This window comes from Rutidosis leptorrhynchoides, chromosome 5 (genome assembly GCF_046630445.1).
Source record: "Rutidosis leptorrhynchoides isolate AG116_Rl617_1_P2 chromosome 5, CSIRO_AGI_Rlap_v1, whole genome shotgun sequence".
NCBI lineage: Eukaryota > Viridiplantae > Streptophyta > Magnoliopsida > Asterales > Asteraceae > Rutidosis > Rutidosis leptorrhynchoides.
Genome location: NC_092337.1, coordinates 390555415 through 390627503, shown reverse-complemented (window position 1 = coordinate 390627503; position 72089 = coordinate 390555415). Strand labels below are relative to the sequence as shown.

Here is a 72089-nt window from a genome sequence, read left to right as displayed (position 1 = left end):
TAGACACCACCAAACAATACTTTGTCTGTTTAAAATCTTTCTCGATCAAAATATTCGATCCCCGGCAGCGGCACCAAAGAAGAAGTCTCTTTACTGATATAGCCAAAACGGACGGTTTTATTCGTGCGGTGACGTTAGGTCGCAGGGCGTTAGATTCGGTATAGCATGCAGAGATTTTCGTTTAATTTATATTTTGCGGAGCCTAAATTTACTTTTGCTTTCTAAAGTGTAGAAGGTGTAAGTTAACCTAGTGTCATTTTTATGCTGATTAACGAATTGAAGATCAAGTGGATAACTGTCTTTTTTTGTTAAATTACCTAGATAAAAGATAGTAGTTGATTTTAGCTAAAGGTCCTAAATGCAGAAAAGTAAATAAAGTGAAAGGATATCCAGAGTATGCAGATCAGGAAAATGTTGACCAAGATATCAGAGTTGGGTTAGGGAAAGGGTAATTATGCTTATGTTAAGACTATGCTTGGAATGATGTAGATCTGGTTGGATGAACCCAATTACACAGACCTACTTGTCTCTGAACTCTCGGAGTTCTCTTTGAGCAGTGAGAAGTATGTCACTTGGTCGTATAACTGAAGTGTAACAATGCCTCGGAGGTTATCCTCAGTAAAGTACTAGGTTTATTAGTATGTTAAGCTCTAATCCTAAACCTCGTTATCAGTTTAGGTAACTGAATAACAACGTGCCGTGTTGATTGAACACTGATCACAAACGGAAGGAATCCGTCGGTTTAAGTTGGCAAAACCATAAATGAAAACTAACAACCATTCCATCATACTAATGAGATCACAACAAATCAAACATTATACAGCATTACAGTTAATATACTGATAGTAAAGCAGATAGAAACCTAATGAATACCTAAACAGTTGATATGACTAAGACCTAGGGCAACAATCAGACAAGAACATGCAATAGGCTTGGGTCATACAGTAAAGGCACTAACTAGATCTTAACAGCTCCTAAGAGGTCTCTTCAGAACAGACCATCGGCATACTAGGTCATTCATGTCTCAATTCCTAGGTTCTGTGTCCTAAAAGTGCATTAGATGCCTCTCAGAAACTCCGGCCATACCGAGTTCATAGAATCTTCAGATACAGTATAACCAGGGGTCTTAATCCTATGAAGTAGCTAATTTCATATAGGTGGACAAGTCCTGATCACAACCTAAGTTGGTCAATCCTTAAGATGCTAGCATACAAATCTATCAGACTTCCTAGTTCAGTATTATAACAGTAATCGTACTAAATTAACATAATTACGCTAACCCAAACTTCTATCATGGCAACATACAGATTAATTAAGCTATCATGGAAATATTGGAACGCATTATTAAACATAAAAGGTAAGAATACATGTTTAATACAAAAGACAAGCGTTTCGGATAAAAACCTGAAAAGGCCGAACAAATCTGCCCGAGATCGTAGGGACTCGCCGGGATATCCTCCGGAAAATAAAAGCTAAGCTAACTACTACTAAAAACTAACTAAAAGATTGATAAATTGAATTGCAAGTTGAGTGTGTTTTGGAATGGATGGAGAAGGCCCTTTAAATAGACTTGGTTTTTGCCAGAATATGGCTGGCTGGCCGTATGGCAGCGCGTTTGGTGGCCCGTATTTGGCAGCCCGTTTTTTGGGCAAGCCGTTTAGCAGACCGTTTGGTGAGCCATATTTGGCAGGCCGTTTCCGTACTGGCAGGCTGTATGGCAGGCCGTTTGGCAAGCCGATTTTGGTGTTGGTCAGTCTGATTCACTGGATCGTAACTTGATTTCTTGTCTTTCACCGTTTTCGCTCTAGAATCTTCGTTTTAGCTCCGTTTTACTTGATTCTTTTTGCATCGCCTTTGTAATTACCTGATCTACAAAATCAACCGAAAAAGTGATAATTTTTCCGACAAAGTTTTAATCTTTATTGTTTTGGGGCTCAATTTAGGGGCGTGACTTTTTGCCCGATATCAACGTAGAAAGTGGGATGAACAGCACTTAATTGAGATGGAAGATCCAAATGGTAAGCGACGGGTTCAATAAGCTCCAAGATTTTGAAAGGACTAATATATCGTGGATTTAGCTCCCCACGCTTTTCGAAATGAATTACACCTTTCCAAGGTGCGACTTTCAACATTACGCGGTCACCTACTTGAAATTCGAGATCTTTACGTTTAAGGTCGGCATAGGTCTTTTGACGGTCACGGGCCGTCTTAAGCCTTGCCTGGATTTGGACTATCTTCTCGGTTGTTTGATGGACGAGTTCGGGTCCGGTGATTTGCTTTTCACCAACTTCGGCCCAACAGATAGGCGAACGGCACTTGCGGCCATACAAAGCTTCGAAAGGTGCAGCCTTAATGCTCGAATGGTAACTATTGTTGTAAGAGAATTCGGCTAGAGGTAAATGTTTCTCCCAAGCTTTTCCAAAATCAATAACTCAAGCTCGCAACATGTCCTCCAAGATTTGAATCGTGCGTTCGCTTTGTCCGTCAGTTTGCGGGTGATACGCGGTACTCATATCTAAACGTGTCCCAAAGCTTCTTGCAAAGAACGCCAAAATCTAGAAGCGAAACGGGCATCTCAGTCTGAAATAATCGATAAGGGTACACCGTGATGAGATACAATTTCCTTTATGTATAGCTGTGTGAGTTTGTCCATCGTATCGGTTTCCTTCATGGCTAGAAAGTGAGCAGATTTGGTAAGATGGTCGATATTGACCCAGATGGTATCATAACCGCCTACCGTCTTTGGTAGCTTCGTGATGAAGTCCATCGTTATTCCTTCCCACTTCCATTGCGGGATTTCGGGTTGCTGAAGTAACCCGGATGGCCTCTGATGTTTGGCTTTGATCTTGGAACAAGTTAAACACTTTCCAACGTAAACAGCAACATCCTTCTTAAGGTTTCGCCACCAATATTGCTCCTTGAGGTCATGGTACATCTTATCAGCTCCTGGATGAATCGAATACCTTGACTTGTAGGCTTCGTCTAGAATTAGGCTTCGTAAATCCCCATAACTAGGCACCCAAATTCTTCCTTCAAAATATCGGAGTCCAGTTTCCTTAACCTCGAATCGAGAGACGAGAATGTTCAAGTGTTCATGAGAAATATTCTCCTCTTTGAGAGCTTCCTCTTGGGCTACACGGATTTGGCTATTAAGATTCATGTGGATGGTGATGTTTAAGGCGCGAACACGAAGATGTACCATTCTTTCCTTTCGGCTCAAGGCATCAGCTACAACATTTGCCTTGCCAGGATGGTAACGAAGTTCACAATCATAATCGTTCAATGTCTCAATCCACCGTCGCTATCTCATGTTCAGTTGCTTCAGATCAAATATGTGTTGGAGGCTTTTGTGGTCGGTGAAGATAGTACTCTTGGTTTCGTAAAGATAGTGTCTCCACAGTTTGAGCGCAAAGACGACGGCTTCAAGTTCGAGATCATGAGTCGTGTAGTTTCGCTCGTGAATCTTCAGTTGTCGGGAGGCGTAAGCAATAACCTTCTTCCATTGCATCAATACACACCCAAAACCTTGTCGGGAGGCATCGCAATATACAACGAAGTCATCAATGCCTTCGAGAAGGGATAAGATCGGTGCGGTGGTTAACTTCTGCTTCAAGGTTTGGAATGCCGACTCTTCCTCTGTTGCCAAAATGAACTTCTCCCCCTTGTGAGTTAACGTGGTCAAAGGACGCGCAATCAAAGAGAAACCTTCGATGAATCTACGATAGCAACCGGCGAGGCCTAAAAATTGGCGAATATGAGTAGGAGTAGTGGGGGTTTCCCACTTGCTGATGGCTTCGATCTTTGCGGGATCGACTTTGATACCCTGATCGCTCACAATATGACCAAGAAATTGGACTTCCTTCAACCAAAATTCACACTAGGAGAATTTGGCATAGAGTTACTCTTGTCTCAAGAGTTCAAGCACAAGTCGAAGATGTTTCTCATGTTCTTCTTCGCTTTTGGAATAGATTAGGATATCTTCTATGAATACGATAACGAATTTGTCTAGGTACGGCTTGCATACTCGATTCATAAGATCCATGAACACGGCAGGTGCGTTGGTTAAACCGAATGGCATCACCAGAAAATCATAATGACCATAACGAGTTCGGAACGCAGTCTTAAGTACATCGCTCTACTTCACCCTCAACTAGTGATAACCTGACCGCAAATTGATCTTGGAGTGAACGCTGGATCCTTGCAGCTGATCGAACAGATCGTCAATCCTGGGAAGGGGATACCAATTCTTGATCTTCAACTTTTTCAGTTCACGATAATCGATACACATGCGGAAAGATCAGTCCTTCTTCTTCACGAACAAAACAGGTGCGCCCCAAGGCGATGAACTCGGTCGAATAAATCCACGGTCTAGCAATTCCTGTAGTTGACTCTGCAAATCTTGTAGTTCAGAAGGTGCAAGTCGATAAGGTGCATGAGCTAGAGGTGCAGCTCCTGGCACTATATCAATTTGAAACTCCACTGATCGCGGCGAGGGTAATCCCAGCAATTCTTTCGGAAAGACGTCGGGAAATTCGTTCACAATTCGTACATCATCCACACTTTTCTCCTCAGTTTCTAACTTCTTCACATGCACTAGTGAAATGTCCCGTTCTTATTGATTAAAAACGTTCCATATTAATTGATTTCGTTGCGAGGTTTTGACCTCTATATGAGACGTTTTTCAAAGACTGCATTCATTTTAAAACAAACCATAACCTTTATTTCATCAATAAAGGTTTAAAAAGCTTTACGTAGATTATCAAATAATGATAATCTAAAATATCCTGTTTACACACGACCATTACATAATGGTTTACAATACAAATATGTTACAACAAAATAAGTTTCTTGAATGCAGTTTTTACACAATATCATACAAGCATGGACTCCAAATCTCGTCCTTATTTAAGTATGCGACAGCGGAAGCTCTTAATAATCACCTGAGAATAAACATGCTTAAAACGTCAACAAAAATGTTGGTGAGTTATAGGTTTAACCTATATATATCAAATCGTAACAATAGACCACAAGATTTCATATTTCAATACACATCCCATACATAGAGATAAAAATCATTCATATGATGAACACCTGGTAACCGACATTAACAAGATGCATATATAAGAATATCCCCATCATTTCGGGACACCCTTCGGATATGATATAAATTTCGAAGTACTAAAGCATCCGGTACTTTGGATGGGGCTTGTTAGGCCCAATAGATCTATCTTTAGGATTCGCGTCAATTAGGGTGTCTGTTCCCTAATTCTTAGATTACCAGACTTAATAAAAAGGGGCATATTCGATTTCGATAATTCAACCATAGAATGTAGTTTCATGTACTTGTGTCTATTTTGTAAATCATTTATAAAACCTGCATGTATTCTCATCCCAAAAATATTAGATTTTAAAAGTGGGACTATAACTCACTTTCACAGATTTTTACTTCGTCGGGAAGTAAGACTTGGCCACTGGTTGATTCACGAACCTATAACAATATATACATATATATCAAAGTATGTTCAAAATATATTTACAACACTTTTAATATATTTTGATGTTTTAAGTTTATTAAGTCAGCTGTCCTCGTTAGTAACCTACAGCTAGTTGTCCACAGTTAGATGTACAGAAATAAATCGATAAATATTATCTTGAATCAATCCACGACCCAGTGTATACGTATCTCAGTATTGATCACAACTCAAACTATATATATTATTTTGGAATCAACCTCAACCCTGTATAGCTAACTCCCACATTACTGCATATAGAGTGTCTATGGTTGTTCCAAAATATATTATATAGATGGGTCGACATGATAGGTCGAAACATTGTATACGTGTCTATGGTATCTCAAAATTACATAATATACAATACAAGTTGATTAAGTTATGGTTGGAATAGATTTGTTACCAATTTTCACGTAGCTAAAATGAGAAAAATTATCCAATCTTGTTTTACCCATAACTTCTTCATTTTAAATCCGTTTTGAGTGAATCAAATTGCTATGGTTTCACATTAAACTCTATTTTATGAATCTAAACAGAAAAAGTATAGGTTTATAGTCGGAAAAATAAGTTACAAGTCATTTTTGTAAAGGTAGTCATTTCAGTCGAAAAAACGACGTCTAGATGACCATTTTAGAAAACATACTTCCACTTTGAGTTCAACCATAATTTTTTTGGATATAGTTTCATGTTCATAATAAAATTCATTTTCTCAGAATAACAACTTTTAAATCAAAGTTTATCATAGTTTTTAATTAACTAACCCAAAACAGCCCGCGGTGTTACTACGACGGCGTAAATCCGGTTTTACGGTGTTTTTCGTGTTTCCAGGTTTTAAATCATTAAGTTAGCATATCATATAGATATAGAACATGTGTTTAGTTAATTTTAAAAGTCAAGTTAGAAGGATTAACTTTTGTTTGCGAACAAGTTTAGAATTAACTAAACTATGTTCTAGTGATTACGAGTTTAAACCTTCGAACAAGATAGTTTTATATATATGAATCGAATGATGTTATGAACATCATTACTACCTCAAGATTAGTAGGTAAACCTACTGGATATTACAAGAAATGATCTAGCTTCAAAGGATCTTGGATGGCTTGAAAGTTCTTGAAGTAGGATCATGACACAAAAACAAGTTCAAGTAAGATTTTTACTCGAATTAAGATAGTTTATAGTTATAGAAATTTAATCAAAGTTTAAATATGAATATTACCTTGAATAAGAAATATAACCTACTGTATATAACAAAGGTTTCTTGATCTTAGATGATTACTTGGAATGGATTAGAAAGCTTGGAAGTAAATTAGTAAACTTGAAGGGATTTTTGAAGTGTTCTTGAAGTGTTCTTCCTATGATGATTATAGCTTGATTATTGAAGTGATTTTTGATGAAGATGATGATTAACTAATGGAAAAATACGTTCATAATAGTGTGGGTGTGTTGAGAGAGAATTAGAAAGAGAATTGGAAGTGAAATGGAGTGAATGATGAGTGGTAAATGGTGAGTGGTGAGTGAGGTTAAAAGGAGTTCTAGTTAGTTGACTAGCTCATGGTAGAAGTTAAAATTGATTAGTCATACATGACATAATCAAGAGTGGAATCCCATGCTAGTTCCTATTGGTATATACCCATAGTAAGTACGTTTTGAAGCTGTGTATAATACGGTAAGAATACGACTAGAATTCTTGATGAAAGAAAAGAATGGGAAAGTAACTGTAACCATTTTCGTTAAGTATGAGTGTTTTGATATATGTCTTGAAGTCTTCCAAAAGTATTTTAATACATCTAAATACACTACATGTATATACATTTTAACTGAGTCGTTAAGTCATCGTTAGTCGTTACATGTAAGTGTTGTTTTGAAACCTTTAAGTTAACGATCTCAATTAATGTTGTTAACCCATTGTTTATTATATCTAATGAGATGTTAAATTATTATATTATCATGATATTATGATATATTAATATATCTTAATATGATATATATGCATTTAAATGTCGTTACAACGATAATCGTTACATATATGTCTCGTTTCGAAATCCTTAAGTTAGTAGTCTTGTTTATATGTATATAACTCATTGTTAATATACTTATGGAGATACTTACTTATCATAATCTCATGTTAACCATATGTATATCCATATATATATCGTCATGTCATTTTTACAAGTTTTAACGTTCGTGAATCGCCGGTCAACTTGGGTGGTCAATTGTCTATATGAAACATATTTCAATTAATCAAGTCTTAACAAGTTTGATTGCTTAACATGTTGGAAACATTTAATCATGTAAATATCAATCTCAATTAATATATATAAACATGGAAAAGTTCGGGTCACTACAGTACCTACCCGTTAAATAAATTTCGTCCCGAAATTTTAAGCTGTTGAAGGTGTTGACGAATCTTCTGGAAATAGACGTGGGTATTTCTTCTTCATCTGATCTTCACGCTCCCAGGTGAACTCGGGTCCTCTACGAGCATTCCATCGAACCTTAACAATTGGTATCTTGTTTTGCTTAAGTCTTTTAACCTCACGATCCATTATTTCGACGGGTTCTTCGATGAATTGGAGTTTTTCGTTGATTTGGATTTCATCTAACGGAATAGTGAGATCTTCTTTAGCAAAACATTTCTTCAAATTCGAGACGTGGAAAGTGTTATGTACAGCCGCGAGTTGTTGAGGTAACTCAAGTCGGTAAGCTACTGGTCCGACACGATCAATAATCTTGAATGGTCCAATATACCTTGGATTTAATTTCCCTCGTTTACCAAATCGAACAACGCCTTTCCAAGGTGCAACTTTAAGCATGATCATCTCTCCAATTTCAAATTCAATATCTTTTCTTTTAATGTCAGCGTAGCTCTTTTGTCGACTTTGGGCGGTTTTCAACCGTTGTTGAATTTGGATGATCTTCTCGGTAGTTTCTTGTATAATCTTCGGACCCGTAATCTGTCTATCCCCCACTTCACTCCAACAAATCGGAGACCTGCACTTTCTACCATAAAGTGCTTCAAACGGCGCCATCTCAATGCTTGAATGGTAGCTGTTGTTGTAGGAAAATTCTGCTAACGGTAGATGTCGATCCCAACTGTTTCCGAAATCAATAACACATGCTCGTAGCATGTCTTCAAGCGTTTGTATCGTCCTTTCGCTATGCCCATCAGTTTGTGGATGATAGGCAGTACTCATGTCTAGACGAGTTCCTAATGCTTGCTGTAATGTCTGCCAGAATCTTGAAATAAATCTGCCATCCCTATCTGAGATAATAGAGATTGGTATTCCATGTCTAGAGACGACTTCCTTCAAATACAATCGTGCTAACTTCTCCATCTTGTCATCTTCTCTTATTGGCAGGAAGTGTGCTGATTTGGTGAGACGATCAACTATTACCCAAATAGTATCAAAACCACTTGCAGTCCTTGGCAATTTAGTGATGAAATCCATGGTAATGTTTTCCCATTTCCATTTCGGGATTTCGGGTTGTTGAAGTAGACCTGATGGTTTCTGATGCTCAGCTTTGACCTTAGAACACGTCAAACATTCTCCTACGTATTTAGCAACATCGGCTTTCATACCCGGCCACCAAAAATGTTTCTTGAGATCCTTGTACATCTTCCCCGTTCCAGAATGTATTGAGTATCTGGTTTTATGAGCTTCTCTAAGTACCATTTCTCTCATATCTCCAAATTTTGGTACCCAAATCCTTTCAGCCCTATACCGGGTTCCGTCTTCCCGAATATTAAGATGCTGCTCCGATCCTTTTGGTATTTCATCCTTTAGATTTCCTTCTTTTAAAACTCCTTGTTGCGCCTCCTTTATTTGAGTAGTAAGGTTATTATGAATCATTATATTCATAGATTTTACTCGAATGGGTTCTCTGTCCTTCCTGCTCAAGGCATCGGCTACCACATTTGCCATCCCCGGGTGGTAACGAATCTCAAAGTCGTAATCATTCAACAATTCAATCCACCTACGCTGCCTCATATTCAGTTGTTTCTGATTAAATATGTGTTGAAGACTTTTGTGGTCGGTATATATAATACTTTTGACCCCATATAAGTAGTGCCTCCAAGTTTTTAATGCAAAAACAATCGCGCCTATTCTAAATCATGCGTCGTATAATTTTGTTCGTGAATCTTCAATTGTCTAGACGCATAAGCAATCACCTTCGTTCGTTGCATTAATACACAACCGAGACCTTGCTTTGATGCGTCACAATAAATCACAAAATCATCATTCCCTTCAGGCAATGACAATATAGGTGCCGTAGTTAGCTTTTTCTTCAATAACTGAAACGCTTTCTCTTGTTCATCATTCCATTCAAATTTCTTCCCTTTATGCGTTAATGCAGTCAAGGGTTTTGCTATTCTGGAAAAGTCTTGGATGAACCTTCTGTAGTAACCAGCTAGTCCTAAAAACTGGCGTATGTGTTTCGGAGTTTTTGGGGTTTCCCACTTTTCAAAAGTTTCTATCTTTGCCGGATCCACCTTAATACCTTCTTTGTTCACTATGTGACCGAGGAATTGAACTTCTTCCAACCAAAATGCACACTTTGAAAACTTAGCATACAATTCTTCCTTCCTCAATACTTCTAACACCTTTCTCAAATGTTCACCGTGTTCTTGGTCATTCTTTGAGTAAATAAGTATGTCATCAATGAAAACAATGACAAACTTGTCAAGGTATGGTCCACACACTCGGTTCATAAGGTCCATGAACACAGCTGGTGCATTAGTTAAACCAAATGGCATGACCATAAACTCGTAATGACCGTAACGTGTTCTGAAAGCAGTCTTTGGAATATCATCTTCTTTCACCCGCATTTGATGATACCCGGAACGTAAGTCAATCTTTGAATAAACAGACGAGTCTTGTAGTTGATCAAATAAGTCGTCGATTCTCAGTAGTGGGTAACGGTTCTTGATGGTAAGTTTGTTCAACTCTCGGTAGTCGATACACAACCTGAATGTACCATCTTTCTTCTTGACAAACAAAACAGGAGCTCCCCACGGTGATGTGCTTGGTCGAATGAAACCATGCTCTAAAAGTTCTTATAATTGGCTTTGCAGTTCTTTCATCTCGCTGGGTGCGAGTCTGTAAGGAGCACGAGCTATTGGTGCAGCTCCTGGTACAAGATCTATTTGAAATTCAACGGATCGATGTGGGGGTAATCCCGGTAATTCTTTCGGAAATACATCGGGAAATTCTTTTGCAATGGGAACATCATTGATGCTCTTTTCTTCAGTTTTTACTTTCTCGACGTGTGCTAGAACAGCATAGCAACCTTTTCTTATTAGTTTTTGTGCCTTCAAATTACTAATAAGATGTAGCTTCGTGTTGCCCTTTTCTCCGTACACCATTAAGGGTTTTCCTTTTTCTCGTATAATGCGAATTGCATTTTTGTAACAAACGATCTCTGCTTTCACTTCTTTCAACCAGTCCATACCGATTATCACATCAAAACTCCCTAACTCTACTGGTATCAAATCAATCTTAAATGTTTCGCTAACCAGTTTAATTTCTCGATTCCGACATATATTATCTGCTGAAATTAATTTACCATTTGCTAATTCGAGTAAAAATTTACTATCCAAAGGCGTCAATGGACAACTTAATTTAGCACAAAAATCTCTACTCATATAGCTTCTATCCGCACCCGAATCAAATAAAACGTAAGCAGATTTATTGTCAATAAGAAACGTACCCGTAACAAGCTCCGGGTCTTCCTGTGCCTCTGCCGCATTAATATTGAAAACTCTTCCGCGGCCTTGTCCATTCATGTTCTCCTGGTTCGGGCAATTTCTAATAATGTGGCCCGGTTTTCCACATTTATAACAAACTACATTGGCATAACTTGCTCCGACACTACTTGCTCCGCCATTACTCGTTCCGACACCATTTTTTCCTTTCGTTCTATTAACCCCTGGTCCGTAGACCTCACACTTCGCCGCGCTATGACCATTTCTTTTACGCTTGTTGCAAAATTTGGTGCAGAACCCCTAGTGATACTTTTCACACCTTTGGCATAGCTGCTTCTGATTGTTGTTGTTGTTGCGGTTATTATTGTTGTTGGGATGATTGTTGTAGTTGCTGTTGTTGTTGTTGTTGTTGTTGTTGGGCCGTTTGTTGTAGTTGCGATTGATGTTGCGATTGTTGGGATAATTGTTGCGATTATTGTTGTAATTGCTGTTGTTGTTGTATTGGTGATTCTTATCACCGTTTTCCTCCCACTTTCTTTTGACTTGCTTCACATTGGCCTCTTCAGCGGTCTGTTCTTTAATTCTTTCTTCAATCTGGTTCACTAGTTTGTGAGCCATTCTACATGCCTGTTGTATGGAGGCGGGCTCGTGTGAACTTATATCTTCTTGGATTCTTTCCGGTAATCCTTTCACAAACGCGTCGATCTTCTCTTCCTCATCTTCGAATGCTCCCGGACACAATAGGCACAATTCTGTGAATCGTCTTTCGTACGTGGTAATATCAAATCCTTGGGTTCGTAACCCTCTAAGTTCTGTCTTGAGCTTATTGACCTCGGTTCTGGGACGGTACTTCTCGTTCATCAAGTGCTTGAATACTGACCACGGTAGTGCGTACGCATCATCTTGTCCCACTTGCTCTAGATAGGTATTCCACCATGTTAACGCAGAACCTGTGAAGGTATGCGTAGCGTACTTCACTTTTTCCTCTTCAGTACACTTACTTATGGCAAACACCGATTCGACCTTCTCGGTCCACCGTTTCAATCCGATCGGTCCTTCGGTTCCATCAAATTCCAAAGGTTTGCAGGCAGTGAATTCTTTGTAGGTGCATCCTACACGATTTCCTGTACTGCTAGATCCAAGGTTATTGTTGGTATGTAGCGCAGCCTGTACTGCTGCTATGTTTGAAGCTAGAAAAGTACGGAATTCCTCTTCATTCATATTCACGGTGTGTCGAGTAGTCGGTGCCATTTCCTTCAAAATAGTCAAATGGAACAAGTTAATCATACAGAATATTAAGAGTAGTTAATAGTATTTCGTAGCATAATATGAACTCATTTATAAAAGCTTTTTCTTCATATTAGCGTTTTATAAGTTTAAATTCGGGTAGTACCTACCCGTTAAGTTCATACTTAGTAGCTAATATACAATTCAACTACTACAATTCTATATGAAAAACTGATTATAATAATATTTCGCGTTCAAACTTTTACACAATATTTTACAAACTTACAATACCGCTTATTTTACATATATCATGAAATATAGCACACAATAAATTTGATACAAGATGGTTGTGAAGATAATTCTAGCTAGTACACAAGTCGTTCAGCGAAGGCAATAAAGACACGTAATTCATACGTCCAGAAACAAGTCATGCATTCTGGTTTTACTAGGACTACTTCCCATCCTTGGTCTTGTGGAACATAATCGTTATGGCCGTTGATAAGACAGCGTGTTGTAACATCGTCAAAGGGACGAGGGTTACGTAATGTCCAACAGTCCCGTAACAATCTAAAAACCTCATTTCTTACCCCAATTACCGATTCCGTCACTTGTGGGAACGTTTTGTTTAATAGTTGTAGGCCGACGTTCTTGTTCTCACTTTGGTGAGAAGCGAACATTACTAATCCGTAAGCATAACATGCTTCTTTATGTTGCATGTTAGCCGCTTTTTCTAAATCACGAAGTCCAATATTCGGATATATTGAGTCAAAATAATTTCTTAACCCATTGCGTAAAATAGCATTTGGGTTCCCCGCAATATATGCGTCAAAGTAAACACATCGTAACTTATGGATTTCCCAATGTGATATCCCCCATCTTTCAAACGAAAGCCTTTTATAAACCAAGGCATTCTTGGAACGTTCTTCGAATGTCTTACAAACTGATCTCGCCTTAAATAGTTATGCCGAAGAATTCTGACCGACTCTAGACAAGATTTCATCAATCATGTCTCTGGGTAGGTCTCTTAAAATATTGGGTTGTCTATCCATTTTGTGTTTTTATACTGTAAAATAGACAAGAGTTAGATTCATAAAAAAAATACTTATTAATACAAGCAATTTTTACATATATCATAAAGCATAAGCACACATATATTACACCACACGAATACAACTATCTTATTCCGACTCGCTTGTTTCTTCTTCTTCGGTTTTGGTTCGTTTTGCCAAGTTTCTAGGGATATATGATGTTCCCCTAATACGAGCCGTCGTTATCCACATTGGTTTAGAAAAACCTGGTGGTTTAGAGGTTCCCGGGTCATTATTACAACTTAAGGACTTCGGGGGTTGACGATACATATAAAGTTCATCGGGGTTGGAATTAGATTTCTCTATTTTTATGCCCTTTCCCTTATTATTTTCTTTTGCCTTTTTAAATTCAGTTGGGGTAATTTTTATAACATCATCAGAATTCTCGTCGGAATCCGATTCATCGGAGAATTGGTAATCCTCCCAATATTTTGCTTCCTTGGCGGAAACACCATTGACCATAATTAACCTTGGTCGGTTGGTTGAGGATTTTCTTTTACTTAACCGTTTTATTATTTCCCCCACCGGTTCTATTTCTTCATCTGGTTCCGATTCTTCTTCCGGTTCCGACTCTTCTTCCGGTTCCTCTTCGGGAACTTGTGAATCAGTCCACGAATCATTCCAATTTACATTTGACTCTTCATTATTATTAGGTGAGTCAATGGGACTTGTTCTAGAGGTAGACATCTATCACATAATATCAAACACGTTAAGAGATTAATATATCACATAATATTCACATGTTAAAAATATATAGTTTCCAACAAAATTTGTTAAGCAATCATTTTTTAAGTAAACACGGTCGAAGTCCAGACTCACTAATGCATCCTAACAAACTCGATAAGACACACTAATGCAAAATTCTGGTTCTCTAAGACCAACGCTCTGATACCAACTGAAATGTCCCGTTCTTATTGATTAAAAACGTTCCATATTAATTGATTTCGTTGCGAGGTTTTGACCTCTATATGAGACGTTTTTCAAAGACTGCATTCATTTTAAAACAAACCATAACCTTTATTTCATCAATAAAGGTTTAAAAAGCTTTACGTAGATTATCAAATAATGATAATCTAAAATATCCTGTTTACACACGACCATTACATAATGGTTTACAATACAAATATGTTACAACAAAATAAGTTTCTTGAATGCAGTTTTTACACAATATCATACAAGCATGGACTCCAAATCTCGTCGTTATTTAAGTATGCGACAGCGGAAGCTCTTAATAATCACCTGAGAATAAACATGCTTAAAACGTCAACAAAAATGTTGGTGAGTTATAGGTTTAACCTATATATATCAAATCGTAACAATAGACCACAAGATTTCATATTTCAATACACATCCCATACATAGAGATAAAAATCATTCATATGATGAACACCTGGTAACCGAGATTAACAAGATGCATATATAAGAATATCCCCATCATTCCGGGACACCCTTCGGATATGATATAAATTTCGAAGTACTAAAGCATCCGGTACTTTGGATGGGGCTTGTTAGGCCCAATAGATCTATCTTTAGGATTCGCGTCAATTAGGGTGTCTGTTCCCTAATTCTTAGATTACCAGACTTAATAAAAAGGGGCATATTCGATTTCGATAATTCAACCATAGAATGTAGTTTCATGTACTTGTGTCTATTTTGTAAATCATTTATAAAACCTGCATGTATTCTCATCCCAAAAATATTAGATTTTAAAAGTGGGACTATAACTCACTTTCACAGATTTTTACTTCGTCGGGAAGTAAGACTTGGCCACTGGTTGATTCACGAACCTATAACAATATATACATATATATCAAAGTATGTTCAAAATATATTTACAACACTTTTAATATATTTTGATGTTTTAAGTTTATTAAGTCAGCTGTCCTCGTTAGTAACCTACAGCTAGTTGTCCACAGTTAGATGTACAGAAATAAATCGATAAATATTATCTTGAATCAATCCACGACCCAGTGTATACGTATCTCAGTATTGATCACAACTCAAACTATATATATTATTTTGGAATCAACCTCAACCCTGTATAGCTAACTCCCACATTACTGCATATAGAGTGTCTATGGTTGTTCCAAAATATATTATATAGATAGGTCGACATGATAGGTCGAAACATTGTATACGTGTCTATGGTATCTCAAAATTACATAATATACAATACAAGTTGATTAAGTTATGGTTGGAATAGATTTGTTACCAATTTTCACGTAGCTAAAATGAGAAAAATTATCCAATCTTGTTTTACCCATAACTTCTTCATTTTAAATCCGTTTTGAGTGAATCAAATTGCTATGGTTTCATATTAAACTCTATTTTATGAATCTAAACAGAAAAAGTATAGGTTTATAGTCGGAAAAATAAGTTACAAGTCGTTTTTGTAAAGGTAGTCATTTCAGTCGAAAAAACGACGTCTAGATGACCATTTTAGAAAACATACTTCCACTTTGAGTTCAACCATAATTTTTTTGGATATAGTTTCATGTTCATAATAAAATTCATTTTCTCAGAATAACAACTTTTAAATCAAAGTTTATCATAGTTTTTAATTAACTAACCCAAAACAGCCCGCGGTGTTACTACGACGGCGTAAATCCGGTTTTACGGTGTTTTTCGTGTTTCCAGGTTTTAAATCATTAAGTTAGCATATCATATAGATATAGAACATGTGTTTAGTTAATTTTAAAAGTCAAGTTAGAAGGATTAACTTTTGTTTGCGAACAAGTTTAGAATTAACTAAACTATGTTCTAGTGATTACGAGTTTAAACCTTCGAACAAGATAGTTTTATATATATGAATCGAATGATGTTATGAACATCATTACTACCTCAAGTTTAGTAGGCAAACCTACTGGAAATGACAAGAAATGATCTAGCTTCAAAGGATCTTGGATGGCTTGAAAGTTCTTGAAGTAGGATCATGACACAAAAACAAGTTCAAGTAAGATTTTTACTCGAATTAAGATAGTTTATAGTTATAGAAATTTAATCAAAGTTTAAATATGAATATTACCTTGAATAAGAAATATAACCTACTGTATATAACAAAGGTTTCTTGATCTTAGATGATTACTTGGAATGGATTAGAAAGCTTGGAAGTAAATTAGTAAACTTGAAGGGATTTTTGAAGTGTTCTTGAAGTGTTCTTCCTATGATGATTATAGCTTGATTCTTGAAGTGATTTTTGATGAAGATGATGATTAAGTACTGGAAAAATACGTTCATAATAGTGTGGGTGTGTTGAGAGAGAATTAGAAAGAGAATTGGAAGTGAAATGGAGTGAATGATGAGTGGTAAATGGTGAGTGGTGAGTGGGGTTAAAAGGAGTTCTAGTTAGTTGACTAGCTCATGGTAGAAGTTAAAATTGATTAGTCATACATGACATAATCAAGAGTGGAATCCCATGCTAGTTCCTATTGGTATATACCCATAGTAAGTACGTTTTGAAGCTGTGTATAATACGGTAAGAATACGACTAGAATTCTTGATGAAAGAAAAGAATGGGAAAGTAACTGTAACCATTTTCGTTAAGTATGAGTGTTTTGATATATGTCTTGAAGTCTTCCAAAAGTATTTTAATACATCTAAATACACTACATGTATATACATTTTAACTGAGTCGTTAAGTCATCGTTAGTCGTTACATGTAAGTGTTGTTTTGAAACCTTTAAGTTAACGATCTCAATTAATGTTGTTAACCCATTGTTTATTATATCTAATGAGATGTTAAATTATTATATTATCATGATATTATGATATATTAATATATCTTAATATGATATATATGCATTTAAATGTCGTTACAACGATAATCGTTACATATATGTCTCGTTTCGAAATCCTTAAGTTAGTAGTCTTGTTTATATGTATATAACTCATTGTTAATATACTTATGGAGATACTTACTTATCATAATCTCATGTTAACCATATGTATATCCATATATATATCGTCATGTCATTTTTACAAGTTTTAACGTTCGTGAATCGCCTGTCAACTTGGGTGGTCAATTGTCTATATGAAACATATTTCAATTAATCAAGTCTTAACAAGTTTGATTGCTTAACATGTTGGAAACATTTAATCATGTAAATATCAATCTCAATTAATATATATAAACATGGAAAAGTTCGGGTCACTACAACTAGAATAGCAAAACGCCCCTTTTTCATGACCTTTTGTGCCTTCATGCAACTAATAAGGTTCAGCTTCGGGTTACATCTCTCCCCGTAAACAATTAATGGATCACCAGTCTCGCGAGGTATACGAAGAATCTTCTCTCCAAAAATAACTTCTGCTTTCACCTTGGACAACCAGTCCATACCGACTATCATATCAAAGCTCCCCAACTTAATGGGTATCAAATCAATCTCAAAATCCACACCAGCTAAGTTTATTATACCTCCTTGGCCAATTTGGTCAACTTTCTCAAGCTTTCCATTGGCTACCTCAACAAGAATACTCTCCTCCAAAGGAACTAACGACCAATCTATCTTAGAGCAAAAGTGTCTACATACATAACTCTTATCGGCAACAGTATCAAATAAGACAGAAGCTAATAGTTTATTGATAGTGAATGTACATGTAACCAAGTCAGGATCCTCGCTGGCATCTCTGGCGTTCATGTAAAAAACTCTTCCACGTGCTGGCCCGCCATCCTTCTTCTTGTTGGGACATTCATTCCTGAAGTAGCCATGCTGACCGCACTCATATCACTTCCTCGGTCCATTTGGGTTTGTCCTCACGGCTGGGGTGTTGCTCTTACAATCTCTGCCAATGTGTCCAGTCCTTTTACACTTCTCACACACTACGTTGCAGTGTATAGTATGATGCTTGTAGCAACTCTTACACTGAGGAAGGCTACCTTTGTAGTTAGGATTAGGGTTAGGGTTCCTCCAATCATTGTTTCCCTTAAAGTTCTCATACCTCTTAGCTGGGTTCTGATCAAAACCTTTACCCTTGTTTCCATCCCACTTACGTTTCTTATTACTAGATCCCGATTCTGATTTCACCTTCTCTAGCTCTTGGCGGGTAATTTGATTCATCAGGGTGTGCGCCATGCGCATAGCTTCCGGGACATTTGCTGGTTTTGAAGAAGTGACATTTCCCTGAATGTCCTTGGGGAGTCCCCACAGATACCGCTCCATCCGTTTGTACCCCGGAGTAACCATTGTGGGGCTCATCAAGGCTAACTCCAAGTATCTCCGGTTATAGCCATCAAGGTCAGTTCCTACAACTTTCAGTTCCCAAAATTCCGCTTCCATTTTCTGAATTTCAGTTCTGGGGCAGTATTCCTCGATCATAGCCCTCTTGAACTCCTCCCAGGGTGTTGCATAAGCTTCGTCAATTCCCTGAGCCTGGGAAAACGTATTCCACCAAGTCAAAGCGCCATCCTACAGCGTGCATGACGCGTACTTGGTCGTATTCACTTCGGAGCAGTTACTCACACGGAACACATATTCCAACTTTTCAAACCATCTCGTCAGCCCAACTGGCCCTTCCGTTCCACTGAAATTGTGGGGTTTAAAACTCTAAAATTCCTTGAAAGTGCACCCATTCTGAATGTTCTGGTTAGCCCGTGGAGCTTGGGGTCTCTTTGGGTAGCGGTGAGTCAGCAACAATAGTAGGCGAGGTAGCAGACGTATCTGAGTCACTCTCGAAGTCACTGGTCATGGGCGGCATGTCTAACATCTTAACAAGAAAAAATAACTTTTTTCATGTCAGTAAGACGTATAGCAAGCACGTAATCAGGCACTACAGCAGCCTAGCAGTACATAGCATGGAAATAGTAACAGTATCAAACGGAAGTAGCATGTAATCAAAGGCAGATAGTAGCATGCAGTAGCGAGAAAATAGTAGTATCATACAGCAAGTTCACATAGCAGTAAAAGTAAGCAGTAGCATGCAACAGTTTCGCAGAAACAAGTAAACGAGCAAGTTGTAGATTAGTCCGATTAGTGTATCCTACTAGACTCTGTCAAGACACACTAATGCAACCTAATTCCCTACAACCAATGCTCTGATACCAAATGTGATGCCCTGTACAAAATCAATGTGTACGGATCATCAACAACATGTCCATTACACGGTACAATACTACATGCTGTTATATAACAAGTTTTGCATTCATGAAAAGGTGACGTCTTTACCGACGTCAAATGTTTTACCAAAAGATAACGTGCTTCTACGAATAGAAAGCATTAACATAAGTACGTGACACAAAGGTCATTACAAAGCCACTGTTCAAAAATAACATAAGTTGTGAATGCAAAATAAAAGTTCCATGCTTGAGACATCTCTAAACAATGCAGCGGAAATCTAACACAGCGAGTCTGTAACAGCAAGTCTAACAGCGGAAGCAACAACGTCTAAGCACCTGAGAAATACATGCTTTTAAATGTCAACACGAATGTTGGTGAGATATAGTTTGTTTGTAATCAGTAATGAAATGTAGACCACGAGATTTCGTATTCAAAACAGTACGAAAAGTATATGCTTATTCGTGGGCACCCGGTAACTAAATTAACAAGTAATATCACCCACTAAAAGTACACCTGGCAAGTGCGTAAGTTTATGAAGTATTAAACACCCGTTGAATGCTAACGTGACTAGCCCGAGTGGGGATATCAAACCCTATGGATCCATATCTAAGATTCGCGTTCACCGGTTCATAAACCAATGACTAAACGTTACCGAGCTAAGGGGAATCTTTGTGCCGTTATGTCACCCACACATATATATAGTTTAAGTACTCATGTCTAGTATGTAAAACATAAAAAGCGCATGTATTCTCAGTCCCAAAAATAGTTAAAGTAAAAAGGGAGCTATAACTCACAGTGAATGTGCGGTAAAAGTTGATATGAAAAGTATGCAAGTAGTAAGTCGGTCCAAAAGGTCCTCAACCTAAGTCAAAGGTTACTAAGTCAGTATATTGTCCCCAAAAGTTTAAAAGTGAATAAGTTAAGCCTTAAGTATCATCATCATCATCATCATTCGTAAAAGATAAAGTAAGTTTTCAACAAGAATAGGGATCGAAACAAAAGGCTGACTTCGGACAGCTGCTACGACCTCTATACAAACTGAAAAGACGCGTGGTCAGTGGCCAAGGCTCCGTATGTGAGTCCTCTTACCGCTGTTAAATTTCAGATCCTAACTCGATGTTGTTTGACTGTGGCGACGGTTCAAGCGAGAGTAGGTCAGAAATTTCAACACGTCGTTACAACGGCGTAGTGATTTTCGGAAGGCTATAAATCCTAAACCGTATATCGGATTTAGGCGAGTCTTAAACGAAAAGTCATCTACTCAAACCGAACTATCTGAAAAGCAATTTTCCAGAAGTCCTAGGAGTCTAATCAGACCCCAAAAAACAGAAAATAAGTGCTCCGGTGGGTTTCTTGGTGCTTGATGCTCATCACGGTTCTCATCCTTGATGCGTGTAAGATTCAAGTGTACAACTCTTGATGTTTTAGCATCACTTTGACCAAGTTTCAACCATCAACACACAATGTCAAGACTAAGAAAAAATATAACTCACTTAAGAGTTTTAGAAGGATGATGAACCAAGGTTACATGATGTTCTTATTCTTAACACAAATACAAGTTCTATTCAAGATTAAAGCTACAAACTTTAATTCAAATCAAGCAAAATCTTAAGTCACATAGCTTAGATCAAACAAAGTAATGAAACCCTAAGCTAGAAAGCTTGGATCGCTTAACAATAATTATGAGATTTCAAAGCTAGAAAGCTTGAATCTTTTATGTCCTTGAAGATCTTTAAAGCAACAAGCTAGATCTTCAAGTTTCATGAAGATCATAAACACAAGTTTTGATCTTTTAGCAAAAACAAAGTAATCTTAAGCTATAAAGCTTAGATCCATCAAAGTAATGAAGATCAAAAGCTAGAATGCTTGAATCTATTATGTTCTTGAAGATCTTTAAAGCAAAAGGTTAGATCTTCAAGTTACATGAAGATCATAAACACAAGTTTTGATCTTTTAACAAAATAAAGTGATCTTAAGCTTCAAAATTTAGATCCAACAAAGTAATGAAGATTCAAAGCTAGAAAGCTTGAATCTTTCATGTTCTTGAAGGATTCAAATCAAAGTTTGAATCTACAAGATATAACAAGATCAAGAAGCTAAAAAGCTTGATCTTATGATGATGATGATGATGTCGTGTATAAGAAGAAATAAAGAAGAAGAAGAAGAAGAAGAAGAAGAAGAAGAAGAAGAAGAAGAAGAAGAAGAAGAAGAAGAAGAAGAAGAAGAAGAAGAAGAAGAAGAAGAAGAAGAAGAAAATTTAAAACTTACAATTTTAGTGTGAGAAAGACTAGAGAGAAATTTTGAGAGTAAGTGTGTGTAAAATGAGAATGAAATCAAGTGTGAAATGGGTGAATGAGGCTTGATATTTATAGTGGTGGTGGGTGGTGGAGGCCGTGGGTTTTGGGGGGCAAGGGGACAACTTTTTGTTTTTTGCTTAGTGGTGGTCTAAAGGTGGTGCTTATTGTTGGGATCCCATGCAACATGTGTGGTAATGGTTAACAAAAATACTACTATGTTGGCTCATATTAATGGGTTTTTGTCTTACATTTTAATGGGTCATAAAATTATTAAAGTTGGGCTAATTTAAGAGTTCATTAGCTAGAGTAGGGTGGGCTTAAGTCCAATAAGGTAGAAAGTCCATTAAGACTAACTAGTGTGCATTAGTAAATTACTAAGCATAATTAAGCAACCAATAAGCTAAGTAATTATCATTAGAAAATAACAATTAGTTTTACGTAGTCATAATATTATTATGACCAAAATTAATCGTGTACAGAGTACATAGCTCGTTCTAAACGTCCAGTGACACTAACGGTCATAAAATTATTCGAGGATCAAGTTAAGTAACTACGTACTTAATAACACGTTTTAAAATATAAACGAAAGTAATCAACATGAAATAAGATCCCAGAATATAATCTAACACAGTACGCACAAATACGCAGTTTCGTGAAAGTAATAAGCACAAAAATATAAGTCGAAAAAGTTGGGTCGTTAAAATATACTTCACCGATTAGGCAGTAAGTTCAAAGAACTCTCTACTGCCATACGAGCCAGGGATACACCTATCTCATTCGATGAACTCCATGACAAGCTTGTTGATTTTGAAATGCAGCAAAAACCGGTGTCTATACCCACCACCGTCATTATTCTAACTGCCAACTACACACAAAATGGCTATAGGCAGTCAACAAATCGTCCCAATCATGGAGGTCCTCCTTATCTACGTAGAGGTCAGCAACAACACAGTTACAAACATACCTCTACTGGTACTCCTTCACAGCAGAAACATGGAGGTCCATCATCCCAATCTGAGGAATATTGTAACTTCTGCCTTCGTGGTAGTCATTCTACAAAGGAGTGTCACACTCTTGCTCGCTTCTTAAAGGAAAATGAAGTTACTCCAGTTGCACATTTCACAGATGCTTCATCTGCCACAACTCCTTTTTGGATCCTTGACACAGGGGCATCACACCACGTCACTTCCAGCACCTCCAATCTTCAATCCTTCTCGGATTATGGTGGACCGGAAGAAATCATCCTTGGTGACGGCTCAGGTTTAACGATATCTCATCTTGGAAATACTACAATTAAAACACCATCCTATTTATTTAAATTAAATGACATACTGTGTGTGCCTTCCTCACGTACAAATTTAATTTCTATTGCTCGTTTTTGTCGCACTAATCATGTTTCTTTGAAAATTTTTCCGTGGCATTTCTTGGTGAAGGATCTGAAAACGGGGGCACATCTACTTTGGGGAGCGTGCAAAAATGATTTATATCATCTTTCTCAACATACCACACCGCAAATAAATTCAGTGACCGTCAATAATGTGTGGCACAATCGTCTCGAGCATCCATCTTCTCGAGTTTTATCCTATGTTTTAAAGAATGCAAAATTGTCATCTACTTCTTCTGTTAATTTGAATTGTGATTCGTGTTTATGTAATAAAAGTAAAAAAGTTGTCATTTGGTGAATCATCCATTGTTAGTACTCGACCTCTTGAATTTGTATACTCGAATGTATGGGGCCCTACGAACTTATCTCATGATCAATATCGATATTATGTAACATTTATTGATCACTTTACAAAGTATATATGGCTTTATCCACTTCGCCAAAAATCAAACGTTTCTATTATATTTCCACAATTCAAATTACTAGTTGAAAAAGCATACCAACAACAACTTACTGCATTGTACTCGAACAACGGTGGTGAGTACATGGGCCTATCTTCGTTCTTAAGCTCGCATGGTATTTCCCACTATACAACTCCTCCTCACACTCCTGGGCAAAATGGATTTGCTGAGCGTCGTCATCACACTCTAGTCACCACGGTTTAGCTTTGTAACAACAAGCGAACTTGCCACTTTCCTTCTGGACTTATGCGATTACCACTGTTGCATATCTCATAAATAGATTGCCAACGACAACATTACAAAATAAGTCTCCCCTTGAAGCATTCTTTCACCGTTGCCCAAACTATTCTCGTCTTAAAGTATTCGGGTGCCTATGTTATCCGTGGTTACAACCTTAAAAAACTTCAAAGCTATAGCCAAACTCGAAGCCTTGTGTCTTTCTCGATTACTCCTTAACGCAAACAGCTTACAAGTGTTATGATCCGGTAGATCATAAAATGTTACATATCTCGACATGTACGTTTTTGTGAACAAGCATTTTCACTAAAGAAAAACTTCTCGCCACTTACCCACTGTTGTCTCCCCCTCATAATATGATGATATGGATGCTTCTGAAATTTCCATTCCCATCACCACTTCTCAACAACAAATCCACACCAGTCCTACACTACCCTTCCTAAACACATCTCCCTCTACAGTTTCATCTCAAAATGATACATCCTCAATCTCACCTACACACCAGTTACTCCCTCCCCAGCGAGTACTCCACATGATGCCACAACTACAACTACACCACAAGCTGCGAGCACTCCACATGATGATATAACTACAACTACACCACAAGCTGCACCTGAAGCTTCACCACCTGATCAACCCATTTCACCTCACCTACCACCTCCTGCCTCACCAACAACAACGTCACCGCAAACCAAATTCGAAATACTATAATCCAATGTTTATCAAACATGTTGTTGCTCATCCTCTACCACCAACCATTGAACCAACGTGCATCTCTCAAGCACTTAAGCACAAAGAATGGCATGATGCCATGTCCACCGAATTCAATGCTCTGCTATAAAACAACACGTAGGAGTTGGTTCCAAAAACAAATCAAAATATTCTCAGCAACGAATGGGTTTCTCGGGGTAAACGCAACTCGGATGGTTCAATTCAAAAGTACAAGGCTCGCCTAGTTGCAAAAGGGTTTCATCAACGCCCCGGAATTGATTTCAACGAAAAATTTAGCCACATAACCAAACTCGTCACTATTCGAGTCATTATGTGTCTTGCCTTATCAAAAGGATGGTCGCATCGGCAACTTGATATTCACAACGCCTTCTTATATGGAACTATCACCGAGGATGTTTATATGTCGCAACCCACGGTCATTTTTCATCCTCAATTTCCTTCACATGTTTGCAAGCTTCACAAAGAATTATACGGACTCAAACAAGCCCCACGGGCTTGGTACATGGCGCTAAAGCAATTTCTCCTATCTTCTGGGTTCAAAAGTTCCATTGCCGACAATTCTTTATTTATCTACAAGGCACATACTAATGTTGTCTACTTCTTAGTCTACGTAGACGATATAATTATCACAGGCAATGACTCACCATTTATCACACGTTTTGTACAGAAGCTCTGTAACAACCCGACTTTTTCTGTTAACTTTTCCATTAAATATTTAACGACCGTTAGTTAAATTCCGTGAATTTATAAGCCAGAACTTTTTCTTAGAAAATACTATTTTTAATATGTGCTACATATTACTTGATTTCATACTTTAGTTTAGAAGTATGCGAGAAACTTAGAAAACGCAAGAAAAGTGTACGGTTAGTGAAAATCGGGAAAACGTCTTTAAGACAACGAAACGAATGATAAATCAATCTTAATAATTATTTTATATATTTATTATGATTTTAAAATACTTTTAATTTATTAGAAGTTTTATAAATTTAAAACGCATAGAATTCGCTAAAACGCTCGGTTAACGTTCCAACTTTCGGTTCCGGTTAACCACACTTAGCAACGAATTAAATAATTATTATTTAGAATAATTATTCTATATAATTTTTGTAAATTAGACTTCTTTTAAGATTAAGAGAATTTAATTTAAATTTAGAATCCGAAAAATTAACGTTTAGCGATTCCGTTCGCGTTTTCGGGTCACGGAACTCAACCACACTTAACGAAAAACCATAGAAACTTAACTAGCAAATTATGTGAGCCCAATGACCCCTTTTTAACCCTCTTGGCCAAAATCCATTCCATGGGGGGTCCCATAATTGTTAAATTGTGGGGTTTGCTTAATTAAACTTCCTGCCATATATAAACCAATGCACAATTAGACCTAACCACAAAAATACATACACATTCTCCCCCCCCCTATCAAATCCACGACCTAAATCAGCCACCACACCCTCTCATCTCCATCTATCACTTCCTAGGCCAAGAACACATCGATTAGTTGCTTGCTTGCTCGTTCGAGAATTTGTGTTCCTCTCATTCTCCTCTACGCGTGGATACAAGTAATTGCTTGATTTGGTAAAATCTCACTAACCCTAATCATTTTATATCTGATTTTGATCAATTATGTAGTGTACAAGGGTCTAGTGCTCAATTGATTGTGATTACATGTGTAATTAGTCGTTAATTTGCTTGGTTGTTCTGATTAGGGTTAATCCCAAATTAATATGTATGATTACAGAAACCTAACTTTGTTTAATGTTAAATATTATTATATATTTATAATCCTCTTAAAAAATTAATAATTTTAGGCTTTGGATTTGCGTATTTTCGTTACCGGATGCTTAAGTTATGATCAATCGAAGTTTTCGTTAGGGTTTCACATGATATACGAATTTTATGACTTAGGTGCTTTGTGATTTAGCTTTTGAAATATATACCATTGTATTCCTTGTGAAAAATCATGCATGTTGGACTCAATATTCGCATCAAAAGCTTTTGTAATGCTCTCGGTGCGTCAAAATGAAGATTCGTGCTTTATAGTGTGCTGAATCTGTTTTCAAAGTTAAACAAAATGACCTAGAGTGAACTAGAAATTGATTGAGGCTTTGATCTTCTGGAATATGTTAGTTTATATGTTCTTTGATGTATTTCATTTGCATGCTAACTTCTAGAAACGTGAATTGACATGAGTTATAAGCTTGACCAAATGATATGTCTGTTTGTTGACTAAAACTAAAGGGTCCGTAAAGATTGGCTAATCTGTACAAATTGGCTAAATTAATGTATTTGATTATTTTATCACTAAAACTTTGGAGTATTTAGAGTAATCTCCAATTGGCCGTTCATCAAAATCTATTTTCAATATTTTACGAGAATGTTTCAAAACTGACGCGCGTGCATAAACTGATTTGGTAAACCATAACTAGACCTTTTCTGAAACCTAACTTGTAGAGATCATATGAGGCCTTGGCTGGACTTTTTGGAATCAATTTTGAGTCTAGTTGTGATCTAGAGTTTTCCATGTTTTTATGAATTATGTGCTAAGAGTTATACTCGTGTTTTTCTATGATGTGCGTATTTTAAGGACATGCGATGAACTGCGAATGTGCAAATTGCTAAACTATGAACTGTAACATGTTGTTTGACTTAGGTTTGACATGTTGACCATAATTGCATGACCTACTAAGATGTTTGACTTTAGTTGACCACTTTGACCGAGTTGACTTTGGTTTGAATTTGGTTGACTTTTGTTGACTTGCTTGGACTAGTTGACTTTTACTTGCTTATTGAGTCAGTCTGAGCACTAGGACTATGCGTACACTATGGGTTGACATAGTGTGACCAATATGTACACTTAAGATGACCTATTTGACTAGGTTGCGTTATTCGGTCGTGATTGTTCGACTATCGTACGGTTTTACTAAAAGATTTTTCAGTGCTTTTGCTAAGGTGAGTCTACAGTCCCTTTTTCAGCAACATTTTTGGGATGAGATACATGCTGCTTTTAAAACTATTTCTTAAACTGTTTTTACAGATGTTTTACATATTAGGCACGAGTAACTAAACTAACATACATATGAGTTCATATCTGAAATCCCTTAGCTTAATTATATTAATTACTTTTAGTAAGCTCGACTTATAGGGACGGTACCGTTAGGTTTGACAAATCTCGTCTCAACCTACGAGGTGCTTATTCTGTTGTTACTTGTACACCTTATCAGTGTATGCTTAGAAAGGGTAAAAGGAAGATATGTAGCGCTTTAGCTATCTGCTGGTTAAAGTTTTATAATCAAGTGGTAATGATAAATGTATACTTTTACGAAGCTTACAAAGAAATCTCGTGGCCTAACGATGAATGTTACTTAAACTTGATGTTTACAAACTAGAAACTAGACATGGTAATGTCTACCAGCAGTTGAAAAAAAAAGAACTTTTTGATATCCTACACAGTTGAAACTCGGCATCGCTGATTACTAACAGTTTAACACTTGGCATTTGCTGTATGCAAACTTTTGAGAGCTGGTTTTCGACAAATGATTTATGAAAACTGTTTTATGAAACATATGATGAATTATTTACTCAAACCTGTAGATTCACTCAACTTTATGTTGACCCGTTTTGCATGTTTTATCTCAGGTATTAGTTGCTTCCGCTATAGAACATTGTTGTTACGTAGAAGTCAAGCCGAGCACTGGGACCAGAGTTAACATTCCGTTAATGGATTTTGACGGGGTGTTATAGTTGGTATCAGAGCTTTTGCTATAGGGAACTAGGATGCATTAGTGTGTCTAATTGTAGGGCACATTAGTGGGTCTAGACTATAGCCGTATACTTAGAATGACTGTTATACGCCATGTTTGCACTGTTTGCTCTACTATGTTACACGTAGGGCTACATATTATATCACATGCATATACACATCTATACCAATAAGGATATGGACTTCGACGAATCACATATGTACACACGACGCGGGACTTAAGAAAATTAAGTTGACTATGCTATCTTGAACTTATGGAGTAATGTCGAATGGATATGTGAGATAGCGTAATTTAATGACCGGAATTACATTACGGTAACTCATATAGAAGTTCCGACATAGCAAAATAAGTAATTGGGAGCGAGTCATGTAGGTTACTTGAATGAATACCGTTTAGGACATAAAGCGTATAATCTCAAATATGAGTAGAAATCTACACTGTGAGAATTAATTGTTATTATAACCTATAAGAACCGTGTAATCACGTCACAACTCATCATTACTCGACACTATCCGTTACCATCGATCACTACTTGGCACTACGAAGAAACTGCTTGGAGCATACTCATCATCTCATACCACTACTCTTTACTACTTATCGTTGTTAACTACTACACAACGCCGCCTCTCACTGATAGTCACGACTGATTACTACTTCTAACTGATTGTCATTACTAGTTACTACTTGATGCTACCCATTGCTACTTACTACTACTAAATACTACTCATCACTACTATCACTCCTTTATGCATCACAACTCATTTATGATACATCTTTAGAGAATGAATTCCTTGTAACAGCCCGCACAATACGTAGTAGATATTGTCTACTTGACTTCCGACTTACCTATCATTCAGCCACCATCGGTTTCACGATTTTGCTTTCCAATATGCGTCTACCAGAAGAGGCATCCACACCCTCCTTCATTAAGGGTATTCCATTCTTCTTCCCTACCGATGTGGGGCAAGTCTGATAACTCACCATACTCTCAACCTCAACTTCAGTGAAGTTTATCACGAATACGTTCTTACTCAACAATCATAATGTTTATATCCTACTAACACGGGGGTCGATTGAAACTTTATCGCTAGAGAATTCTGTCACAACCTTTGGAATCCAATATCTTCCTTAGACAACGTGAACCCTGTTGAACAATCAACTGGGAATAAAACGCATCAAGATTGATGTCATTTTAGTTTAAGGAGGTACGATTTTAAGAAGGGTGATCGTACCCTTTCATCATAAACGTCTCTCACCCGAAACTCACGCCAAACTTTAATTGACGATTGCTCCTAATCCTTTGCAATTTAGAAGCTAAGACCCATACCGTTAAGCTCATAACAACTTTCCGAACCGAATAGTACTTTTTTCGACGATTGGCGAGCCATTACAATAGAAATCTACTTGATAGATGTTTGGAGTTAAATTAATTTACTTGCACTACCATATTTCTTTTATTTGACCTTGTGGTTGGAATGGACTGGTTATCTGTAGGGATGAGATCGGTACGGGTACCGTACCATACCGAAACCGAAAATCCCGATACCCAAAAGGCGCAAAAGTAAGAACCGAATACCGTACCGAAAACGGTACCGATTCGGTACCGATATCGGTGCCGGTATTTTCGGTATTTTACCTTATAGTACCGAAAATTGATTTTATAAATATCCTTCTATATCAAAGTATAAAGTTTTGATTTTATTCTGTACATACAAAGAAACTTCAAATTCTTTTAAATTAATTTAATTCTATCAAAAAGTACTACAAAGTACTATATATTATATTTTCTATAAAATTTTAGTTTTTTAAATCTTTTTATTTGACAACAACAACATGTTTACTTTTATATTCTACTTATAACTCCTATTATTCTTGTTACAAACACTGGTGGAAGAAACTTGAGAGGAAACATGAGGACTAATAAAACACATTCATTTGATCAAACATATTAGAAGTATACCGAACTATTACTGAGTTAGTTACATAAAAGCGTACACAGTACACAATCTTTTTGTTAAAAGGACCAATAAAACACAACATTTGATCATAATATATACAATTCATTTGCAAAGATAGCATTCAATCGAATAATATATATAGGGCTTTCATAATTTTTGTTTCGGGTTTCATGGTTCAGTTTCCCCAAACTAAATCGGTATCGTACCGATTAGTACCGAAACCAAACCGGTACCGTACCGATTAGTACCGAAACCGAATTAGCTTAAAATCAAGAACTGAAACTGATACCGAATCCCTATCGGTACCATTTTCGGTACTGGTACGGTACCGGTTCGGTTTCGGTAATTCGGGAATTTTGCTCAAGCCTAGTTATCTGACGAAAAAACCGAGGTTGCTGCGACCAGAAGGCTATTCGAATCCCTTTTACTGAAAATGAATCAATGATGGTGTAAGGAGAGAAGATCAGTACACCGTTGTGTTACATTAAATTGCTCGAAGGTCCGGAAGTACATGAGATAAGGATGTCTTGTAATTCTGGCACATGTGCGCAAAGTTAAATCAGCAGTTAAGAGACTCAAAGATGTCCCAACTGTTAGAAATTTTCTTTAAGGTCATTTCGAGAGAATTACCATGTCTTCCACCGCATAGAGACGTAGAATTTCAGATTGACTTAATGCCGGGAGCGGCACCTGTAGCACGTGCACCGAATAGACTTGCACCTTCAGAATTGCAAGAGTTGTCTAGTCGATTACGAGAGCTTTTAGACAAGGGATTCATTCGACTGAGTTCTTCACCATGGAGAGCAACCGTGCTCTTTGTTAGGAAGAAGGATGGATCTATAAGACTTTGCATGGATTACAGAGAACTGAATAAGCTGACTATTATGAATAGATATCAGTTACCAAGGATTGATGAGTTGTTTGATCAGTTGCAAGGATCAGGATGTTACTCTAAGATGGATCTGAGGTCAGGTTACCATCAGATGAGAGTAAAGGAGACAGATATACCGAAGACAGCATTTAGAACACGCTATGGACATCACGAATTTATCGTAATGCCATTTGGATTGACAAACGCACTGGCTGTGTTCATGGATCTCATGAACCGTGTGTGTAATCCATATTTAGACAAGTTTATTATTGTGTTTATCGATGATATTCTGGTATATTCTAAGAACGAGGAAGAACATGAACAACATTTACGTTTGCTACTTGAGATGCTCAGGAAAGAGCTGTTGTACGTGAAGTTTTCGAAGTGTGACTTCTGGCTGCAAGAAGTTCAATTTTTGGGTCATATCATAGGTGTCAATAGTATTCAAGTTGATCCTGCGAAGATAGAAACGGTTAAGAAATGGGAGACTCCTAAGTCGCCAACGCAGATACGACAATTCCTAGGTCTCACCGGTTATTATAGAAGATTCATTGAGGGATTTTCTACTATTGCCCGACCGTTAATTGCATTGACTCACAAGGGTAGGAAGCATGAATGGACTGAGCTACATGAGTCTGCATTTCAGTTGCTAAAATGGAAGTTGACTACTGCTCTGATTTTGTCCTTGTCCGAAGGAAATGAAGACTTCGTGATTTATTGTGATGCTTTACGACAGGTTTTTGGTTGCGTGTTAATGAAACCTAAGAAAGTGATTGCCTATGGATCGCGACAGTTGAATGTACATGAATAGAATTACACTACGCATGATTTGGAACTTGGTGATGTGGTCTTTGCACTGAAGATGTGGAGACATTACTTGTATGGTACTAAGTTTACTGTTTTCACCAATCATGAGAGTTTGCAGCATATTTTCTACCAGAAACAGCTCAACATGAGGCAGAGACGTTGGGTAGAGCTATTGAACGATTACGACTGCGAGATTCGTTATCACCCTGGTAAGGCTAATGTCGTTGCAGATGCCTTGAGCCGGAAGGAAAAGGTTAAACCTCTACGAGTTAGAGCATTGAACATGACTGTCGAACGAACCTCACTTCTCATATACGTGGTGCACAACTAGAGGCATTAAAAGAAGAGAACGTTGCTTCTGAATCACTTAGAGGAATGGACAAGAAGTTTGTCATTCGAGAAGATGGAACCCGATATTTCTTAGATAGAATTTGGGTACCGAGATTTGGTGGATTAAGGGAACTAGTGCTAGACGAGGCACACAAGACGAGTCATTCTATTCACCCTAGATCCGATAAGATGTATCAAGATCTTAAGGCACTGTAATGGTGGCCTAACATGAAAGCTGATATCGCTACCTATGTCGGAAAGTGCTTGACATGCGCTAAGGTCAAGGCTGAGCATCAGAAGCCACCAGGACTACTGACTCAACCAGAAATTCCCTAATAGAAATGGGAATGTATTGCAACAGACTTCATCACAAAACCCGCCAAAAACCATGGGAGGTTACGACACCATTTGGATTGTCGTGGATCATCTCACTAAGTTTGTACACTTCTTACCAATAAGAGAAACTGATAAGATGGAGAAGTTGGCACAAGTTTACCTAAAGAAAGTGATTTCCTGACATGGTGTGCCGATATTTACTATCTCCGTCTGCGACAGCAGGTTTACGTCTGAATTTTGGCAAGCATTGCAAAAGGCAATGGGAACTCGACTTGATATGAGTACAACGTATCATCCAAAGACAGATGGCCAAATCAAAAGAACCATCCAAACATTAGAAAACATGCTGAGGGAATGTGTTATCGACTTCGGAAATGGATAGAATAAACATCTACCGCTAGTAGAATTCTCTTACAACAACAGTTACCATGCGAGCATAAAGGCCGCGCCTTTTGAAGCACTTTATGGTAGAAAGTGTAGATCTCCTGTATGTTAGACAGAACTAGGGGATAGTCAACTGACTGGACCCGAGATCATACATGAAACAACTGAGAAGATCGTACAGATTCAAGAGAGACTGAAGATGGCTCGAAGCCGACAAAAGAGTTATGCCAACTTTAGAAGGCGAGATTTGGAATTTCAGGTTGGAGACAAAGTTATGCTCAAGGTATCACCCAGGAAGGGTGTAGTGTGTTTTGGTAAACGACGTAAGCTAAGTCCGAGATATATTGGACCATATGAGATTACCGAGAGAATTAGACCGATAGCATACAGATTGAAACTATCGCAAGAACTCAGCGAAATTCATGACACTTTCCATATTTCTAACTTGAAGAAATGCTTATCATACGAGAGTCTAGTAATTCCTTTGAAAGAGATACAAATTGATCCTAAGCTTCATTTTGTCGAAGAACCTATTGAGATCATGGACCATAAGGTCAAACGCTTAAAGCAGAGCAACATACCGATTGTTAAAGTTCGGAGGAACTAACGCAGAAGACCAGAATTCACGTAGGAACGTGAAGGCCAAATGAAACAAAAGTATCTGCACCTGATTTCAGACGAAACAACTCCAACTAATGTGCATTAAATTTCGGGACGAAATTTCATTAACGGGTGGGTAATGTAACAACCCGACTTTTTTCGTTAACTTTTCTGTTAAATATTTAACGACCGTTAGTTAAATTCTATGAATTTATAACCCAGAACTTTTTCTTAGAAAATACTATTTTTAATATGTGCTACATATTACTTGATTTCATACTTTGGTTTAGAAGTATGCGAGAAACTTAGAAAACGCAAGAAAAGCGTACGGTTAGTGAAAACCAGGAAAACGTCTTTAAGACAACGAAACGAATGATAAATCAATCTTAATGATTATTTTATATAATTATTATGATTTTAAAATACTTTTAATTTATTAGAAGTTTTATAAATTTAAAACGCGTAGAATTCGCTAAAACGCTCGGTTAACGTTCCAGCTTTCGGTTCCGGTTAACGACACTTAGCAACGAATTAAATAATTATTATTTATAATAATTATTCTATATAATTTATGTAAATTAGACTTCTTTTAATATTAAGAGAATTTAATTAGATTTAGAATTCGAAAATTAACGTTTAGCGATTCCGTTCGCGTTTTCGGGTCACGGAACTCAACCACACTTAACGAAAAACCATAGAAAATTAACTAGCAACTTTTATGAGCCCAATGACCCCTTTTTAACCCTCTTGGCCGAAATCCATTCCATAGGGGCTCCCATACTTGTTAAATTGTGGGCTTTGCTTAATTAAACTTCATGCCATATATAAACCAATGCATAATTAGACCTAACCACAAAAATACATACACATTCTCCCTCCCTCCCAAATCCACGACCTAAATCATCCCCCACACCCTCTCATCTCCATCGATCACTTCCTAGGCCAAGAACACATCGATTAGTTGCTTGCTTGCTTGCTCGTTCGCGAATTCGTGTTCCTCTCATTCTCCTCTACGCGTGGATACAAGTAATTGCTTGATTGGTGGTAAAATCTCACTAAACCTAATCTTTTTAGATCTTATTTTGATCAATTATGTAGTGTACAAGGGTCTAGTGCTTAATTGATTGCGATTACATGTGTAATTAGTCGTTAATTTGCTCGGTTGTTGTGATTAGGGTTAATCCCGAATTTAATACGCATGATTACAGAAACCTAACTTTATTGAATGTTAAATAATATTATACATTTAGAATCCTCTCAAAAAATTAATAATTTTAGGCTTTGGATTTGCGTATTTTCGTTACCGTATGCTTAAGTTGTGATCAATCGAAGTTTTCGTTAAGGTTTCACATGATATACGAATTTTCCGACTTATGTGCTTTGTGATTTAGCTATTGAAATATGTACCATTGTATTCCTTGTGAAAAATCATGCATGTTGGGCTCAAGATTTGCGTCAAAAGCTTTTGTAATGCTCTCGGTGCGTCAAAACGAAGATTCGTGCTTTATAGTGTGCTGAATCTGTTTTCAAAGTTATACAAAATGACCTAGAGTGAACTAGAAATTGATTGAGACTTTGATCTTATGGAATATGTTATTTCATATGTTCCTTGATGTATTTCATTTGCATGCTAACTTCTGAAAACATGAATTCACATGAGTTATAAGCTTGACCAAATGATATGTCTGTTTGTTGACTAAAACTGAAGGGTCTGTAAAGATTGGCTAATCTGTACAAATTTGCTAGATTAATGTCTTTGATTATTTTATCACTAACACTTTGGAGTGTTTAGAGTAATCTCCAATTAGTCGTTCGTCAAAATCTATATTAAATATTTTATGAGAAATGTTTCAAAACTGACGCGCATGGATAAACTGATTTGGTAAACCGTAACTAGACCTTTCCTGAAACCCAACTTGTAGACATCATATGAGGCCTTGGCCAGACTTTTTGGAATTGATTTTGAGTCTAGTTGTGATCTGGAATTTTCCATGTTTTTATGAATTATGTGCTAAGATTTATACTCGTGTTTTTCTATGATGCGCGTATTTTAAGGACATGCGATGAACTGCGAATGTGCAAATTGCTAAACTATGAACTGTAACATGTTGTTTGACTTAAGTTTGATATGTTGACCATGATTTCATGACCTACTGAGATATTTGACTTTAGTTGACCACTTTGACTGAGTTGACTTTTGGTTTGAGTTTGGTTGACTTTTGTTGACTTGCTTGGACTAGTTGACTTTTACTTACTTAATGAGTCAGTCTGAGCACTAGGACTATGCGTACACTATGGGTTGACATAGTGTGACATATATGTATACTTAAGATGACCTATTTGACTAGGTTGCGTTATTCGGTCGTGATTGTTCGACTATCGTACGGTTTTACTAAGAGATTTTTCAGTGCTTTTGCTAAGGTGAGTCTACAGTCCCTTTTTCAGCAACACTTTTGGGATGAGATACATGCTGCTTTTGAAACTATTTCTTAAACTATTTTTACAGATGTTTTACATATTAGGCACGAGTAACTAAACTAATATACATATGAGTTCAGATCAGAAATTCTTTAGCTTGATTATATTAATTACTTTAAGTAAGCTCGAATTATAGGGACGGTACCGTTAGGTTTGACAAACCTCGCCTCAACCTACGAGGTGCTTATTCTGTTGTTACTTGTACACCTGATCAGTGTATGCTTAGAAAGGGTAAAGAGAAGACGTGTAGCGCTTTAGCTATCCGCGGGTTAAAGTTTTATAATCAAGTGCTAATGATAAATGTATACATTTACGAAGCTTACAAAGAAATCTCGTGGCCTAACTTACGATGAATATTACTTAAACTTGATGTTTACAAACTAGAAACTAGACATGGTAATGTCTACCGGCAGTTGAAACAAAAAGAACTTTTTGATGTCCTACACAGTTGAAACTCGACATCGCTGATTACAAACAGTTTAACACTTGGCATTTGCTGTATGCAAACTTTTGAGAAATGGTTTTCGACAAATGATTTATGAAAATTGTTTTATGAAATATATGATGAACTATTTACTCAAACCTGTAGATTCACTCAACTTTATGTTGACCCGTTTTGCATGTTTTATCTCAGATATTAGTTGCTTCCGCTGTAGAGCATTGCTGTTACGTAGAAGTCAAGCCGAGCATTGGGACCAGAGTTAACATTCCGTTAATGAATTTTGACGGGGTGTTATAAGCTCAATGCCCGGTTTGCTCTCAAAGACCTAGGTGTTTTGCACATGTTTCTAGGTGTTCAAGCTATCCCTACAACTGATGGTCTTTTCATATCTCAGTATAACCATATTTATGATATAATGTCAAGTAATGACATGTCAGAAGCAAAACTAGTTACAACTCCTATGAGTAGTTTTGAAGTTCTCTTGCTAAATGATGGGAACAATCTTACTGATGCACCAAAATTTCGCAAAGTTGTGGGTCAATTGCAGTACCTTGCAATGACTTGTCCCGACATTGCATTTGTTACCAACAAGTTGTCTCAATATATGCATAATCCCTCATCACAACATTGGCAAGATCTCAAGCGACTTTTGCGCTACTTAAAGGGTACGATTCACTATGGGTTATATCTGAATCGAGGCCAAAGCTTAACATTATCGGCTTTTAGTGATTCCGATTGGGGTGGTATAAAAGAGAATGGCCGCTCTGCAACTGGCTATGTTCTATATCTTGGTGGTAACATCGTCTCCTGGAAATCCACACGACAGAAATCAGTATCTTGCTCCTCTACGGAAGCAGAGTACAAGGCTATAGCTAATGCATCGGCAGAACTCTTGTGGATGGAAAATCTCTTATTCGAGTTCGACATTCCAATCTCTTCTCCTCCTATTCTCTATGGTGACAATCTCGGAGCAACGTGTTTATGCGCCAATCTTGTTTTTCACAGCCGTATGAAGCATCTTGCTCTTGATTATCATTTTGTTCGCGAGAAGATTCAAGATGGAACATTATGTGTTCAACATATCAGCTCTCCTGATCAAATCGCTGATACACTCACTAAACCTCTTTTGTGAATACCATTTATCAAATTTCGATCCAAGATCGGAGTTACTGACGGTACCTCTGTCTTGCGGGGGCATCATAAAGCAAACTTGTTTGGATCATTAGATAACGTCTACATTTCCAAAGAAAGAGGATCACAACCATCGGCAAGATCACATCCATATTTCCCAATGGCTAGTCTTTATAATCTTACCAATCATCTAAATGATTACATACCATAAATAATGTATAAGCTCCCCTTTTATGTACTGATTTAGTCCATGATTATAAACAAGATTGAGGGGTACGCGCTACGCGGCTATGAATTATTGATGGCTATTCCTTAAACATAACACTTGGCAAAGTATTATACGTTTCAAAATTTACCAGCATACAGTTGATATTCATTCAGTTGATATTCATTCAATTGTTATTGCTAAGGTTAATTACAAAAGCTAAATAAATAAATAAAAAGCATTATGTTCTAGATACATATGCAAGCTATAATCTGAAAGGTAAGTGCAAACGAACAAATTAGTTAAACGAACAATTACTCGACCCACCCATTTTATAACCTATAGTTAAAAAATTACAAATTATACACGATTAATCGACATCAAATAAAGATATTAATAAAAAAAAATAAACGAATAACATTAAAATCATTTCGAAGAAAGAAAGATTTACCATGTCCGGAACTATAATTGATTTCGTCTCCATCAATTCTTCGAAAACCTACTGCAAATAAAAGATCACACACGTGATTCACCTATTATAATTTGTCTCATTTGCCAAAGGGTAGAACTCTAAAAGGACAGTCGTAGGAACTTTAACCTCCCACAACCTAAACAAACCCTAATTCAACAAAATGCAAGTCAGACAACTGCACTATGCAAACAACAAAATTAATTGAAACAACTCTTGTTTGAAATTTAAACCTGAAATCAGCTGCATACACCAAAAAATATATTGTTGTGCAGAAAGTGGAAAAAACGACTGAAAAAAATTGGCATCACTGAAGCAAAATGCTGAAAATAAATCCCATGAACATGACACATAATATTTTTTGGGTAAAGGGTTACCCCGGCGAATATTATTAAAAAAAATAAAGAATGAAACATGAAGTTCAGGAGTTACAAGAGTGTCTTGCAACCAGACAAAAACAACCAAGAAACAAGAGACAAACTAAAACATTTGACTCAAAACCACCAACAACTAGGGAGTATTTTTGCTAATCCAGATGCCACGCCTGCCGTAGTCTTGCAACTTCACTCGAGTCTTTAAACCGTATAGATATAAATTTTAACCTGACCACTGAAAATAAGGACTCAAACAGTTGATTAGCGTTTCGAATATTTCCTTTGAAAAGATGATTATTTCGCTCCCGCCATATTAGAAACAGCAGCACCAAATACCAATTTAGCCTCCACCACTTTAGCTAAATTTCGAGATGCAACTGGAGCCAACATATCAACAATCAATTTCCAGTTTCTTCCTCTTAAAGGCGGCATAATAACATCCAACGCCTTATCCCAAACTTTTGCTGAATACGAGCACTCGAAAAATAGGTGCTTGTGTGAATCTGGGCAAGTTTTACACAGTGGACAAACCAACACCGTACTTTGATGAATTTCCCATGCTTTTAACCTGTCTTGAGTCTTTAATCGTTCTCCAATAACCAACCAAAGTAAAAAATGCGTGTCGAGGGATACAATTAGAGAACCATATTAACGAGTACCAATCAACTTTTTCACTCCGAGGCCTAATCGTATCCCACACGATGTGAGAAATCATGAAGTTTGGAGTCACCCCCTCTCCACCTTATAACATCACGATCACTAGTTATGTCAGGAGAAGAAATCAAATTAAGTACCGGGTATTTAACTACCCAATTTGCAGGCCATCGGAAATGAGAGTGGTGAATTAAATCACTAACCATTGTGTGCTCATGAAACCCTGCACCATGTATATCCCTCCATGACACTATATTTGACAAAGGCCCAACACTCGACCATCCATCAAACCATGATGATGTGTGTTGACCATCACCAATTTTGTGAACAAAAAATTCGCGCACAATAGGCCTAATATTCAGGATTTTACGCCAGGTCGTACTCGCATCAGCAGTCGGCTTCACTTCCCAAAAATTATGCTTATGGAGCTTGTGCATACGAATCCAGGAACACCAAATAGATTGTTTGTTTGAAAGAATATTCCAGATGTGTTTAGACATAAGAGCAACATTCCAATATTTAAGTCTTTGAATACTCAAACCTCCTTCCTCTTTCGGTAGACATATATCATCCCACTTAACTTTCGCTTTCTCACACTTCAAGTCTCCTTGGCACCATAGGAAACCGCGAATTAGTCTCTCAATCTCTTTGATGATTGCATATGGAAGCATAAAAGACGATGCCCAATAAATCTGCATAGCCGTAAGAACAGAGATTATAAGTTGAACCGTACCTGCAAACGAGAGAAATTTGTTTTTCCAGTCTTGAATTTTATTTTTAACTCGTTCCACAAGCACCAAACAATCCCTATACATCAGTCTAGTAGAGACTAATGGAACGCCAAGGTAGCAGACAGGAAGCTTTTCCTCCTCGAATGGCATAATCGATAAAATCTGATGTTTTAGGGGCGATGAGATATTTGCAAAATAAGTCGTACTTTTTGGCAAACTAGGCACTAGACCCGAGCACTTCTTGAATTCCTCCATAACATCATGAATCGCCACAATAGGCACAATACTCCCATGAGAAAATAGAAACAAATCATCAGCGAAACATAGGTTGATGATTTTTAGTTTGTCACATCGAGGATGAAAGCGAAACAAATCATGACTACGCATATTTCTCTGAAGCATTAGAGTAAGAACTTCCATGACCAACGTAAATAGATATGGGGACATAGGATCCCCTTGACGCAGCCCCCGTTTCCCCTTAAAGAAACCATGAAGAACACCATTAATGTTAATAGAATACGAGGTAGTAGACACACACTTCATGATCCATCTAACCATTTTCATCGAGAAACCAAAGTAAATAAGAATTTCTTCAAGAAAATCCCAATTCACCGTATCATAAGCCTTTTGAATATCTACTTTAAAAGCACATCGAGGAGTTCCACGATTTAAATGGTAGTTCTTCATAAGCTCTTGAGTAAGAAGGATGTTATCCGATATACTTCTTACCGGAATAAACGCCGATTGATTCTTACTCACTACCTCTTCAAGGGAAGATTTTATGCGGTTAGAAATAATCTTACTTATACATTTGTATAGAACATTGCAGCATGAAATAGGCCGATAGTCATTGACTTTGCTCGAAGATTGAACCTTAGGAATAAGGGAAATGATAGTATTGTTCAATTCCGATAATAACTGGCCATTGCGAAAGAAATCCTGGACTGCTTTGGTGACTTCCTCGCCTATGATACCCCAAGCATTTTTAAAAAAAGTTGATGAGTAGCCATCGGGCCCCGGAGACTTGTTTTCACCAATATCGAAAATAGCTTGTTTTACCTCCTCGTCTAATATAGGTCGGATCATATCCGCCGCTGTTGAAGGAGAAATACTTTTCATAAATAGAGTGCCTGTCTCTCTTATTTCATTGCAAGGAGTATTGCTACCAAGAAAAGTTTTATAATGTTTAACAAAAACTTTTGCAACCTCCTGTCCTTCAAATAAAATATCATTCACGTCACGAATAACTTGAACTCGGCTCCTGTTAATCTTACCCTTTACTACTTTATGAAAGTAGCTAGAGTTACTATCGCCCACCCTTAACCATTCAACTTTAGATTTTTGCTTCAAAAAATCCTTTTCTTCTAAAATGGCTTGTTGATACTTTTTTAAGGCATCACTTTCGTTTTGTCTATTAACCACTAAATATGGGTCTGCATCGAGTGCTTTTTGGGCTGCTGTTGGTCCCTTGATAACAACAGGAGTATTGTAGAGGGGGGTGAATACAATTTCTTTTCAAATAACTTGACAGTTAAACCGATTAGTATTCAAGCATGCAAGTAAATAGAGTCACAGGTAATTTTCAACAGTTATTCTTTATTGATTGAATCACAAAGAATCACAACTATCCTTGGTGGAATGATAGTTGGTTGATACAGATTACCTAGATTATAGCTAAGAGGTAAACTAACAGCTATTACACGTTTTGACTCTATAAAAAATAAACACACACCACTAGTTGTTACAATAGTGGATACAACAATTTATAGTAGTCCTATTAACCGTATAATGGTTCTATTGTCCACTGGTACATAGGATGTCTGTACTTGTTGAGACAACTATATCAGAGAGCATGCTCTCTTCTTTCCTCTTTGGTAGCTATTTGCAAGAACACCCCAATTCGGTTTGGCACCACTATTTGATTAAACAAATAGAATGTTGTGTTCCCTAGGTGATGACAAAGTATAACCCATGTCTGCACATGCGTTAAACTTCTGCATTCCCACGTGGTCTTATAAGGTCACTTGTCAGCCGCCGACGCGTGTCCTTTTCTGTTCAACTTTGTCTTTGACTTCTGTTGAATAGTACCATTGATGTAGACCACTCGGGAAACGACTATGCTTATAATGGAGCATAGCTGTCTTGTGTAGTGAGCTGCATTCCAGCTGTGCTGGTTCTTCATTGTTGAGCCACTTCATGTTCTTGATTTGCTGAGTACACATCCTGTGCTGATTGAAGAACACTGTCTACCTTGTGCTGGTAGACTGAGCAGCAAACTAAACACTCGACACAGCAATATCTGCTGTCTATACATGAACAAACTTGTGCTGACTGCACATAACACTTTAGTGCAAATAAATTACAGTTTTGTCATAATTAAATCCTTAATTATTTTGGGGACTCAACAATCTCCCCCTATTTGATGATGACAAAACCTATGACATGTAGAGAAAACACTAAAGTCAGCACGGAGGGACCTAATAAAAATAGGCAGTAAATTTGTCCCTTTTTAAGTTTGTTTTGGGATCTTTTGCTGAGTTATCCATATCTTATAATTTGATATGATTTGGAAGATAAACTCATTTCACTTTCATTACAGCACAATATGTACAATAATTACAACAACAACAGAATGAAAAGTGAATTAAACAAAAGATACAATTTGAGCACATAGGAGACTATCTATCTTTATCTTTTTCTCGTTCTTCTTCAGATAGCTCCTCTTGTTTGATTCTCCAGGCTTCAGGGAACAGATAAGGTACATCAGCATGCTCAAATACAGGGATATGGGGAGGTAGAATGATGGGGCCTTTTCCGGTTGGTCCTTCACCATTGGATTGCTTTCCTTTAGGTTTTTGAGAGAGGACTTCATCTACATTCACCACTGGTGCATTCTCAAACCTTGTTGCTTTCTTGAAGAGCTGTTGGAGTTCAGATTTAAGTGTATTTTTGATAGCACTTTCACCTTTACCAATGAAATACTCCAAGATCTCCATCCATTCACTAAATCCAAGGGATCTTAACTCATCATAGTTTATTCTTTCTTAAACTTAATTCTCCCTTACAACATTGAACGCTCTTTTTGACCCTCTGTTTACTTTGATGATCCTGCTGGGATTGGATCTTCTATTCATCACATCACCATACCTACTCCTATAATAATGATCAGGAAATTCACCGGTACGAACAGATTCTATAGGAGCAGTAGCAGGTGCTTTCTCAGCAGCTTCCATCTTATCAAATGCCTTATCCTGTTCTTTGACAATGGCTTTGGCTAATTCTAGGGACTCAGCCTCTTGCTTTCTATCAGAAGCCAATTTGTCTTCTATATCCTGGAGCCTTACCCTCTCAGCGAGTTCAGCATCAGCAGCCTCCCTTCTTTGAATTTCAGCTTGTAGACCAAACAAATAATCGTCGGCAGTGATTTTCAGGGATTTTGCTGTTTCAATCATCTTTCTACCCTCTTCAGTTCTCAGGGCAGCACGATACTCCCTTAGATACATACCCAGCTGGTGAGCCTCTTGAAATTGAGCTTTCTCCTCATCAGTAGAGAGCCTTTGACCACTGTTGTTTAAGTATACACCAATTTCAATGCCATAAGTCAAGGCAGTGATGTAGAGTGGCTGATCAAGGGGATGATGCAGCAATCTAATTTGGCGTATCCTTTCATTGATAGCAGCTTGTCTTTGCTCAAGCAATTCCTGTACAGTGATCTCCAGCCGGTAAGCATCTCTTTCATCTGGGTTCATTTTAAATAAGTCTGGCTCACCATGGGTAACTGAATCATCTTCCCAAGTTCTGTGTTTACCATGACGTTTTGGGGAAGATGGAGGATACATGATTGATTCACCTATGCCAGATGAACTCACTGGAAACTGATTGACACGATTATCCTTTGTTCTGTTAAAATAAGTGAAGGTCTGGGGAGAGATAGGTGATTGAACAAATAAATGATCTCCACTACCCCAGACTGTAAAGTCAGCAGGATTAACCGTATCATCATATTGATTAGCACCCAGCTCAACCACCTTGGCTGGGTCTTCAACACTTGTAACACCCAGCAGCACACTTCTGGCTGGGTCTTCATTCACAGCACTCCTTACTGTGTCTTCAGTACCAGCTGACTGATTAGTATCAGCTGGTACAACCACCTCAGTATCTTCATCAGCTGCCTCAGATAAGGTCCTTTCCTTAGGGGCTGATTGTCCCTAGGAGCAGATTTCACCCTTTGTTTATTTATGGGCATGGGTTCAGCTGATGGTTCTTGTGTTGATACTAGCTCAAGTGGAGGCAGGTAGGGAACGATAGCAAGATGCTCCCCCTGAATATCATCATCATCAAGATTGATTGTTTCTGCTCGCTTATGTTGTGTAGCTGGCTGTGCAGAAGATGTTGGGCGAGAAGATGAGCTGGTTTCTAACATAGCATCTAACCACTTCATAAAAATGTCAGTTCTAACTTCTCCCCCTGACTCAATAGATGCAAGATAATCTTTCATTTCTTCTGGAGTCATCCGTTTGATCCTATCTGCTCGCTCAGCATACAACTTTGCCCTCTTTTTGTCGTATTTGATCATGAATTTGGCATTTCTTTTTCGTGCATCCTTTTTGAATTTATCAATGTCAATCAGGTCATCATCAATGTCCCTCTTTTTCGGGGTCAGCCATCTCCTATGCTCAATTCTGTGACGTTTAAGAGCAACATAGGCATCCCATTTGACATTGAAGGCATCATTTAATTCTTGCTGTCTCTTCTGATGTCTCTCCAGTTTTCTTTTCATTCTTCTTTCAATAGTTTGAGAGACAACAAAAGCTTCAGCAATAGCCAAAGCAGAAACATCACTGGGCTTACTGCCAGAACCAATATCATCCACTGATGTGGCAGACACACTGGGTTGAGATTCACCAGCTGCCTGTACACCAGCTTCAGTATGAGCGTTGCTGGGCTTAGTGCCAGAGTCTTGACCAGTAGAACCATCACCACCATCACCATCACCATCTCTCCTTGGTTGTTTTGGAGCCTTTTCATGCTCATGTTCCCCCTCTGATTGTTTTCTCTTTTTGAGTTTCTTTTTAGATTTCTTCTCCCCCTTTTTGTCATCAGCAGGGGCAGAAAGGTGAACAGGGGAGACCTGTCCATCAAGGTCACTATCTGAATCTGGAACAGAGAATGCAAAATTGTTCCAGTCAGCAACTTCAGGAGTAAGATGGGCACCATGATCCACGCCAAATTGTCGAAGAAGAAGGTTGGAAGACCTAACTTCATTGCTTGCAACACCCATAGCCATCTGCTCAACAATGGCCCTAACATCACCCTGTAGGGTAGCCAGTCGATGCATATTTTCAACCATTTGAACATAAGCAGAAGCAGGAATCATGTTAGCCATTTGCTGTTCCTGTGAATCCAATCTCTCATGTAGCACTGTATTTTCTTCATTAAGAAAAAGAATTCTGCGATTAGCAGCATCTAAATCAGCTTGAAGACGAGCAATGTCCTCAGTATACTCATTGTGAGAGATGATTCGTTTCTTTAAGTCCTCCTCCTCTTCATGTTGTTTGACAATGGCAGCCACCGCAAGATCTGCAAAGGCACATACTTGTTTGAGCTGGGATTCAATATTAGAAGTGGTAGCTTACCCAGCGTTACGTATGGCTTCAGTCACACTATCAACAATAGCAGTGTGAATGGTGGATTGTAGATCAGGTATAACCTCGGCTATTGTCTTATAGACAGCCAGGGTGGAGATGTCAGCCACCTCATCAGCATTAAATTTAACATAGCTGGTTGAGGGGTGGTCAGAAGCAGCTGACACAGGATTACCTCCGTGGGGTGGTGGAGGTGGAAGGTCAGAATCTGACTCGTCACCATGATCACCATCATTTTTACCTTCACCCGAAAGTTTAGAACCACTTGTATCCTTGTCAGCATCATCAGTGAGATCCACTGGTTTATCTTTGGTACCAGTCACATTATCATGAGTGACTGGTTCATCCTTACCAGTACCTTTATCAGCATCACCATCAGAAGAAGATGATGATGAGGAAGAAGCTGATGACTCAGAAGGTACTGGTGAATCAGGAATATTCTGCATAACATATTTACCAGTAGAGGGATCTCTGATGAACTTGAGAGGCCTCCATGTACCAGGCCATGGAGAAGCAGCTGGAGACATGCCAAAAAAATGATAATATGGCTGCTCGTTGATCTGTTCTAAAGTAGCCAGCCTCTCATAAACTTCTTCTTGAGCTGGTCGATCAAGCTGAGACAATAGTTCAGTCAGCTCCTCGCGAGGCAATTTGCTGGCTGAGACTATGGCAGTTTGAGGATCAATAGTTAGCTGATCCACCAGCAGAGCAACTCTGGGAGTAATAGACGCTCCCCGATAGATGAAGTTAGGTACAACTTCATCAGGATCTAGTACCTGGCACACATAAGGTTTCTTCTCAGCAGAAACAGAAGCCTGAGAAGAATCACTGTGCAGTAGGTGAAGAAGCAGCATCTGTAGCATCTTTAAAGAAAGTATCCGTTGTGAAATCAGACACCTGTAGATTACCAGTGAAATCCACAGTAATAAAGTGTCTTGATTGAAGATCAGAAACATCCGGAATAACACTAGTAGCATCAGTATCCACCGTTGGCTCTGTGGGGACATAGCCAACATAGCCAGTATTAACAAAATCAAGACCCTCCAGAACAGTATTACCCTGTGAACCAGAATCTGATGGAAAAGTAGCACTTTTACCAGCATCCATGATAACATCTTGTGCATCGGTAGTAGCAGCAGACGCAATGTCACCCTTTGGTTCAGTGACAGGTTCATCAAGTAGAACATCCTTGACAATATTTTCAATTACTTTTTTAAGAACAGGAGGATCCACTATGATTTCATCTTCCACTTCAGGTGTAGTAGTTGAAGCAGCAATACTGGGAGCAGTATCACCAGCAGCTGTAGAAGCAACAGTACTAGCATCAGCACCACCAGTAGGAGAAACAGTAGCACCAATACCAGTAGCAGAGGCAGCAATCTGCTCAGTAGGAATAATATCATCTTTAACTTGCTCCCCCTCTGCCTGTTCATCTACCCTGCTAAGAACTGAAACAATAGAACATTTTATGTTAACAACTGTAGAACCAAATAAATTTGACTCAACAATTGCATCTGATGTTGGTCTCTGAGGACAGACTGGTGATTTGGTCAGCCCTTCGAATGAGACAGAAGAAGGTGTCTGTAAGTACAGCTGTGACTCTGCTGACTCATTGGCGACACATGTTGACCCAGATAGTGTAAGAGTTCTGGCTGGTAATGATGTAGGAGTGAGACTCTTATCATGATCCGAGTAACATAATGGCTGTGCAGTATCCTGAGCTGGTTCAACACGATGAGGACCCAGCTCAAGTTTGCTTTAGGGGTCAGGTATGTGCTCTGCTGGTTGTACTGTCAGTAGAGGATATAGCATTAAGTTCAATTTTGAAAAATGTGGAAGTATCTGGCTAGAAGAGTATGGGTTGCTACTCTTCTTAACATTAGTTTTAAAACCAGTCAGCTTGGGAGCCAGGGTTATACCTTTAACTCCACTTTCATTTTTCAAGACAGCAGATAAAAGATTTTTAATTATGTTATAATTTTCTGCTGATTGGTCTAGAAACGCACCAGGTTCCATAGCCACATCCTTTGCAGGAGCAGCAGTTGAGACTGGTGCAATCTCCCCTGTGGTGAGCCTGGAGCCAGCTTTTGCTCGTTTGAATTTGCCTGTTACCAGGGAATAGTTAAGCAACGGATTCTAATACTAGAAGTGGATAGTCAGTATATAAGACTAGGGTTGTTCTTTATGATCAGAGCGCACTAGATTCTAATACAACTACAGCTTTACCAGTATGTGAGACGGTGGCTGTACTAGTTGAGGTAGCTGGCTTCTTCCTTTTTACAGCTGGCTTTCGCTGAGGTCCCTCCCCCTCAGCTGGTGCAGCACCAGAGGCAGCCGGTTGGTTCACTCCACCTCGAGCAGCAAGATACTCAAGCATGCCTGGTGTCAGGACATTATATGGAGCAGCAGGAGCATCTTTTGGCATTCCCCCTTGTTTTGGAGGCAGGTCGAATGATTCATCAGCAATCTGCTGGTAAGCTTCACCCAGCTCATTTTCAAAAACAAGGCTCAAAAACCTTGGAAAGGGGATTAAGTGTGTACATTTAGGTGCAAGCACCATTTCCCTTAGCCTTAAGTAAATTTCACCGGCATAATCAATATTTCGATTGAACAACATCCCATGACCAATCTTCAGCTCAAAATCTGAGCACTGATCAAAGCTCCCGGACTTGTGACTGATGCAATGAGTCAGCAAGCCAAAGAAATAGTTCCACAGAGGTGGCATCTGCTTCCTTAAGGGCGTATGAGCCACTAGTCCATCAAACCCTATAATCTCCAGTACCTCTCTTCTAAACTCATCACTGGTTGGTGAATTAACTAACGGACCAATGTTTAATTGGAGAGCACGTCGGATGGCATCAACAGTGATGGAGCAGGCTAGGGTTTCAGTCACCATGCCACGAATACATGGAACGTTCTGTTGAGTGGTGGTCGTGGTGTCAGTATACCAGAATCTGGCCAAACAAGCCGGATAAAGACGAGAATGTACGCCGGTAATAGCTCGAGCCAGTGGTGATTGTCTTATGTAATCGATAAGCGTATCATAGCCCAAGTTGGCTTTGAATTTGGGAATTGAAAGGGCATGAGCAGCATTGCCTCTTGATAGGCGAATGAAAGAGTGTTATGGTGCATTTGCAGCCCTAACAAGGCTTGGGTGCAGGTTGAACAGAGGGCCCTGCACCACTTGTTCTTCGATGACCGGTGGTGGTTGTTGTTCCGGTTGTTGTGGTGCTACCGGTTGTTGTTGCTGTGGTTGTTGTTCCTCTGGCTGGTTTGCAGCAGGTGGTGATTGATGTTGTTGTTCTGCCATTGATGATTTCGTAGAAGATGGATGTATGAATTGATTTGAAGATTTGGGGATTTTTAGAGAGAAGAGTGTGAATTTGAAAACTGAATAACCGAAGGTTATTATGGAAGATAAAACACTCTTTTAACCGTTGTGATTGGGTAAAAAGGCAGGAGAGAGAAAATGACAACTGCCATTAGCAGGCGCGTGGGCAGATGTGACAGACTGGCACACTCGAGGGGACACAGACTGTTGATTTGACGTATATATGGCTTGAACACTCATACCTCCCATTCAACATTAAATGCAGCAGGTTTTAATTCAAAAAAAAAATGATCTAAAAACCACAAAATAAGTTATGTATTAAATACAAAATACTTTGTTACATTTAATATGTCATGAATTTAATTTAAATCATTGGGAGTAAATGAGTTTCAGATTTAAAGAATCATTTAATTTTGTGAGCTATTTATTATTTCAATTAAAAACATTTTGAGTAAACAAAGTATAAAAGACCTTGTTGTGCTGAGTGTTTTACATGTAGGCAGTAAGTGATCAAAAATGACTTACTGGTTTGCCCTACATGTTGTAGAGCCAGCACACCAACAAAAATTGTCTTTTATTTAAAGTTCAAGCATACCCAGCTCAGAGATGAGATAGTTAAATCGTTTCTCATCTAAGGGCTTTGTGAATAGATCTGCTAACTGCTGGTCTGTTGAAATAAAATGTAGCTCCACATCTCCTTTTTGAACATGATCCCTTATGAAATGATATCGAACGTCAATGTGCTTTGTTCTTGAATGCATCACAGGATTGTTGGTGATAGCTATTGCACTTGTGTTGTCACAGTAGATTGGAGTCTTTGTAACATGAACACCATAGTCTTTCAGCTGACTTTGCATCCACAGTACTTGAGCAGTACAACTACCAGCAGAAACGTATTCTGCCTCAGCAGTAGATGTGGACACAGTATTTTGCTTTTTGCTCGTCCAGCTGACTAGCCTACCACCCAGTAACTAGCAACCACCAGTAGTACTTTTCCTGTCTATTTTACACCCTGCAAAATCAGCATCTGAATACCCAATTAGCTCAAAATTCTGGTCTTTAGGATACCAAAGACCACGTTTAGCAGTAGCTTTCAGATACCTAAATATCCTTTTGACTGCTAGCAAGTGTGACTCTTTAGGATCAGCTTGATATCTGGCATAGAGACATGTGGCAAACATAATATCTGGTCTGCTGGCTGTGAGATAAAGTAGGGATCCAATCATACCTCTATATTCAGTGATATTGACTGGTTCACCATTGGGATCAGCATCTATTTTAATAGTTGCTGCCATTGGAGTCCCTATATCTTTTAAACAGGCCAGACCAAATTTCTTTAGCATATCTTTGATATATTTATCCTGACTTATAAAAATTCCATCATCAAGTTGTTTAATTTGCAATCCCAAAAAGTATTGCAAGTCTCTTTGTAAGCTCATTTCATATGTCTTTGACATAAGTTTTGAAAAATCTTGACAATGTTTCTCATTTTTAGATCCATAAATAATATCATCCACATATATCTGTACCAGCAAGAGATCACCATCTGTCTCTTTTGAGAACAGAGTGGTGTCAATTGTTCCAACTTTAAAACCTATACCAGTGAGATACACATGAAGTGTCTCATACCATGCTCTTGGAGCCTGTTTGAGGCCATAAAGAGCTTTGTCTAGCTTGTAGACATGGTCTGGATATTTACTGCTTACAAAACCAGGAGGCTGTTTGACATAAACTTCTTCTTGCAGCTTCCCATTTAGAAATGCAGATTTAACATCCATCTGGAATACCCTAAAGTTCATCTTAGCAGCATACGTCAAGAACAGTCTGATAGCTTCCATCCTAGCCACTGGAGCATAAGTCTCTCCATAATCCAATCCTTCTTCCTGTTTGAACCCTTGAGCTACCAATCTAGCTTTGTTTCTGATCACAATCCCATCTTCATCCATCTTGTTCTTGAAAACCCACTTGGTACCAATGATTTTCTTAGTTTCATCATCAGGTTTAAGTACCAATGTCCAAACCTTATTCCTATCAAACTGGGAGATCTCTTCTTGCATAGCTCCTGCCCAGCTTGGATCTTTGATTACTTCATCAGGACATTTAGGTTCAATGGTAGACACAAAATTTACATGCATACAGAAATTGCTGGTTGCATGCCTTCTTGTTTTAACACCACTAGCCAGATTACCAATGACTTGCTCAATTGGATGCTCTTTTATCCATCTAGTGTTATGAACAGGTGAGCTTGTCGTGGAACACACAACATCTAGATCATCAGCTGGTTCAAAGGTATGAGCAGCAATTGGAGACGGCTGTTCAGTATTAATATAACCAGTACCAGCTTGTGATCCTTCAGAACCAGTAGACGTATGCTCAAGTTGTAGGACTTCAGTAGTGCCAGTAGGTCCACTTGGTTTACAAACAGATGGAACAGAATGTTCCATCTCATCATCAGAGAACCCAGCAACATGGATTGGCGAGGGATTTGCAGCTGGTTCCTCTTCATCGTCAAGAGCTTGCTGAGTAGGCTCTTCAAACAATAACTCTTCATCTTCTTGACTGGAAGATGAGGCTGGGGCAGTTTCATCAAATGTAACATTAATTGATTCTTCAAAACAACCCCTTCTTTTATTGAAAACCCTATATGCCTTTGACATGTTGGAATATCTCAAGAATATACCTTCATCAGCCTTAGCATCAAACTTGCCCAGCTGATCCCTATTGTTTAGAATGAAACAGGGAGTGCCAAATACATGAAGAAATGAGATTGAGGGTTTTCTTCCTTTGAGAACTTCATAAGTAGTTTTTTGATGTCATTTCACAATTAGAGATCTATTCTGGGTAAAGCATGCAGTGTTCACAGCTTCTGCCCAATATGAATTTTTTAGCCCAGACTCGGCTAACATAGATCTTGCTGCTTCAATGAGAGTTCTGTTTCTTCTTTCTGCAACACCATTTTGTTGAGGTGTTCTCACAGCAGAAAAGTTCTGTGAAATACCTTTATCAGCACAAAATTCTTCTAATGTAGCATTTCTGAATTCTGTACCATGATCACTTCGTAGCTGTTTCACCAGTTGCTCATTTAAAAGCTCCATTCTTTTGATAAAATTGATAATTTCATCAGCAGCTTCACTCTTTTGCTTCAAAAAGAATACCCAGGTGTATCTGGAATATTCATCAACAATAACCAGTGTATACTTCTTCCCACTACAGCTGGCCACATTAACAGGACCAAAAAGATCCATATGAAGTAAATGAAATGGTTTCTCAACAGATGAGATTTGCTTTGATTTGAATGAGGCATGGTGATGTTTTCCCTTTTCACAACCAGGACACAGTCTGTCCTTTACATAAGACATGGTGGGTAGCCCAGACACCAAGCTTCTACTGGATAATTTGTGAATATCTTTGAAGTTGAGATGTGAGAGTCTCTTGTGCCATAACCATTTCAGGTTGTCTGCTGCCTTCGAATAGAAACAAGTATCAGTTGTTGTGACTGCTGTGTTCATGTCAATTTGATACATGTTTTCATGACGTTTTGCAGTCAGCAGTGGCTTCCCTGTCTTATCAAAAATAGTGCCAATTTTTCTTCTGAATTGGACTATCTTGTTCTTGCTTGTCATTTGGCTTATGCTGAGTAAATTATGTTTAAGCCCAACTACATATGCAACATTTGAGAATGTGACATTCCCATTAGTCAAAGTACCAAAACCCTTTGTGTAACCCAACGAATTATCTCCATACGAAACAACTGGACCATCTTTTTCTTGATAGTCCATCAGCAGGGACTTACATCCGGTCATATGTCTCGAACATCCACTATCGAGATATCAGATTTGCTTGTTTTGAATGCCCTGCACAGTAGCTAAGAGATTAGTTCTTTTTGGGAACACATCCAAGGATGGGTTCTGGAAGGGTCATCTTTGATGATCTCTTCCTGTCTGCTGGTTTGCTTGAAGAAGCAGCAGCAGACGGGATTGGGGTAAAAGGACACCGGTTGGCTAAGTGAAACTTGCTGCCACATTTGTAGCATTTTCTCACATTTGGTATCGGTGATGGGTCAAACACATTGTAGAGAGGATCGAGGCGATGTTTGGTTACTGCCTCAATTAGCTGGTCAAGCTTAACTGTCATAATCTCAGTGATAGACAGCTCTTCATTCGAGTCCACTTTTGCTTTTCCCTCAAGGGCAGCTTTCTTCTTGGAACCAGTACCATAGTCATGACGTATTGCTTTGCCTTTATCATTTGACGAGCCATTGTGGGAAGTTACTGGCTTATCTACTGAAGCTGATGAACTAGAAGAAGTTTTTCCTGCTGCCTTGGACTTGCCAGTATTACGTTTGACTGGCTTGTCTGCAGCTACTGGTTGACCAGTAAGTTTGTCATCAGTGGCTCAGCACAATTGGAACTCGAACACGAAGGGAATCAGTAGGTTTAATTTTTCTAAGATTATTTTCAGTGATTTCCCTTTTAATACGTCTTTCTTTTGGAGTCATGTAGTAGATGCTTGAGGGGTCAGTAGTCTCATCAATTGAGGTACTGGCTTCTCTTACTCTAACCTCATCCTCCAAAATCTCTTTCATGGCAGGTGGTGGGGACACAGTAGCAGGTCTAACAAATTTATTTGTCAAGACCTTTTTACCTTTAACTATCTTGGCAAAAGTATTTGGCAAGACAGCTTCAGGATCTGTTTCAAGAATTGGGTCCATGAAAGTAACCTCTGCAATAGCAGCAGCAGCAGCATAGTCACCAGCAAAGAAAGCTTCAACTTGGGCAGGCACCTGCTCGTTAACACACTTTGCTGTGCGTTGAGCAGATGTACACCATGAAGCGACAACCTTTTTAAGATTATCCAGCTGGTTCTTGACTTCTGCTGCCTCAACGTGAAGAGACCTTAAAGCAAAATTTTGTTTTTCAAGTTTGGAAATATCATCTTTCAAGATTTTAATTTCATCATTTTTGCATTTAAGTTTCTCATTTAAAGATTTGTTGCCTGTTATCAAAACTTCTTCACGTTTGCTGCCTCTGCATAAGTCAGCTCTTAGGTAGTCAAACATTTCGGCCTTTTCATCATCAGTATAAGTTCAAAAATTATCAACCTTATACATCAATTCAGTTTTCCATTGAGGAGAATCTCTTTTCTGATCAGCTTCCCTCATATCAGCCAAAAACTTGCTACCACTATCATCCTCATCAGACTCCTTGACCTCCTTGGCCATTAAACACAGCTTCTTTTCTGGAGCATAACCAGCACCATCATCATCAGTATCACTATCAGAGGAAGACAACGAGCTGGGTTCATCCCAATCATGATGCTCAGCAACTAGAACCTTTTCTGACTTTTTACCCTTTTTATCAATCTTAGCACTTTCCTTCATCTGAGCTTTCATAGCTTTGTACTTGTTCTTGTACTTGTCAGCTTTTGAGAAAGAGTTAGCATGTGAAGTTGAAGGTTTCCTGGACATGCATTCAGCAGCAAAATGTCCAACCTTCCCACAATTATAACACTCAGATTTAGGACCCTTGACTGACTTGCTGCTATACCTAGCACTCGGTTTCTTACTCCCTTTGTATGACTTGCTGGTTCTATTACGATTGAACCTTTTGAACTGCCTAGCCAGTAAAGCCATACCTTCAGCAAACCCTTCTGCATCACTTTCATCATCACTGCTTTCTTCAGACCCAGTACCACTATCCACATCACTCCCAGCTGACTCTTCTTCTGCCAGCATCTTTTGAACCAGTAAAGCCTTTTGAGCTTTCTTTTTAGCAGCAGCAATAAGAGCAGTATCATCTGTCTTAGAAGATTTTGAAGTGGTGGGGGCAGACCTAAAGTTTTCTTTCAAGTTAAGTTCAAATTTAGCCTCTGCCTTCTCATGGTTCCAAAGTGAACTGTAGAGAGAAGACATGTTAAAGTTCTTTAGGGTCTGAGTGGTTCTTAAGGAGTCAGTAACAGATTTCCATTTAGTAGGCAGTGAATCTATGAATTTGTTAACTTGTTCAAACTCAGTATAGGTGACATTCAAAGTGATCAGGTCAGCAATCAAGGAGTTAAACCTAATGAAGGTTTGCTTAAGGGTTTCATTCTTGTAGGCAAAGAACATTTCATATTCACGTTTTAAAGCAATCATTCTGTTCTGCCTAACTTCTCCCATACCCTCATAGGTAACATCTAGATAGTCCAACATAAGCTTGGCATTTTCTTTTCCCTTAATCAGTTTGAACAGTGGGTTAGGCAAAGTTATAGCTAACAAGGTTCTGATCTTAGGGTCAAGTCCAACACGACGTTATCCTCAGCATCCCATCTAGAAGGAGTGAGAATAACCTCTCTGCCAGGAACAGCAGGAGTGTCAGCTATAGCTGGTGCACTACCAATAGTCTCAGTAGGCACAAATGGACCATCTGTTGCGATACCAGGCATGAGTAGGTCAATAGACTCAAGGTGAAGCATGAATCTTGCCTTCCAAGCTTCATACTCATCTTCATCAAATTTGGGTGGTCTATTGGATGAGCCATTTTCAAGGTAAGCTGTATTAGAATATGCAGCCATGAGAGAATTCAGATCCAATATATTAATTATCAAGACTGAAGCTCTGATACCAGTTGTTGGTCCCTTGATAACAACAGGAGTATTGTGGAAGGGGGGGGGGGGGGGGGGGGGGGGGGGGGGTGAATACAATTTCTTTTCAAATAAATTAACAGTTAAACCGATTAGTATTCAAGCATGCAAGTAAATAGAGTCACAGGTAATTTTCAACAGTTATTCTTTATTGATTGAATCACAAAGAATCACAACTATCCTTGGCGGAATGATAGTTGGTTGATACAGATTACCTAGATTATAGCTAAGAGGTAAACTAACAGCTATTACACGTTTTGACTCTATAAAAAATAAACCCACACCACTAGTTGTTACAATAGTGGATACAACAATTTATAGTAGTCCTATTAACCGTGTAATGGTTCTATTGTCCACTGGTACATAGGATGTCTATACTTGTGGAGACAACTATATCAGAGAGCATGCTCTCTTCTTTCCTCTTTAGTAGCTATTTGCAGGAACACCTCAATTCGGTTTGGCACCACTATTTGATTAAACAAATAGAATGTTGTGTTCCCTAGGTGATGACAAAGTATAACCCATGTCTGCACATGTGTTAAACTTCTGCATTCCCACGTGGTCTTGTAAGGTCACTTGTCAGCCGCCGACGCGTGTCCTTTTCTGTTCAACTTTGCCTTTGACTTCTGTTGAATAGTACCATTAAACCACTCGGGAAACGACTATGCTTATAATGGAGCATAGCTGTCTTGTGTAGTGAGCTGAATTCCAGCTGTGCTGGTTCTTCATTGCTGAGCCACTTCATGTTCTTGATTTGCTGAGTACACATCCTGTGCTGATTGAAGAACACTGTCTACCTTGTGCTGGTAGACTGAGCAGCAAACTAAACACTCGACACAGCAATACATGAACAAACTTGTGCTGACTGCACATAACACTTTAGTGCAAATAAATTACAGTTTTGTCATAATTAAATCCTTAATAATTTTGGGGACTCAACAGCTGCATCAAGCTCTAATCGACGATCAACAACCTGCTTACGAAAGTTCTCCTTGGCCCACATTAATTTGCGGAGTGGCTTTTTAAGGAGCTTTAACTTCTGCACCACACGAAACATGGAATGACCTTGAACATCTACTCTCCATCCAGTCTCAACAATACTTTGAAAATCCTCATGTTTTGCAATGTAATTACTAAACTTGAAAGGCTTGGGCTTTAGCACAAACGGGGAGGGAATTTTCAACACAGCGGGGCAATGATCCGATATTCTGTACGGTTGGAAGATAACATAGGCATTAATATACTTACGGATAAACTTGTCATTTCCCATAACTCGATCTATTTTGCAAAGCATCCCCATCTCCCCATGCGGCTTTTGATTCCATGTATAACGGAATCCCGAATGATTCAAGTCGACCATATTAATATTATATATACATTCTTTGAACTCTTGCATAGCTATGGTAATTAGAGAAGTACCAGCAGTAGAATCATCAAGCGATAAAGAAGCATTGAAATACCCCACAATAGCCTAGGGATCACTTCCCACGCATCCCATGTGCATATCTAACTCTCGCCAAAGAACTCTTCTTTGAATGTAACTGTTGCTAGCATATATGAGTGAGACATAGAAACTACAATCACCATTTATTTATAGAAGAAACACGGCAGTGAATAACCTGATCGGAGGTTGAAATCACCAGTAGATTTATAACATCAGGATCCCATCCCGAAATAATCCTAGTACCACTTATACATATGTTGTTGTTGGATGTCCAACTCCACCTTGGGAAAACCGAATTACATATACCCGTTAATTTTTATAGAGACATGTGATTCCAAAATAGCACATAAACATAGTTTATTGCTAGTTATAACATCCTGAACCTCTTTTTGTTTAGGGGTTTGGTTCAGACCCATAATATTCCAAGATGCCAAACTAATCATTGAAACCGTCCAATACGGGTGTGCTTGCACCCTCCGAAATAATAAACGTCGTTGTTTCTCCTGTATCCTCCTCGACATCGCTGCTTTCATCAACAAGATGGAGTTTCTGATTATCATCATCTTCATTATCACGAAGAGCATTAAAAGAATTATCCACTTTTACCCCACTGCTTTTACTCGTGCCCCTGTTTCATTACAACTTTTAGCCTTAGCTTGCTTGTTAATAGGTCTGTATACTAATTTCGTCTTAGTTACCATTGGGATACGCCCATTACTTGGTTGTTTACTACCAATTAAAGAGCCTTTTCCCTTTGTCTTAGTAACCATTTGAAACCCATCAGCATCTCTTTCATCCTTCACTGGTTCGACGACAATATTTTTAGGACATTGTGAGTCTTTATGGCCAAAGACACAACAACAATGTGGCGGTGTCCATTCATACTCAACTCTTACTGCATCAATTGTTCGATCTTGCCCTTCTCTACATGGAGTTGCAACATTAACCGATTGTTTAAGCTCTTTTTCAGCCGAGACCTCAATGAGAGCACGAGCAAAACTTGGTCTCCCCCACGATTCCGAACACATAGTACTTGTAAATGAGTGGAGCATTTTCGGGATTCCAACCTTTGACGCAATCAAACTTAAACCATCCTCCATGAAACCCACAAGTGGAACATCATGTAATTCAACCCATATTGGCACCCTTGTTAAATCTTCCTTGGTGAGCGATACGTTCGGTGACCACTTGTTTAAAATAATAGGAACTGCTCGAATCATCCATGGGCCACCTTCCAAAACATCCATTAATCCTTTCTCGGTAGAAAATTTAAAAAAGAAAAAACCATTTGAATTCATCATGATTTAATCAGCATTTGTAGCAAAATTTTGAACCACAGGAAACGCCATACATTTACCCAGAAAGTAACCATACAATGTATTGTTGTACCTTTCCATAGCCTGATTAACCGAGGCCGTAGGTAATACAACATCAACTCCATCATCCATTGACCCTTCTTAGGGAATAAATCTGAAGTTCACTTTTTGTTTCTGATGAACTCCACTAGCTGCACGTAAATAATCAATTTTCGGAGCTTCACTATCATTCTTTTCTGTTGATTTCATACCAATACCTGTAATCTTATTAACCAATTCAGGGAATTCATGTGAGCTATTAATTGGAATATCATCCTTCTCCTTTACTTGGATCAGTTCCGGGAAAACATACTCGGGTACAGAATTGTCATCTTTTTTTGTCCTTTATATTCCCTGAATCCACCTCTGTATGGAAATCATAGTTTTCTTTTTCAACGTTTGTATCATCCACCAACATGACACATAATAAGCAAACACAGATTCAAATAAAGCTCTAAATTACTTGAATGTTCATCTTTGAAACCGGCGAAAACCACCAGCGTCAACTCAAAATGTGCAAACCGTAAACGAATTTCGACGGTCAAACACTCAGCGCAACAACCATCGCCGACACAGTTGGCGACTAAAGCAAGTTTCTAAGCAAATATGGTCCGTTTATGACATAAATGACATAGGTTCAGATAAGTGGTTGAAGTCAGGCAAAAGAGCAGGAATCGTAACGAGCGAAAACTTTAAGTTGCCACGCCAAGCTATGAAACCATTTCAACTCATTTGTCAACTCAAGTCGAATGATTTAATCATCACAGTCTCTTTTAATATTCTTCTTTCTAGAAAAACCATGCATTTTTTATTCCAAACTATGAACATCGGCAGGCAAAAGCAAGTGTGATGAATGGGAGCAATCGTTCGTGAAAGAATTTTTGGCAAAAAAATTTGGAAACCATGAGCAGTAATTTATGTGAGGGGAGGTGACCAGGTGGACCAATCAAAACACAATTATTACTTGTGTTAATAGAAGACGAGCAATGACATAGGCTCAAATAAGTGGTTGAAGTCAAGCAAAAGAGCAGGAATCATAATGGCTGTAAACTTTAAGTTGCCACGCCAAGCTACGAAACCATTTTAACTCATTTGTCAAATCAAGTCGAATGATTTAATCATCACAACCTGTTTTAATATTCTTCTTTCTAGAAAAACCATGCATTTTTATTCCAAATTATGAACATAGTCAGGCACAATCGTTAATACGAATGTGTCACGTGACTAAAAAACCCACTAAAAAACCTGTATTGCAAATCTTTGTGGTTTTCTTTGTGGCTCAGACATAGGCATAAACCAACCAATCGAAAACAAATCGTCATGGCTGCAATCCAGAGATTGCACAGCCATGATACGAAAAAGTTTATTCAACTTACTCAGCCCACATACAATACGTTATCATCACAGCCTGATTTCCTCTAGAGCACTGTAAGATCATTTGTGACGCATTTACAGGCCACCATGGCTGCAATTTAAACATTACCATGCCAAGATATGATCCCGTTTTTGTCGTCGTAAGAATGAAGTTTAAACATAAAGGTCACCTACAAAACAGAGCAACATAGATTCCCTATTATTATGAATTCAAAATGGAACGTCAAAATATTTGCAATTTTCGTTCAACACCCAAGTTAACTGAATATCAAAACAAATACATCTTTTTATATCAAATTCAACAAAAAAAACATATGACAGCTGCAACCATTGACCAACACAAATTGTAGTATGTATACATTATATTGGGTGGCGTGAGCTCACCATTGCTGCTATAACTGATTAGTGTGTCACTGAAGTTCTAGACGAACAGAAGCCAGTCAACAGAACCTATGATCGTCACCCCAAACAATTAACCCTAACAAAAGAACGGGTATACATGTATGGGTCATCATTATCTTGTAAAAGGAATTAATAGAATTATTATTATACAAACAGAAATACCAAAATAAGTACAATGGATTTGCTCCATATAGTTATCAAGAAATATTATGGGTTATGAACATGTGGATTTGAAGATGAATTGCTTCATATAGTTCTCTGAACACGCCGATTTAATAAAAATCAATAGCACATCAGACCCCATCTGAGATTTGGAACAATTTAATAACAATCTTTTAATTTGTCGATAAGATTCCAACTTTTTTGCAGCGACACCATTTTCTAGTGTTAAGCATTGAAAGAAAAAAGACATATATAAATACTATTGATACACTTGTAACGGGGATTGAATCATCTATACACATATATAGAATGATGAGGAAGATGTGCATTACATAACACAACATATACCCCAGTTAATAATGAAACATACCAGCATATGAACCAACATCAGCTATCAATAGCAGCAATATACTAAAATAACAACATGTACTACAGTTAAGCACCTGCAACATGAACAAACAACAAACAGTTAAACCAAAAATAAACAGGTATTACAAATTACAGATATAAAAATAATGAAAAACTAATCTCAAATTACACACATAAAAAAGCATCAATTTTGGAAGGCAACAGTAGCAAAAAAAAAAAAACAATAACAACACAAACACAAACACAAGTAAAATTTACTATGGAATACCACACAATTACCCCCTACACAACACTAATCGAACACACAATGGAATATATAATAACTAATGAAATATGAAGAAGATAAAAAAACGGTACCTTTAAAAGCAAACTTATTATTAGGAAGTCAATGTGTACAGTTAACAGAAGCCTTGCGACCTGGAATTGCAGTCTGTATGAACATAAAACCGCATAAAATTTGCATAAATAATTTGAATTAGGGTTAAATGAAGGTATAAAATTTTATTATAATTAAAATAAAGAAATTAAACCACATGCGCCCCTGGAAACATTGTTAATGATTCTGTTGCAACCACTGCCTATAAACACTCTTTCAACCTTAATGATTCTGTTGCAACCACCGCTTATAAACATTCTTTCAACCTTAATGATTCTGTTGCAACCACTGCAATTTTTTATTTTTATTTTATTTATTTATTTATTTTTTTTGCGTGTGTACAGCCACTTTTCAACAGCTCTCGGGTCCTGCACAAGCAGATTTAATACTTTCGACTTGAACCAATGAAAAATAGACTCTTCCATCTTTCCATAGACTATTTATTTGTTAAAAACGGAATTACGGTTTAAAAGTTATGACTTAACGAAAACAGCCCCACGACATGATTTGTTGCACTCTACTGATACTATTCTGTTGTTGTCCAGCAGCTATTAGCTGCTATATTCGAACTTTAGACCCATTTAAAACTTATTTAGACTCGAAAATACCAAACATATCTTATACCGTTTTAAACCTTGCCGTGAATACTTTCAATCCCAATTATTGGTTTTCTTCCAAACTTAACCGTTTTTAACTTACAAACCTGCAAAGTAGGCCCGAGATTCATTTTAATACTTTTGCCCAAAATGACACTTAAATTGGTTGACTACCCAATTTCTTATTTAACGCACCCGAGTGACCCAAAATCAGTCCACAGCTCTAAAATAACATTTTAAACATGTTAGAACTTCATATTTCCAAGAATAGTACAAACGGGTCAAATAGGACAACTATGACCCAAATGGGTCAAAATTTCCCAACTTAGCCAAACTAAGATCAAAACCCATTTTAAGAATACCAAGACCTGCATATACACTTGACACAACATTGTGGACGTGTCGAAACTGACAAATACTCGGTTTAACACCGTATGGTCCAAACGGATCAAAGGGGTCAAAATGGTCAACTATAACACTTTTAATTGTGTAATACCTGCTTTTTCATTCCAAAACTTGCATTTTTACATTTCAAACTAAATTATATTACTAATATACAACAAAACCAAAATGACACTTTTAGTTTAAACTTCAAAAGGGCGTTACACATTAACAAAACAAATACTTGCTATTGGGTTCAGCTTATTTGTACTAATAATTTCATTCGTTAAAATTGCAACTATCATTTCTTTTTTCGCAGTGCAAGCTTTCAATTAAGTTGGATATTTTAAATTCCTTGTGAAAAATGATAGAGAGATGCAACTGATGTGAGCAACTAAATGGTTGAGAGTGTTACCTTGAGGCAATATCCCATAGACAGATATCTGCAAATAAATAACATATGAAAAACTTAATCGAATATATTATATAAATGTATGTATGAAAAACTTAATTGAATATATTATATAAATGTATGTATGTAAGTGTTACCTTGAGGCAATATCCCATAAACGAATAATACACCATTACCCTAACAAAAAAAAAAGTTAAGACACATAACAGCACATACCTGGAGCCAGAGCAGCAGCGGTTTTTTAAACCCTAATATGCAGGAGATATGTCACACCAGAGCAGCAGCGGTTTGTAAAGAATTTTGTAGCCCTAAAACGTTAGCATACACGCTTGGAAAAAACCCTAAAACGTCGTGCAACACCATCGGCGATTAAAGAAAAATCTAACGATTCAAGCAATCAGTTTGCAATTGGAGAAAATAAAGAAAAAGGAAGAAGAGAAGATGTCAGGGGTATGGAGTAATGAAAAGAAGAAAGCAAAAAGGTAAGGGAGAAGGTAAGGGAGGTGAGGGAGAAGACATGGGACTGAATAGTGATGGTCGGGGGAAAATGATGGGAGCTGAAAATACGAAATTAAAAAAAGTGATAATAATAATAACATATGTAAAACCTTTGAAAACCGTGAGCAATAAAGAGAGCCGTCTACGTGGACCAATCAGGAGCCATTTTTCACTTGTGTATATAGAAGATGGATAATTGTAGCTTTTTGTGTAAACTTTGTTTGTATCAATTCAGGTGTTAAACTTTCAAACAATCGATGTATTCAATTTCTCAGTTTCTAACCATACATGATTTACCCCAATTATAGCTAATTATGTCAAAACTTGATGTAATAACAGGCATGAAATCCTTTAACCAGAATTGACAACTTTAAACCAAGCGGGTAATATCATAATTGTAGTGTTTTTTTTGTTTACTTGCCACATGGGCACATGGTATATCGAGCTGGATAACAGAGCATTACAGTGGATTTGGATTTTATTATTTATTATTTATTATATTATATATTATATTACTATTATTATGCATACAAAAATCATGATTTGTTTGATCATTTAAAAACTGATAATTCATCATTAAAATTGATAATTTTATCATTAAGTCACGTTTAACAAATGCTTGGATCTTTTTATAATTTAAAAATTGACAAATTAAACAATCATTCTATTTCAGTGACAAATTTATAATGCACACTCATGTCTTTCATGATCAAATAGAAAATAAAAGCTCGAGACACTTTCATGGAATGAATTTGTTAGACCATTTGTAGTGGTTGTTGGCATTGATTGGTGGTGTGTGTTGTTTTTTGCACTTTTTTGATGACTATGATGTGTGAGTTTTTGGTGTGGAGTATTGGTGGTGTAGATTTTTTGTATGAGTTAGGAGTGGTGTGATGATGTGTTAAAATATAATTGGTAAGTTTAGAAAGAGATAAAAATTATATTACTAAAATAATAAAAAATTTAAAAAAACCAAAACAACTTGCGTTGCCATACCCGTTGCCAAGCAACGTGCAGTTCGGCCAGTTTCCAATTTTGAAGATCCCACGCATTGATACGGCCCCATGGACGTTGGATGGTTGCCATGTGGGATGGCAACGCCGTTGCCCACCACCGCTACATGCTATTAGAAACCGGGGTTGTAAAACCTTCGTGCCTGAAACGGTAATGACTCCGGATTGATCTTTGAATCGTGTGAACACTTTCCTAATCGAATATTTCGACCATATTAGCCACGGGTTACACGAAGTTTCGATTGGGATAAGACAAAGACAAGATTGTCATCTTGGCGACAAGATAACAATCAAACAATTGTAGAGATGTATCTTCTAATTGTTTAAAATTGAAAGTGTGTAAAAGGATCAAAATTCTGAAACCCTTTTCCAAATACACAAAGAGTGTATTTATAATGGGTCAAAACTCAAAAGGTTTGATGAAGAGTCACAACCTTTGATTCATACCCACTAATGACTTGGAAGTTAATATTAATGTATTTAGACCTAAAATAGTCTAAAAACACAGAAAAACCGCAAATAAATGCCTTGGAACAACCCCAAAACGTTTGGGGTTCAAATGTGCCTTTTGAGTTGAAAAGACACATTTTCAGCGAATTCAGTGTTAAGTCGCGCCGCGGGTCCAGGAGCCGCGCCGCGGGTCCAGGAGCCGCGCCGCGGGCTAACAAAGCAAAACACTTCCAAATATGCAAAAACTCTCGACCTTGAAATCATGCCTTAAGCCGCGCCGCGGGTCCAGGAGCCGCGCCACGGCCTAAAGCTACTGCACACCAAAATTTTGTTTAAGCTTATTTTCAAGTCAAGTCGCGTTTCGCATTCTTTCAAGTCGCGTTTCGCATTCCTTAAGTTCCAAACATTATTTCCAAGTCCAAAATAATACCTCAAACCACCTCACGTTTTACGAACGTGTACTCCACACTCTCCGAATTCGTGTAACGTATCAATGTTTCGAAAAATACTTTCAACTTAGTAATCCAATCAACTATAACGACGTTGGATCATGCTAAAATCACCAACAATTCCCCCCCCCCCCCCATTTTAGTATGATCCTTGATTACTAAAATACCAACAATTAGAAACTAATGCATAAGTGTAAATGTCACATGGATTGAATTTACACATAGTATATTACACGTGCAAGAATTCGAAAATCAGGGTGCTCTAAACGTTTGAACCCATCAATTCATTTGAAAACTTGTCGATAATATACACACTAGTTCCATACTTTCTACAATTACCCCGACACTATTATAAGCCTTGTGTCCCAATCCTCTCATGAACATATCAAAAGCTAAGTCCCAAGCTTTCTTGAGGCGGCTTAACCTCATGTTCACGTAGGTAGTTTCTTATAATCTTGCTCCCGCGATGCAATTTTTTAAGACAACTATTAAGAAGTATTTAACTTCAACCTTCTTTATCTCACGGGTCCGAGCACATACTTTGGGATCATATATTAAATGTGTTTCAATCTTCAGATAGTAGGCTTTCCTCATTGAATTCAGCTCCTAGCTTTGTACTAGAAGGGAATTGGGTATCCCACTATGGAAGATCTAAATGGACTTCAATCCCACAACATTAGCCAACTTTTGCGCACTACCGACTAATGCTTTTCTCAAGTGATTTAGTCAAACTTTGTTGGACCCAACAAAATCCACATACATCACTTCATTCGTGATAAACCTCACGAACATAATTTGTCTAAGGCACAAGCGTCTAGACTTTCACTTGTTCAAATACATGCCTTAGTCACATCACATCCCATAACTAGGGATCACCATGAACTTTAATCTTATTCATTATGACTTCAATCAATTTCCATTCTTTTACAATCCTTTAAACCAAGGATTTACCAAGTTCTTATTATACCATAAGAACCTTGTGAGTACTCAAGACAATTGATTGATTAGTCCTTGCACATGTCCACTTTTCACAAGCCATCAATGTAAACATATAATTTATATACCCTTGATAATATATCCGATTATCCTTGTATACAAATATTACCATTACATTAGAGGTGAGATTATAATTATAAGCATACCTTAGTCAATCCACTTCTTAAAAACCAAGAGTCAATGACAATAAGTTTATAATTTCAATAATCTCAACATCAACCTTTTGATCTAAGATGCCTCATCTATACCAAGTGTTAAAAACCAACAACTTGTAGATGTATAATCTTCTTGATCAATAGTAAACTCAAATAATTTAATATGCCTTAAGGATTCACATTGTGAATTAAACCATAGTTCATGGTTGACTTTTGACAAGTATTGAAATATTTAAGTCCAATCACAATATACTTCGCTTAATCTCTCCAACACATATGCTATATTGGTTATTTGATGTAATCACATACATCATGCCACCAATTCCAAAGCGTAAATCCGTTGTCAATTAAGCAACTTCAAATCCTTGTTCCATATAAAATATATTCATTTCACTAACTTGTACCATCTTGATAGTTCATCAAATGATTTGTGGACATAACTTTACCAATGAATTAGAGAATTCATGGACATTTTATTTAACAACAAGACTAGTCACTTTACAACCATACAATATTGTCTTGTGACTTTTCCACGGATTATTACCACCCGTTAAATAGCATAACAATTGTCATCAATTAATCCGTTGTCTTACCAACAATCACAATTGTTAATAATAGGGGGTTTTCATGTCAATGTCCAAAGAATATATTAAACAATTTCTTTATTGACATCACATCCATCCATGTATAATATTATCCAAGCAATTCTTTTCTAAAAAGTAGATTATGCATAGTTCCACTAACTATTAATCATTCATAGAAAATAAATTACTCCGAATTAAAATACTATGCCACCAATTCATATAAGTTGCATCTTTTAATATATATGTTTATTCGAACCGATGGTTGCTAGAGCGGTCAATTAACCGCCAAACCAATACCCAACCACCATAACTATATTTTATTTATACATGATGGTTGGCACATTGCAATAATGAAACCTTAAACATAACCGTCAATATACATAGACGTTACATTTGGTACTTCACCATGCAACCAAAGGAACTGGTATTAAATCTTGATCCATAAAATCGTCCCTTTTTAAATTAATCCATAATTGGATACTGTTACCGATTTTTTAAGAAACAAAAGTCAAAAGATTTCATGCTATATCAAACTGACACCATTCAATATGATACCATAATGTCAATTCATTGAATAACCGACTCCAATCATTAAATATGCATGCAATTATGATGTTACTTCCATTAATTAATGAAACATTAATCAATGATATATTACTAAATAAGAATTAATAAATTTCCTTATTAATCATTTAGATTGACCATTCATGCATCGATTGAATTCATGGTGTCAAACATCATTTAATGAAAACCATTTATGCAAACTGATATTGATATAACATCTCAGTAACAAATAAATAGTCCACACAATAGAACTACTTCCATGCGTGCATATTTATTCATGTTAATCATGACATATAACTGAAATAAGATGGATAGAATGCGTACTCATATGATGATTGAACCACCATCCAACAACTTGATGATTATACACCTTTCCACGCACTTCCAATTTAAATACCACGAGTCCATAGATTTTCTGCCATGTACCAAAAACCATTTCTTCATAATCTTCACACCAATTCGCGGATCATCTTCTATCACCGTTTCTCCGGACATAATAATCACAAATATTCGATTAGATTGTTAGAAACTTGGGTTGTAAAACCTTCGTGCCTGAAACGATAATGACTCCGGATTGATCTTTGAATCGTGTGAACACTTTCCTAATCGAATATTTCGACCATATTAGTCACGGGTTACACGAAGTTTCGATTGGGATAAGACAAAGACAAGATTGTCGTCTTGGCTAAAAGATAACAATCAAACAATTGCAGAGATGTATCTTCTAATTGTTTAAAATTGAAAGTGTGTAAAAGGATCAAAATTCTGGAACCCTTTTCCAAATACACAAAGAGTGTATTTATAATGGGTCAAAAAGTTTGATGAAGAGTCACAACATTTGATTCATACCCACTAATGACTTGGAAGTTAATATTAATGTATTTAGACTTAAAATAGTCTAAAAACACAGAAAAACCGCAAATAAATGCCTTGGAACAACCCCGGAACGTTTGGGGTTCAAATGTGCTTTTTGGGTTGAAAAGGCACATTTTCAGCGAATTCAGTGTTAAGCCGCGCCGCGGGCTAACAAAGCAAAACACTTCCAAATATGCAAAAACTCTCGACCTTGAAATCATGCCTTAAGCCGCGCCGCGGGTCCAGGAGCCGCGCCACGGCCTAAAGCTACTGCACACCAAAATTTTGTCTAAGCTTATTTTCAAATGTGTTTAGCCTTTCAAGTCGCGTTTCGCATTCCTTAAGTTCCAATTCGCATTCCTTAAGTTCCAAACATTATTTCCAAGTCCAAAATAATACCTCAAACCACCTCACGTTTTACGAACGTGTACTCCACACTCTCCGAATTCGTGTAACGTATCAATGGTTCGAAAAACACTTTCAACTTAGTAATCCAATCAACTAAAATGACGTTGGATCATGCTAAAATCACCAACACAAACAGTCTTAACCGCAATCAACAAAGACTTCTCTTAAAATATCTTTAGTTATTATTATTGTTATTATTATTTTGTCATTTTTATTTTATTTTTGGTATTAACTAGTTGTGGAGCCCTCGATTCGCGCCGGGGGCTCCGTTTTGAATGCGAGTTAAAAAAAAAAGTCTTTCCTTTTGTGGATCTATTTTGTAAAAAAGAATTTTTTTCGACATCTAACATTGAAGGGTTGTTCCTTTTGTGAAAGTTGCTTCTTTTAGCGTTAAAGTTAGTTGATCTATTTTGTAAAAAAGAATGTTTTTCGATATCTTTTGGTAGCATTGAAAGGTTGTTCCTTTTAAGAAAGTTGTTTCTTTTATCGTTGGAGACAAAAAAAAAATTGTAGCACAGTAGTGGCCTATGTGGGTCCTACTGTTTGAGCGCAGTGTACAAGTCGATAAAGTGTGGTGGGTGTTATTATTCAGCATTTTTGGTGTTAGTGATGGGATAAATAATAATTTAGAATATAGGTATAAAGTGGGGGGTTCGATTTGTATTTTAATGGAAGTTAGGGGGTTAGAATATAGGTATAAAGTGGGGGGTTCGATTTGTATTTTAATGGAGTTAGGGGGTTAGATTTGTAGAAAATAAAAAATTGAATAGTACTATTCATAACATATAAGACAAATTTTGTCTATTAGTTATGATGGTAATTACGGAGTAAATAAATTATACTACGGAGTAAAAGTTTGTATTTTCCAATTCGCATGTCACACAAAACTTCCAAGAGTCACACAGCTCGAAAAAATCAATAAACGATTTATAATATTTCAGAGATAGAGACCAAATTGGTTTGTTTGTGATCTAATGACTCGACTAATAAGGGCCAACTCATAACTCGTAAGGTCTAAATACTATACTGCCGAATAAAAAGAATAGGGTGCATAATGTGGTAAACATATGTTTCCAAAGTGAGTGAATATTAAATTGTAATTATTATAAAGTTTGTATGAAATAATAAATCATCGTTTTAAATAATAAATCATGTGGGTTTAAATATTTTAGTTAATTTTCCTTGCTTATATAGTTGAGTAGAATTATAGTAGTTTGTAAGCATTCGTATACAAATGTTGAATAACATACACACTCGACATTTAAAAAAGATTAGATAGATTCTTTTTATTTGATATTTTGTTATTATATACTCCATCCGTCTCAAATCAAGTGTTTGGTAATAATTTTTGTTGGATTTAAAAAGATTGAATTTTTGTTGAATTTTTGGTAGGAATTCTTTATATTAAAAGTAAGTTTGATTGAATTTATTTATGATATGAGTGAAATAGAGTAATAATGAGGGTAAATTAGAAAGTTTAATGATATTAAGAGTTATTTTTTTTTTGCAAGTGGACAATTATTTTGGGACAGATATAAATAGTAAGATAGACACTATTTTGGGACGGAGGGAGTATATATATATATATATATATATATATATATATATATATATATATATATATATATATATATATATATATATATATATATATAGTGGCAGGATCAATGGGGAAGTATCCAATCGGGGGAAAGCGGGGGAAGCAAAAAAAATATCATTTTTTTTGGAATTTTTTTTCCGGCATCAAGATCACACGAAAATATGAACATTTAGAAATGACACTTCGTGATGAATGTTATTGTTTAGGCGGGAAAACGATCGACAAAAATAACATTCAAGATAATATTGTTCGTGAAGAATGTTAACGTTTTCTTTTTCATATTTTATGAAGTAAAATTTATCCCGATTTAGAGTTTAGGGTTTAGGGTTTAGGGTTTGGTGTTTTGGGTTTATTCCATAAACCCAAAAGACCAAACTCTAAACCCTAAACTCTAAACCGTTCGTGTTAAAAACTCAATCTAAATCCTAAATCTAAACCCTAAATCTAAACCCTAAATTTCTAAACCCTAATATCTAAACCCTATAAACCCTAATATCTAAACCCTAATATCTAAACCCTAAGAGCTAAAACCTCAACATACGCTCGAAAAACACGATAATTGTTATATATTACTTCTTCGAGCGTTTTTCCGCCAAAATAAAAACATTTATCACAAAATGTTTTTATTAAATGTTCATATTTTCATCCCATCTATAATGTTCGTGAACAAAGTTTTTTCAAAAAATGAAAAAAAACTTTTTGCTTCCCCCCGCTTCCCCCCGATTGGTTACTTCCCTCTTGATCCTACCACTATATATATATATATATATATATATATATATATATATATATATATATATATATATATATAATAGTTTTTTTAATAAAATTGCTGTTCTAAAAGAAAACAAGTTTTTTTGCTTTTGAAATTTCTAAAAGTAGCTAATAGAGAATATTTATGGTGGAGTAGGTGGGTTGATAGTTGATACCTTCGAGTTGTTCTGCCCTTATTTATAGAGTAATTCTGAACTCAAATGTTCTTCATTAGAAGTTAATCCAGTTGTAGAAATCAATCGAAAATGGTATGGTATGTTTTCATACAGGGAAAAATACACTTGCATATCTCTATATTAACATTACCTTATCATAGAATCCTTTTTAATTAGGCATATATATGATATATACTTGAACCCTTATAAAAATAATTAGTGAAATGACCCGTGGAATTACGAGTTTGTTTAAACGAAACAGTTTAATGATATGTTTAAGGTATTAAGTGAACGTAAATGCTAAAGTTATTTAGTTTAATGACCCGTGAAACCACAGAGTCCGACTAAGAAACTCGTCAACTGAACATTTTATCAAACACTTAAAATGTATATTAAACAATCAACATCCAATCATAAGAGATGATATTGGTTGTCATCTATTCTGTCTAGCTTTTATACCTTCTCGTATTCAATTCCAAATAATTAATTAAAATAATTCAAAATTTTTAATTTTAATAATTAAAATAATTATTAATAAGATTTAATAATAATAATAATAATAATAATTAATAAGATTTAATTTTGATTCAAAATTATTTAGATTAATGACATCACCCACCATGCATAGATTTTTTTCTTTTTCTTTTTAATTTTTTCTTAACAAAGGAATTAGCCTAATAATGAAATCATCATTTTAGCATTTTAATATTAACTATAGATGATTTGAAAATTTGTGTATTTTAAAATGATTGTTTGTTGTGTAGTTCAAAAATTAACGAGGTTTCGATCCACCGCCACACGAAGGTCCTAATGAATATACGCTAATTTATATAATTTTCCTCTCTCATTTAAAAGTTAAACTTATCCTTATAAATTTTAAATCACGATTCTCAAAT

The 72089-nt window shown here is 37.3% G+C and overlaps 1 long non-coding RNA gene across 3 annotated transcripts; it reads right to left on the bottom strand.

Annotated features, from left to right (window-relative positions):
- Positions 1 to 38244: 38244 nt before the first annotated feature.
- On the bottom strand, positions 38245 to 63166 carry LOC139846520 (uncharacterized). 3 transcript variants are annotated; one of them, XR_011759085.1, is made up of 4 exons: positions 62909 to 63166; positions 62696 to 62723; positions 38448 to 38498; positions 38245 to 38335 (listed from the first exon to the last, which is right to left on the bottom strand). It is a non-coding gene; the product is annotated as an uncharacterized lncRNA (long non-coding RNA). The 3 variants fall into 3 exon arrangements; XR_011759084.1 differs by having other exon boundaries at positions 38448 to 38495; XR_011759083.1 differs by lacking the exons at positions 38245 to 38335; positions 38448 to 38498 and adding an exon at positions 56999 to 57546.
- Between the last annotated feature and the right edge of the window lie 8923 nt (positions 63167 to 72089).